The following is a 72,089-nucleotide window of genomic DNA, read 5'->3' on the forward strand; positions in this document are numbered from 1 at the left end:
CACAATCTACAGGGATTTCGCGTAAGCACTGGGATATCGGCGTATACACATACCTTAGTGTGGTAGAGGATCGTCCTTTAGAGGGATTCCGTCGACTCCTCCGGTCAACCAACCGTAACGGGAGACTGGGAGCTCACCTGTAGGGTGCTTGTTCTCATTTAAATAAGCAGTTCTCTGCGCCTCTGGGGAGAAGGATCAGCTGTGCTAGGGCAGTCGACATAAATGACAGACCTAATTCTTTCAGTAGGCGGGCGGCGGCCATCTTGAAAGAGTGAACTCTTGTTTTTTAAAGACCAAAATTGGGTTGTTTTGGTTCACTATCTATATAATTCAAGTTTTAAAAATGGTCTTGATATTTGCATGCCGTGTATTAGAAAAAATGTCATGCAACAATTGGCTCAACCTAATTCTTTCAGTTGCGAGCAGAGGCCCTCTTAAGAGAATATATATGACGTATATTAAATACGGCACCAAGATATGTCATAGTTTTTGTTTTCATTTGTGTGTTCCTTATTTAGACATCGAGGAGCCTATCCATTATGTTGGTCCACTTCATAATCACTCATATAATATTGGAAATGAATCCAATATAAGAATTCTGCCAGATTTTTACTCCATATTTGCTTAGGATTTCTCAACTCCTGTAGCCTGAGGCTGTTTTACAAGAATGCCTGGTGCCAAGGACATTCTTCATTCAGTCCCTTAGCTACCGCATTCAAGAAAAAAATCCAAAACACTTCTCGTTTTTTTCGAAGGCCCACAGGGTCAGATCCTGGGCAAGCCTTTAATTTTTCCAGGATAAACCAGCGAAGTTCCGATTCTTTGTGTCCATTTTCTAGCCAATGTGACACAATAGGGGCTGTGATTTTTTTGTTCCTGATGTTTGACTTATGTTCCCCTATTCGCACTCGACATTCCCTGCCTGTTTACCCGACATAGGGGAGATCGCATGGACATAATATCAAATATATGATATTGCTGGTACGGCATTTGGTCATAGTGGCATTACGTCGTACTGATACCGTACGAGTATTGGTACTTACAGTTTCTCCCACAATGGCCTGTGGGCAAATATGTCATGTCCCACATTTGTGGTTGCCATATATAGGATCTAATCCAGTTATGGTAGTTTGGATGTTTTCAGATATTTCCGGCATTTTCCCTTTTACCAAGTGATTTTTCAAGTTGGGATTTTTTTTTTAAGGCAAATATGGGTCTGTTCAGGTGTGTCCTGTCGTTCTCCAAGTTCAGAATGTGCCAACTCGAATTGATGGCTTGTCTAATTCTGTGATTCATTTCCGAGTGGCGGGTGATGCATACTAGCTGGTTTGTTTTTTCAGAGTTTTTTGATGTAAACATAGCCTCTCTGTTTGTGTATCTGGCCCGTTTAAAGGAGTCTTTGATCAATCTAGCTGGATAACCTCGAAAAATAAGTTTTTCCCGTAGGATATCAGCTTGGGTCAGGAAGTCATGCATATCAGAGCAGTTCCTTCTAATACGAAGGAACTGACTGAATGGGATACTATCCCTCTGACTCCGAGGGTGAAAGCTGGAGTACTGGAGCAGGGTGATCTGTGCTGTAGGCTTGGTGTATAGGGATACCTTAATGGTGTTTTCGTGATGTTCAATCCAGATATCCAAAAATTCAATTTTGGATGTACTTGTATGGCTGGTAAATTTCAAATTGGCATCCGCCGCATTGAGCCATTCGATGAATTCAGAAAGTTGTTCTTGTGCCCCCTTCCAGCTGAAAAAGATATTGTCAATGAACCGTTTCCAGTTCTTGACGTTCTCAAAAAAGGGGGCCATTTCATTAAAGATGTTAATTCTTTCAAATTCTCCCATATACAGACATGCTATACTGGGTGCACAGCTTGCTCCCATGCTAACTCCAGTGGCCTGCCGGTACATGGTATTGTCGAATTCAAAGTAGTTCTCAAAAAGCACTATCTTGAGACATTGCAAGATAAATTCATCATTGGTGATGTCATTGTTTCTTGAAAGTATGGTTTCAATGATTTCATACGCGCCTTTTTGGGGGATGTTGGAATATAATGATTCCACATCCAGGGTGACCATTATCTCCGAGCTCTCACAGAATGGAGTACCTTCCACTTGTTGGATGAAATGTCCCGTGTCTCGAACATATGATTCTAGTTCTGTGACCATCGGGTTTAAGAATCTGTCAATATATTTTGACAATGGCTCGATGGCAGAGCCAATTGTTGAGACAATAGGTTGCATGGGTGGATCAGTGCTGTTTTTATGAGTCTTGGGGACTCCATATATAATGGGCATTTTGGAGTTACTAGGGGTGAGAAATTCAGCTTCTGCCTCACAGATATGATTTTGGTTGACTGCTCTTTGAACCATAATCAGTATGCGTCTTTTTAGAGCATTTTAAGGGTTCCTGGTGATCCGTATATAGTGACCTGAGGAGGATAGTAATTCATTCATTCTCCTTTTGTAATCAGAGGTGTTAAATAGGGCGATACCACCCCCTTTATCACAAGGTTTAATTGTGATATTTTGGTTTTGTTGGAGTTCCTTAAGGGCCTTGTTCTCTAGTGTGGACAAGTTAGCTTTAGGTTTAGGTACATATTGTGTCATTTTGTTTATTTTGTTCATGCATATTGACCTACATTCATCAGGATTCTTCTATATGCCATCTATCTCCTGGAATAACATTCTGATTTATGCAACAAATTTACCATCTCTGTGTTGCAAACACCAGGACTATATGAATGAATGAAAGTTGAATGAAAGAACACTAGGTTGAGTGATAAGTAAGTTTGAGAGTATGAATGCAGTGTGATATGCTACTGGGTAGGTTATGCTATAGGATGAATTTTCCTCTTTTTTTATCTCCCCCCTTATCATGTGTGTCTTTAATGTTCTGAATATAATGTGGATTTAATAATGCTGTCAATGTTGTACCTTTTTGCTACACCAATTCAAAGAAGTTTGAAAAAAATAAAAAATATATATATATTCCAAAAAACCTTCTTTGAGTATATTTGGATTGATCTCTTTCTTGTTATGTGCAATGCTGGCTCATAGATAAATCACCCCGATTATATTGTTTGGATCCCATTTCTGGGACCACTATATCATAAGGCAGGGTTGCTCTCTTGTGTTCTATTCTCATGTACAGAATGAAGACACGTAAAAACTTCTGGAACACGACCCCACTAAAGAATTGCATGATGTATTGAAAGATTTACTACAAAATGGCTTTGAACGGGGTGTGATTGAAGAAAACACCAAGAAATTTCTACTCAATCTCACACCCAAGGTCCCTACCTTGTATATGTTACCAAAGGTGCATAAAGACAGAACCTCACCACCATTTCTTCCTATAGTCGCTGGGTGCGGATCAATCCACAAACCACTGGGTTACTACTTGGATTTCTACCTACAGCCCTTAGTACAAGCTTGGGTTACTCATGTCAAGGACACAACAGATTGTTTAAAAAAACTTGAAACCAAACGACATCTGTTTCAAGAGGAGATTTGCCTATGCACCATCGACGTGGTGGCGTTATACACGTCCATCGCACATGATGAAGGAATGGAGGCCACTGAATGCAGTTTACTGAAGTCAGATATAGATCAACAAAAGGGTACCTTTCTCCTTGAGTTACTGCACTTCACATTGTATCATAACTACTTTTCTTGGCAAGACAAGTTTTACCTTCAACGCACGGGAACCGCGATGGGATTTCCAGGAGCCCCTTCCTACGCTCACACCTTTATGTCCCACTTTGAGGAGAAATTCATATTAACAAACCCCCAATGGCAAACACACGCAGCGTTATTTGTACGCTATAACGATGACATCCTGGTCATCTGGACAGGGACCAGAGAGTTATTAGAAGAGAGTATCAACATATTGAACACCTGCAATCCCAGAATCCAGTTCACCCATGTGATTGACGAAGAAAAGATTCATTTCCTGGATATCGAGATACAGAAAACAATCAATGGACTTGAGACAACAGTGTACAAAAAACCTATGGATGTTAACAATGCTCTCCTGTTTTCGAATGCATACCCATATAGTCTAAAAAGACACTTGCCGATTTCTCAAATGATGCGCACCAAGAGAATTACATCAGTTATACAAAACTGTCAAGAATTAATTCTCCAGCAAACCCAAGAATACAAGGATCGAGGTTATCCTGACAACATACTACAGAAGGCAACTCTTATCACATCACAAAAAACACGTAAAGAACTCTTGACCCCCACCATAAAAATTCCTCTGAAACGTGAAGTATTTGTTTTGAAGAATTCGGTACAAGCGTCTAAAATTAAAACAATCATCAGAGACAGATGGGAAATAATAGAGAATGAACCAGATTTCAAACAAGTATATCAAGGAACCCCGCTGTTTGCACACACAAGAACCAAAAATCTAAGAGAATTCCTAAAACCCACTCAACCAGCTATCAAATTAAAAGAAAGGGGTGAGATGAAATGCTTTAACTGTGGCCAGTGTGGTAATGTCATCACTGGAAATCTGTTCACACATCCACACACAGGCAAAAACATAAAACTCAGACACAATGCGGACTGTACAACAGAAGGAGTAATATACGCCATTAAATGCCCATGTGGGCTCGTATACGTGGGGAGAACCAGTAGAAAAATAAAGACACGTATAGTAGAGCATAAAAGTCGCATCAGAAATCAGAACACAAACTCATCATTAGCCAGACACTGGGCAGAAGCCAAACGCAAAATTCCCCAAATCAGATACACTGTTTTAGAATGTATCAAACAAAGATCTGGAATAGACTTTAATACCCTCTTAGCTAGAAGGGAAACTTATTGGATAAAAACTCTAGGTACTGTAATTCCAGCAGGTCTCAATGATCATTATGAACTACTGTGTTTTCTAGATTAATGTAATTGTATTGCACAGATTGTACAGGAGTACGCTGGGATCCTATACCTTTGTTATACTAATCAGTAATTTTTCTTTAAGTTCAGCTTCCATTAACACACCTTTATTTTCCATTTTTATTTTCCCATTTTTTTAATTCACTTTTGCTTTTATCACTTCACACACACATCCTCGAATATTAATCCTGTTACTCTCACGCTTATTTTTGTTCCAGGGAGATAGGCTTCCCTTCTAATATTTCTCCATTAATTTGGAGATCTAGTCATATGTTTCTTCACCTTTCAGTATGTTATTTCCATATTGCGAAGTGGGCAACTCACATTCAGTTTATCGGTTCCTTGATTATGAATCGGAACCCCTTTCTTTTCAGACCGTGATGACCTGGTGAACGTTTTCTGCAATAGTCCGTTGTTTAGTTTCAGTAGTTTTGAAGCATAAGTATCCTCCTAGTTCCGCACCATGTGATCGGATGGGTGGACACGGAACCAGTTCACTTCTCGTTTAGGCGGCGTTCGTTTAACCAGGTACGCCTCAGGGATTATTTTCCACTAAAGTCGGAACAGAGGCATATTTGATTGCCCTTGTTTTCCACATTGATTCCATTCCTTCATTTATTTTTTGTTTCAGCTTTTCTGTTCGAGCAGCGAGGGCCGGACGACACTACTAGCACAAGATAGTGAGGGTAAGCTGCATGCTTGCTAGTCACCTACCCGAGATACATATGTTACACGGGATACTTATCCTTTATCCCCTATTTATTTTCAGACAACCAAACAGAGCTTTCATCTAGAAGATTTTCCTCACGCTCGAGGTAGAACACAGGGACGCATTGTACTGTAAACATTGCTTAGTAAGCATACAACCTTTTAGTAAGGTACTACACTCGTGCACAGGGGTTTAAGGTTGCAATGTCTCACGCTTCATTTGTTATTGATCCTCAGCTTTCTATCACGCCCCCTGGGTCTCATGCACTAACGCCACTTATATCACTAGTTTTCCTCTGTCCCTCTTGGTGGTTGGACTGAGCACATAAACCTACTTGATTTCTAGAGAGCTGCGTTTCTTTTCACGCCTATTCATTATTCAAACACAAGTTGTTTTTCTTTTTCTTTTTCTTTTCCTGGCGGCACTCCTTAGTTTCTTGAATATAAACATGTAATTTCTCGATAGACATGTAAAATAGACCTTTTGTTGCTGTTTTTGTAGGTCCTGAATATTCTACATCATTGAAAGTCAACACCTGCAATTTACTAACTTTTTCTTTCACCTATATACCCCTGACGAAGGGTTGAGTTTAAACCCGAAATGCATTGGGAGTTTTGATATCATGTTATGAACTTTAGTTGTTAGTTTCAATGAAGCAAGAAATGTCAAATTGATATTGTGATTTTTACAATTGCCTTTAGTCAAGTTGAGAATGTATGATTGATAAATACCATCATGTATATTGTTTGAATTACTCATTGTTTCTTTTGCCCTGAAGAATATTCTATGAAATACACAATAAATATAGAATACTAGTACAAACAATGACAAATACGTGTTTACATTTTTAAAAGGCTGTTTGCCTCACAGCAGTGCCACCAGTAGCTCAGGGTTTTCCTTGGGCTCATATTTACATTATTGTTGCGTTCTAGGGAGCAGGGCACGCACCCTTATAACTGGTGTGCACGCTAAATCGAATACTTTGAGATAACTTTGATTAACTGGAGAAATTAGCTGTGCAGGTCCACCTCCCATAAAAGATCTTAAAGCTGCCAGTTCTGCCAAAGACTCCAGATTATTCTGGAATATTGTTAAATGGGGGAAAGAGGGTATCCCAGAACCACCCTCCAACCATGTTTCCCAGAGTAGATTGTTGGATTACTTTGGGCCTCAATACAGGTACCGCCCGGAGGACATGAATAGGGAGTCGAAGGCCACTGCTGCATTTCAAGCTCCTCCTTTCAACAACGCAGATGTAGCAGCGGCCTTGGACTCAGTTAAACGGGGTAAGGCTCCGGGCCCAGAAGGGGTGCCTGCGGATGTCTTTCTCCATGAGAAATCATGCTGGGCAAATATATCTTGAATCTGGCTAATGCAGTAGCGCTAGGGGCACCGGTACCAAAGTCTTGGCTGGGGGCGGTAATAATCCCTGTATATAAAAAAGGGAACAAAACTTTACCAGGGAATTACAGGCCCATCAGCCTTATAGACACAGTTCAGAAAGTCGTAGGCAAAATGACCCTTGCTAAAATTATGACCTGGGTGGAAGAAAACAATGTTCTATCTTCTTATCAAGCAGGTTTTCGTAAACTAACCAGCACGACAGACCAGATTTTCCGGTTCACACTGATGCATTGGAAGACAGTGCAGTTGGGGAAGGGCAGTCTTTACGCTGCCTTTATAGATTTACGCACAGCTTTCGACCTAGTCCCTCGCTCCCTGCTATGGAAAGTCTTAGCTGAGATGGGTATGCCACTTGAAACCCTATCGCTAGTGATGAGACTGCATGAGTCAAACTCCACAAAGATCCAGTGGGGGAGACATGGGCAAGTAACTGATGAGTTCCCGGTAGAACGGGGGGTACACCAAGGCTGTGCCATTGTCCCGATGCTTTTCTCCCTTTATATTAATGGAGTAGTGGAGCGTATGTTGTCTGCTTCTGTGGATGCTCCAACTCTGGATGGTGTGAAAACGCCAATCCTATTATTTGCAGACAACACGCTCATACTATCTAAAACACCCAGCGGTCTGCAGCGCGCCTTGAATATTTTCGAGGGTTTCTGTACTGATCATGGGCTTGAAGTAAATCTAGCCAAAATGAAGCTCATGACATTTAATCCCCACTCCAGCTTTAGCAGGAATTTCTACATGGATGGCCAAAAGGTAGAAATGGTTTCGGACTTTGTTTATCTGGGAATCCACATAGATAAGGGCGCAAAGTGGGGGAAACACACAGAAATGGCAGCTCTTAAATTTCTAAAAAACACATGTGTCATAAGTGTTGAACACAAAAGGTCTTTGACCAAACCTATTGCACCAGCACTTCAAGTATATGAGGCCAAAGCCATTAGCTCGGCGCTTTACGGTGCAGAGCTCTGGGGCTTTGGCAATCTAGCACCACTAACGCTTGCCGAGAAGAAATTCCTTCGAAACCTCATTGGCCTCCCTAAAAGTACACCCATGAAGCCTCTGGGCTGTGAGTTAGGTAGGAAAGCCATTTCAGACATGGCTAGATTAAGACCCATTTTATATTGGCGGCGTACCTGGGTCACCCCCGAACTCGCTCACTACGCAAGGGGCTTCCTGGATGTAATTAACTGCGACAAGTTCCATAAAATAGGCTGGCTAGGGGACTTGTGCAGAATATTAGGGATTCTAGGCATGAATGAGTTATGGGTGAAACCAGAGGAGGCCCAGTTCCCGACAAAAGCAACCATAAAATTAAAGCATTGGGAAATGGTAGAACACCGGAACTGGAACGATGCAGATCCTTCTTCCTTGGAGGGACTATTTTTGTATGTAAAAGCTTCCCCTTCCCTTGAGCCCTATTGGGATATTATAACTAAACCCCAGGACAGGAAGTTATACTTCCAGCTCAGAGTGGGGTCTCTCCCAATTAGATCGCTAACCGGAAGATGGGTAGAGGGCAATTCTCATGTTTGCCCAGCCTGTAAAACCAGTACTGAGACCATTGCCCACTTACTCTTTGTGTGCGGGGCTTACTCAGTCCCTCGACGTGTCTGGCTGAGGGCTATGTGCAAACAGCTAGGCACGAGAGAGAGTGATGTGGCCCTAAGGATTATCTGCACCAGTTCTCTGCCAATTATTGCTGTGGCAGTTGCCAAATTCTTGGGTTGGGCATGGGCTATCAGAAGGAAATCTCTTGTACAATAGCAGGCTTGATGAGATGAACCTAGAACATCGTCTGTTCTCCCAACCAGCTAATGAGAACCCAGTCTTTTTTGTGCTCATACTGGTTAGATAATTGTATGAATTTTGAGGTTTTATTGATGAATTTTAACATTACTGATGTCAAGATGCTTTATCTTTTTAAAATCTTCTTGAGGTTGTAAATATGTTTTTAAAAATTTGCTATTGTGGATGTAATGGTTTTAAATGTTTCATGCTTTTATGAGTTTTTATCTCGAATAAAGCAAATTTGACTGACTGACTGACTGACGTGCAAGGACTCTCTGAAAAATATGAGCAAAGGCCCCCCACATCCCTCTGTCTCTCCTCGGACGCACTCCACCCAGGCTGCACCCGCAACGATCATGTACCTAACCCATATGATGTCTAGCCTCATCTGCTCCCTCTCAAAAGCTCACATGCCCCACTAAAGCCTAAACACATCTCCAAAGAGGTCATTATTTATACTCTAATTCTTGGCTGACTAAACTTATAATGTTGCATTTTTCAGTAAAGCTTGTACCTGTTTGGTTAGCATAGATGGCATGAGGGTCTAATCATCACGTTTTCATTGCAAATTCCATACCATACCAGTTTTAAAAAAAGAAGCTTTAATAATTAATACATTTATATGTTTTAGCAACATCTCTGAGGAAAAATGTTTCAGTCTATTTCCTCCTTCCTGTCACATCGCATGCAGGAAGGATACTGTTCTGACTGAGTTTTTGCCCCTTTTCTTGAGTGAAGGTGATTGAAGGTGACTTTAGCCTGCTATCATTCTAATAGGAGGACTAGAACCCTAGACCGGGCCTATTTACAAGGCGTTTGATGCAATCTCCTACCCTTTTCTTCATTCTAGGGCTTATAAACTTAAGTTAAGGGATAGATTCCTTAGTATTAATATGAATCCGTCCTTTGTAAGAGTGCTAGTATATTTCTAATGGAGTTATGCTTATTTCGGGCCTTGTAGGCCTCGAACCGGAGAGACTCCATCTTTCTTTCTGCCTCGGCAGCTTGAGATGCTTTTAGGTCAAATGTAATGTTTTAGTTATAAGGTGTTGTTCGCTTGGAGAGAACCGGCTTAGGCTGGCCCTTATCGAAAGACTGTATTTTTCTTCGTGTCGAAGACATAACATCAGGCAGGCCGGCTGAGAACGTGTCCATGGTATGGGAAGGTACAAAAATTTGGAGGGGGGCGGGTTACTGGCCGTAACTTTCCATGCATGAACAAGGTTCCATATTAGCGAAAGCATGAGGTAGTCAGAGAGTCAGTTTGTAGGCGGCAGCTAGCCGTTAGCATCATTGCGATTAATTACCTTAAGACAGACAGTCGCCATTTTGAAGTCCGAGAAAGACCGAGAAGCTGATACTCTCTTAGAAAGATTGAAGTTATTTCAGTTGGAGCAGCTGGCGAGCTTTGACATTAAGATCAGAGCATGCAGAGTGAAGCAGTTAGCAGAGAGAACGAATACCAGAGTGGTAGAAACTGATTTATAAGATCGAAGCTGGAAAGTGAAGACAGTCCGTGATTGAGAGGAGAGAGGAGTAGTGCAGAACAGCAAGAGAGCAGCTGATGAGACAGAGAATAAGAGGAAGGTTCCAGTGACTTGGAGGGAAACGGAGGAGACAGAGCATAGCGGTGCAGACGTATATCCGTGACTGCAGAGGTGATCCTAAGACGAGCCAAGGCACAGACGAGAAGGGAACCCAGATGACTACCGAGTCCAGACTTCATACCCATAAGGTGACGTCGACCCTTTCTTATTAGTGTGCACACACATTCTAACCTTTCCTTTTGCTTTTCAGGCTATGTGTAATATTGTAGTGTTATATTGTTGATGTCATTAATGAATAAAGATACCCCAGTTCTTAGTGAACTAGTGTGTGATCGTTGCTTCCTTATGATAAAGTTAACCTTTCTTCTAGTCAGATGCTGTTATGTGAACGGATGCGACTCCCGTCCAGGTAAATGGTAACTGAGCAAGGGAGTAGAGGAGCACTCGAAATAGGGAATAACCTTTACACAGTGTAATTTGCCCATTCTTGTGTGGGAGAGGATCGACCTGTCTATCTGTCCCATAATCTATAACATTGTATTATCCCAGTAGAGGAGAGAGAGAGTTCCCAATATGGAGAGGGTATTCATAGGAAAGTGATCGTTGTTGTGTAGCGGCGTTATACCCACCGGATTGTGGCTTGCGAGAGCACCAGGAGGACCTAGTGTGTAATGAAAGCACTGATTGTGGTCAGTGTGTATACCCACAGGATTGTGGCTTGTGTAAATAACAAGAGCACAGATTGTGGTCAGTGTGTATACCCACAGGATTGTGGCTTGTGTATATAGGAAATAACGAGAGCACTGATTGTGGTCAGTGTGTATACCCACCAGATTGTGGCTTGCGAGAGCACTGATTGTGGTCAGTGTGTATACCCACCAGATTGTGGCTTGCGTGAGCACTGATTCGTATCAGTGTGTAATGGTAGATAATCGGAACTGCCTCAGGGTAGTCTAGTCTGGGCCCCTGTTGCCGCGAGACTATAAGGTAAGAGTGTGGTGTTGTAGAAGATCTAAGCTTGTATATTGCTAATTCCCTATCCTTAGGTAGGTACACATGTGCCCTTTGTAAGTAGGTCCTGAGGAGGGAGATGGTTACGTTTCGGCTGGGTTAGTGGTGTTCTAGTCTGATTCTATCTGGTCCAAAAATCCGGTTGTTACATCTGGCGTCACGAACCGTTTATGAAAGCCTGTTTGCGCGGAGTTGTTTCTATCTTGTTGGTTTGCGCTCGGCACGTACGGATTTAATTTTGTATATTATTTCTTTAAAATTGTATATATCTTTTTCTTTTTGTCACAATGTTTTTGAGAAAGTCAAAATCTACTTTTAAATTGCCTATTGAAATTCCTGGCTGGGAATCAACGCCTTACGAGGCTTTGGCCCGTGAGTGGGCCGATTCTACTGGTTTAGGTGAAAATTGGAATTCTTGTTTGGAACTGGCGGAGCCGACTAATGTGATTGCTTGTTTGCAGAAAGCGCCAGTTGTGAAGGGTGAGGAGCTTCCTATCTTGGGACGCAGAGGTTGGATTGTTTTACTTGCGTACAGGATTGTACATGAGAAATTTTTGAAATTACAGAGACAATATGTGGATATGGAAGAAAAGTTTGTTGAAGTGCAAAATGCTCACACTCTTTTGCGATGTCAAAATAAATTGCTTGCCGACAACTTGAGACTTATCAGACGATAGACGAAAGGGCTGCTGTTCGTATTGCGAAATACAAATATAAGAATCGTCGCGGTCGTGTTTGTAAACGGAAAGTACGTCTGGTCGTGGCGAAAGCCGGACTGGATTGGAATCCAGATGAATGGGATGGTAATATCTGGGACTCGAATGATTCTGGCTCCTCGGCTGAGGAGACTGACAAGCACGAGTTTTCTTGCACCGGACGTGATTTTAAATCTAATTCTTGTGACAAATATGATGATTCCGGCGACCGTGGTTGCTGTTTTATTTCTGATGACATTTCTCGATCTGACTGTCCCTCTAAATATGTTGATCGGGTTTCTTCTGATGCTCGGCCTGAGGTTTCTGCGCATCCGGTTTTTTGACGAAAATTACAGCAAGCTCCTGGTAATCCAAATGGTATTCCTTTGGATAGTTTAGAAGATTTTACGCAACAGGAAGTTAGTGACATTTTGCAACGATTTCAGCAACGGCCCGGTGAGGCCTTGCTTACTTGGATGGTACGCCTTTATGAGTTAGGTGCTGCGGGCATCATGTTAGATGCAGGAGATGCCTTAAAATTTTGTTCTTTGAGTTCTGATTCTACTGTACAAGATCATCTCCGAAATTATAATGGTGCTGGTCAGATTAGTCTGCTTCAATTAGCGACTGATGGTTGTAATCACAAATACCCTACTGAATCTGATTGCCTCTGAATGACAAGCCATGGCATACGTTGGGCGATGCAGCACAAAGGCTGAAAGAGGAGGTGATGAAAACTGCGATTTTTCTGAGTACATCTGACAGATTATTGGATGGTTTATTAACCTCTTCTGTGCGGAATCGCATTATCCGTTCTTCCCCTGTTGCTTATAAACAGGTTATGATGACTTTGTTGATTAATCAAACTGGCAATGCATTGTCTATGGTGCTTGAATCTGTACGTCAGCTTGGTGAGCTGGGCGAGTGGCTTAAACCTGAAAGACAGTCCAGACCTGAGGGTCGTACTGCTGGGAATCACAGATTTACTAGACGTGATATGTTTCTTGCTTTGTTGGATGATGGTGTGAAAAGGGAAGACATTAATGGTGAACCTAATCGCTTGTGGGATATGTTTCGCAAACGTGGTTTGGATCGGAAGGAGGGTGCACCGATGTGTGCGAAAGAATGAATGTGATCGTGATTATTCTGATGACAGTGGGGATGATAGACATCGTGATGATTCAGATCGGCATGATAGTTGACGGTATGAGCGTGATGTGTCCCCTCGGCGTGAAAGAGAGAGAGGGCGAGAGAGTAAAAAAGAAAGGGGGAGAGATGACCGTGTTAACAGCAGATATAGAGATGAAAGGGATCAGCCCCCCGAGATGAGGAGAAGGGAGGATCGACACAGATTTTCCGAACGAAACTCACAATACCATGCAGATGACAAGAATCCGTTTCGTAATGGGGATGGATATGAACATGACAATATATCGTCCAAAAAATTTGAGAGCATTTATCCTGATTTGTCTTAGTTATCAGAACGCAATAAAAATGACTAGGAAATAGGTCAAGCTCCAGTACGCAGGTGGGCTCACAAAGACAATAAACCCTATGTAGATATTGAAATTGTTTGGAAACATCGTAATATCCAAAGGGCCCGAGCATTGGTAGATACAGGAGCGGAGGCCACTCTAATTCATGGAAAATCAAAGAAATTTAAAGGTCAGTTTTTCACAATTACTGGTGTAGGTGGAAAGGAAACCCCTGCAGTGCAGACAAAAATTGAAATGAAAATAGGTAGGATTCCCCGAAAAGAATACTCTGTTTTGGTTGAGCCACTTTTGGAATACATAATTGGAATTGATATTTTGAAAGGTATGACACTGCATTTAGATGATGGCTGTTATCAATTTGGGAGTACAAGTTATATATCATCCATACCTGCACGAGTTGGTCATTTGAGTCAGTTTGTAGGCGGCAGCTAGCCGTTAACATCATTGCGATTAATTACCTTAAGGCAGACAGTCGCCATTTTGAAGTCCGAGAAAGACCGAGAAGCTAATACTCTCTTAGAAAGATTGAAGTTATTTCAGTTGGACAGCTGGCGAGCTTTGACATTAAGATCAGAGCATGCAGAGTGAAGCAGTTAGCAGAGAGAACGAATACCAGAGTGGTAGAAACTGATTTATAAGATCGAAGCTGGTAAGTGAAGACAGTCCGTGATTGAGAGGAGAGAGGAGTAGTGCAGAACAGCAAGGGAGCAGCTGATGAGACAGAGAATAAGAGGAAGGTTCCAGTGACTTGGAGGGAAACGGAGGAGACAGAGCATAGCAGTGCAGACGTGTATCCGTGACTGCAGAGGTGATCCTAAGACGAGCCAAGGCACAGACGAGAAGGGAACCCAGATGATTTCTGAGTCCAGACTTCATACCCATAAGGTGACTTCGATCCTTTCTTATTAGTGTGCACACACATTCTAACCTTTCCTTTTGCTTTTCAGGCTATGTGTAATATTGTAGTGTTATATTGTTGATGTCATTAATGAATAAAGATACCCCAGTTCTTAGTGAACTAGTGTCTGATCGTTGCTTCCTTATGATAAAGTTAAGCTTTCTTCTAGTCAGATGCTGTTATGTGAACGGATGCGACTCCCGTCCAGGTAAATGGTAACTGAGCAAGGGAGTAGAGGAGCACTCGAAATAGGGAATAACCTTTACACAGTGTAATTTGGCCATTCTTGTGTGGGAGAGGATTGACCTATCTATCTGTCCCATAATCTATAACATTGTATTATCCCAGTAGAGGAGAGAGAGAGTTCCCAATATGGAGAGGGTATGCATAGGAAAGTGATCGTCGTTGTGTAGCGGCGTTATACTCACCGGATTGTGGCTTGCGAGAGCACCAGGAGGACCTAGTGTGTAACGAAAGCACTGATTGTGGTCAGTGTGTATACCCGCAGGATTGTGGCTTGTGTAAATACAAGAGCACAGATTGTGGTCAGTGTGTATACCCACAGGATTGTGGCTTGTGTATATAGGAAATAACGAGAGCACTGATTGTGGTCAGCGTGTATACCCACCAGATTGTGGCTTGCGAGAGCACTGATTGTGGTCAGTGTGTATACCCACCAGATTGTGGCTTGCGTGAGCACTGATTGGTATCAGTGTGTAATGGTAGATAATCGGAACTGCCTCAGGGTAGTCTAGTCTGGGCCCCTGTTGCCGCGAGACTATAAGGTAAGAGTGTGGTGTTGTAGAAGATCTAAGCTTGTATATTGCTAATTCCCTATCCTTAGGTAGGTACACAGGTGCCCTTTGTAAGTAGATCCTGAGGAGGGAGATGGTTACGTTTCGGCTGGGTTAGTGGTGTTCTAGTCTGATTCTATCTGGTCCAAAACTCCGGTTGTTACATCTGGCGTCACGAACCGTTTACGAAAGCCTGTTTGCGCGGAGTTGTTTCTATCTTGTTGGTTTGCGCTCGGCACGTACGGATTTAATTTTGTATATTATTTCTTTAAAATTGTATATATCTTTTTCTTTTTGTCACAATGTTTTTGAGAAAGTCAAAATCTACTTTTAAATTGCCTATTCAAATTCCCGGCTGGGAATCAACGCCTTACGAGGCTTTGGCCCGTGAGTGGGCCGATTCTACTGGTTTGAGTGAAAATTGGAATTCTTGTTTGGAACTGGCGGAGCCGACTAATGTGATTGCTTGTTTGCAGAAAGCACCACTTGTGAAGGGTGAGGAGCTTCCTATCTTGGGACGCAGAGGTTGGATTGTTTTACCTGCGTACAGGATTGTACATGAGAAATTTTTGAAATTACAGAGACAATATGTGGATATGGAAGAAAAGTTTGTTGAAGTGCAAAATGCTCACACTCTTTTGCGATGTCAAAATAAATTGCTTGCCGACAACTTGAGACTTATCAGACGATAGCCGAAAGGGCTGCTGTTCGTATTGCGAAATACAAATATAAGAATCGTCGCGGTCGTGTTTGTAAACGGAAAGTACGTCTGGTCGTGGCGAAAGCCGGACTGGATTGGAATCCTGATGAATGGGATGGTAATATCTGGGACTCGAATGATTCTGGCTCCTCGGCTGAGGAGACTGACAAGCGCTAGTTTTCTTGCACCGGACGTGATTTTAAATCTAATTCTTGTGACAAATATGATGATTCCGGCGACCGTGGTTGCTATTTTAATTCTGATGACATTTCTCGATCTGACTGTCCCTCTAAATCTGTTGATCGGGCTTCTTCTGATGCTCATCCTGAGGTTTCTGCGCATCCGTTTTTTCGATGAAAATTACAGCAAGCTCCTGGTAATCCAAATGGTATTCCTTTGGATAGTTTAGAAGATTTTACGCAACAGGAAGTTAGTGACATTTTGCAACGATTTCGGCAACGGCCCGGTGAGGCCTTGCTTACTTGGATGGTACGCCTTTATGAGTTAGGTGCTGCGGGCATCATGTTAGATGCAGGAGATGCCTTGAAATTTTGTTCTTTGAGTTCTGATTCTACTGTACAAGATCATCTCCGAAATTATAATGGTGCTGGTCAGATTAGTCTGCTTCAATTAGCGACTGATGGTTGTAATCACAAATACCCTACTGAATCTGATTGGCCTCTGAATGACAAGCCATGGCATACGTTGTGCAATGCAGCACAAAGGCTGAAAGAGGAGGTGATGAAAACTGCGATTTTTCTGAGTACATCTGACAGATTATTGGATGGTTTATTAACCTCTTCTGTGCGGAATCGCATTATCCGTTCTTCCCCTGTTGCTTATAAACAGGTTATGATGACTTTGTTGATTAATCAAACTGGCAATGCATTGTCTATGGTGCTTGAATCTGTACGTCAGCTTGGTGAGCTGGGCGAGTGGCTTAAACCTGAAAGACAGTCCAGACCTGAGGGTCGTACTGCTGGGAATCACAGATTAACTAGATGTGATATGTTTCTTGCTTTGTTGGATGATGGTGTGAAAAGGGAAGACATTAATGGTGAACCTAATCGCTTGTGGGATATGTTTCGCAAACGTGGTTTGGATCGGAAGGAGGGTGCCCGACATGTGCAAAAGAATGATTGTGATCGTGATTATTCTGATGACAGTGGGGATGATAGACGTCGTGATGATTCAGATCGGCATGATAGTTGACGGTATGAGCGTGATGTGTCCCCTCGGCGTGAAAGAGAGAGCGGGCGAGAGGGTGAAAAAGAAAGGGTGAGAGATGACCGTGTTAACAGCAGATATAGAGATGAAAGGGATCAGTCCCCCGAGATGAGGAGAAGGGAGGATCGACACAGATTTTCCGAATGAAACTCACAATACCATGCAGATGACAAGAATCCGTTTCGTAATGGGGATGGATATGAACATGACATTATATCGTCCAAAAAATTTGAGAGCATTTATCCTGATTTGTCTTAGTTATCAGAACACAATAAAAATGACTAGGAAATAGGTCAAGCTCCAGTACGCAGGTGGGCTCACAAAGACAATAGACCCTATGTAGATATTGAAATTGTTTGGAAACATCGTAATATCCAAAGGGCCCGAGCATTGGTAGATACAGGAGCGGAGGCCACTCTAATTCATGGAAAATCAAAGAAATTTAAAGGTCAGTTTTTCACAATTACTGGTGTAGGTGGAAAGGAAACCCCCGCAGTGCAGACAAAAATTGAAATTAAAATAGGTAGGATTCCCCGAAAAGAATACTCTGTTTTGGTTGAGCCACTTTTGGAATACATAATTGGAATTGATATTTTGAAAGGTATGACACTGCATTTAGATGATGGCTGTTATTAATTTGGGAGTAAAAGTTATACATCATCCATACCTGTACGAGTTGGTCATTTGAGAATGCCCCCTATAAAAATTCCTCAGGCTACAAAAGTTGTTTCCCAAAAGCAGTATCGTATCCCAGGTGGTCACAAAGAGATTAGCTCTACAATTCAGGATTTAGTGGATGCAGGAGTTATAACTCCGGTTACTTCTGCTTGGAATAACCCCGTTTGGCCTGTATGTAAAAGTGATAATTCTTGGCGCATGACTGTTGATTACCGTGAATTGAATAAACATACACCCCCTTTGACTGTTGCAGTACCAGACATGATTACTTTAATTGAGAGAATTCAGAAGCATCCAGGAATATGGTATGCGTCTATTGATATTGCTAATGCTTTCTTTTCAATCTCAATTGCCCCTGAGTGTCAGGAACAGTTCAGTTTTACATGGAATGGACGTCAAATGACGTTTAGAAGTCTTCCCCAAGGCTATGTACACAGTCCTACGGTCTGTCACCGGCTGGTGGCGGAACATTTATCTGAAATACCCATAAACCCACAAATTCAGATGTGTCATTATATTGATGACATTTTGATTCAAGGTGAGACACAAGATCAAGTTCAAACTCAGTTGGATCAGGTCATTGCTCATTTACGTGAAAAAGGTTCGGAAATCAATCCCGACAAGTTGCAAGGTCCATCACAAAGTGTGAAATTTTTAGGCATCAATTGGCATAAAGGTAACAGAGAAGTGATTCCACAAGTAAAACCGAAAATTCTTGATTTTGCGGTTCCGAGGAACCGAAAAGAAGCCCAAAGCTTTATTGGTTTATTTGGTTTTTGGCGTCAACACATCCCACATTTGAGTCAGATATTGGCCCCTTTATACAAAGTTACTCGTAAAAAGAATGTGTTTGAATGGAGTAAACCGCAGCAGGATGCGTTTGATTTGGCGAAAGAAGCAATTCAGTATGCTTTGGATTTGTGGCCCGTGCGTGACGGTGATGTGGATCTGAATGTGTCTGTGCAAGGTCTTAATGCAAATTGGAGTTTGTGGCAAAAACAAGGCAGAAATAAAGTACCATTAGGTTTTTGGACTAAAAAGTTACCTGATGCTGGTGAGCGTTATACACCTTTAGAGAAACAATTACTTGCATGTTATTGGGCTCTGGTGGATACAGAGCAATTGACTTTGGGGCATGATGTGGTTTTGAGACCTGAAATTCCTATTATGCAATGGGTTTTGAGTTCGCCGAAAACTCATCGAATCGGACATGCCCAAAAGGCGAGTGTGATTAAGTGGAAATGGTACATACAAGACAGGGCACGCTTGGGACCGAAAGGTGTAGCATCATTACATGAGCAAGTGGCGCAGGCGCCGTCGAATGAGACTGGGAGTGATTGCTCCTTACCTATAGTGCAGGAATCCCCTGTTAAGTGGGGTAAGCCATTTGATGATCTGTCCGCGGAGGACAGAAACCATGTGTGGTTTACGGATGGTTCAGCGAGGTACATAGGAGAGAAGAGGCATTGGAAGGCAGTGTCCTATAATCCCATCACACAATTGCTGAGTACAACTGGTGAAGGAAAGAGTAGTCAATTTGCTGAATTATATGCTGTTTACCAAGTTTTAAAACAGGAGTTACCCGGTACATGTCATCTTTTTACTGATTCCTGGTCCACTGCTAATGGACTGGTGGTTTGGTTACCAACCTGGCATTCTCATAATTGGGAATTGCATTCTAAAGAACTTTGGGGTAAAGAATTATGGCAAGAAATTTGGGAGCTACTCCCACAAAGTACTGTTACAATCTTTCATGTGGATGCTCATACATCAATAGACTCCCTTGACAACATTTTTCACAACATTGCAGATGAGAAATCTAAAATTGCTGAGGCAGTGGTGGACATGCAGGATTCTGATTTGGCGGGATTGGCGAAATAGGCCCAACAGAAAGCAGGACATTTTGGAGAGAGAGCCACTAGCAGGTCGGCTGCTGACCGAGGAATTTATATTCCTCTAAATTTGATCAAAGATACTATAATGCATTGTCCTATCTGTCAACATTCTAGACAACGAAAAGTACCCCAAATTGTTAGAGGACAGTTACCCCGAGGTAAATTACCTGCTCAGATTTGGCAAATTGATTATATTGGTCCACTCCCTATGAGTAAAAATTGGCAATATATTTGTACCATCATTGATACATACAGTGGACTTTTAGTGGCCTTTCCTTGTAAACAAGCTACCCAAGTGAACACCATTAAAACCTTGGAATTCATGATGCTGTATTATGGTGTTCCATTTCAAATTCAATCTGATAATGCATCCCATTTTAAGGGAAGATTGGTGCAGGAATTTTGTGTGGAGAACAACATTGAATGGGTGTTTCATATACCGTACTACCCACAGGCAGCAGGCCTTATTGAAAGAATGAAAGGTTTGCTAAAAGATCAATTGCGTAAATTAACTGACAATAAATATAAAAATTGGAGAGAATATTTGTTCCAGGCACTGTTGATTTTGAATAATCGTCCCTTTTTAAATGCTGAATCTCCATTAATGCGTTTATTTCCTCCAGCTGTTGAACCCAAACCAAATACAGTTAAAAATACTGTAATGTATTGGGAGATTTCCCCTGGAGCCCTAGCTCCATGCAGAGCAACCCCAGGTTCTGCAGGCTTGGACCTGCATGCTATGAATGACATTATTGTAAAAAGCAGAGATCGAGTTATCATTGGTGTCTGTATACCAACTGGAAATTTTGGATTAATTGCCCCTAGATCGGGCCTGGCCTTAAAAGGCATTCAAGTACTTGGAGGCGTCATTGACAGTGATTATCAGGGAGAGATTAAGGTACTCCTGCTGAATAGCAGTGAAGTTGACGTACCGATTCATAAGACTGACCGGGTTGCACAGTCGTTAATCATGCCTGTTTTCAGTGGTGAGATTCAGAAAGGCACTGCCCCAACTTTGTTAACTGTTTGAGGACAAAAAGGTTTTGGCTCCACGGATAATCCAGGAGCAAGAGTGTGGGTGCAATCACCTAAAAATTCCCCTGAACAAGCTGAAGTTATTGCAACCGGTCATGATAACACAGTACTCGTCATGAGACCAGGGAAAGATAGCTGGGAAGCTGTCCCGGCTGACAAATGTTACTTACGAGAATGAATAATGCCTGTATTTGATTTTCTTACAGATCACTCTCTGGACTGTTGTTGCAGGATGTGCCGGCGTTCGACTCCTTTTGGCCTGCTTCGTCGGGAAAGGAGGGAATCCACAGACTTTGGTTGATTCGATAACCTGAGTACCGCGTTCCTTTGCTGCGTGGGATTCATCATCTAACTTTTGGACTACCCTGGCACGAAGGGTGACAAATTCCCCACATTTCTGTTTAACACCGATGCGTTCGGTGACTGACATATTAGCGACCTGTTTGGTTGCCTTCCCCGCTTCGTTGGAGACTCTGGCTCATATTTTCAATATATCAAATGCTCGTCCTAATATTATTCTTGGTGATTTTGCTACGCAGGAGTATTGTCCTCTATGTACTGTACTTTCAGATCCAGTACCACCAATTAATTCCCAAATAATTACATATAATATCACGCAGGGTGATTTATGTTTTTTCCTTAACTGTGACCCAAATGCTATAACGGAATGTGTGCGTTTAAAATTGAAAGGTGCTACTTCATTTACAGCTCATGAACAGACTTTATGTTCCCGAAGATCACCGAAGTCATGTACTTCAGTTAAGAACAATATGACCTGTAAAAGTCTTGTAGTTACCCCTAGCCACTATCGTACAATGCTATTTCCTCCTGAGGCGAAAAGCCGGGAGTAGGCGCAACTTGCTTTTTTAAAATACAAAGCCGCATTTTAGCCTCACCTGCTGCACCTTTGCTCCCCTTGGGGCCACACTCTCCTGCCCTCAGTGGTCTCAGCGCTGCCCGCGGGACCCTGGGAAAAGGCACACACCACGCCGCCATCACCGCCGAGATCACGCCCCCTTTTAGGCCACGCCCCCCGCAATCTTCATAAAAGACCTCGCTGAGTACGAGCGCGGTCTGACATTTCCTCCTGAGGCGAAAAGCCGGGAGTAGGCGCAACTTGCTTTTTTAAAATACAAAGCCCCATTTTAGCCTCACCTGCTGCACCTTTGCTCCCCTTGGGGCCACACTCTCCTGCCCTCAGTGGTCTCAGCGCTGCCCGCGGGACCCTGGGAAAAAGCACACACCACGCCGCCATCACCGCCGAGATCACGGGCCACGCCCCCTTTTAGGCCACGCCCCCCGCAATCTTCATAAAAGACCTCGCTGAGTACGAGCGCGGTCTGACATTTCCTCCTGAGGCGAAAAGCCGGGAGTAGGCGCAACTTGCTTTTTTAAAATACAAAGCCCCATTTTAGCCTCACCTGCTGCACCTTTGCTCCCCTTGGGGCCACACTCTCCTGCCCTCAGTGGTCTCAGCGCTGCCCGCGGGACCCTGGGAAAAGGCACACACCACACCGCCGAGATCACGGGCCACGCCCCCTTTTAGGCCACGCCCCCCGCAATCTTCATAAAAGACCTCGCTGAGTACGAGCGCGGTCTGACATTTCCTCCTGAGGCGAAAAGCCGGGAGTAGGCGCAACTTGCTTTTTTAAAATACAAAGCCCCATTTTAGCCTCACCTGCTGCACCTTTGCTCCCCTTGGGGCCACACTCTCCTGCCCTCAGTGGTCTCAGCGCTGCCCGCGGGACCCTGGGAAAAGGCACACACCACGCCGCCATCACTGCCGAGATCACGGGCCACGCCCCCTTTTAGGCCACGCCCCCCCTACCGCCTTCCTGACAAACATAAAAATGTGCCATTTTCAGAAGCGCAGCGGACGAGCGCAGCGGGCGCGCCGTTTGCGCGCCGAAGGCGCGCCTAATGCAAGCCCGTCTGCGCCCGTCCGCGCCAGACCGGGCCCAGGGGCCGGTCATGCTGGCCATACCATTACATACTCGGCCACCGCTTTAAGGGACTGGCAGTCGCCCAGCCTCTCACCCTCCCCCTCTACCATCAGACGCATCACCATGGCCGGCATCGGTCAACCAGATCGGCACTTCACCAACCTGCCCGTATCGTCCAACTTGCCCATTCAGAGCAACTCCACTATCAGAGTTCTTTACCTAAACACTCGATCTTTGGTAAAACACCATGCTGATATCTTCATTCTTCTCTCGAACGAAAAACCTGATGTCCTCCTGCTCACTGAAATGTAGCTAACCGCAGACTCACTCCCTGACATACTGGCAGCCCTCCCTCCAGATTATTACATCCTCCGCGCCGACCGGCCAGGAAACCGTCCTGGGGGTGGGGTAGCCGCCATAATTTCCAAACACCTGTACTCCACCCCGACTCTATCCATCCCCCTCCCGGGAGTTGACAATTTCATCTTCAGCCTGAACACAGATAGCGGGGCCCTAACCTTTCTCCTTCTCTACCGCCCCCCTCACCCGATGCCTAATTTCGCAGCCACTTTGTCTGATCAGTTGATCAACCTTCTCACCTCCCACCCCAGATTCGCCCTTGTCGGCGACCTCAATTACTGGTTCAATGACCCCGATGCTGGACCCCACGCCTTGGAGACCTTTGAGGTCCTCTCCAGCCTGAACCTGTCGCAACAAATCTCTTCGCCCACACATATCAAGGGCCGTATCTTAGACCAAATATGGACCCAAAACCTCACTCTTTCCTCCCCTTCCGTCTCACCCTGTATTTGGTCCGACCACCATCTAATTGATACTACCTTCTCGATTAGCGGCCACTCCCCCACCCCCAGGATGGCTGGTGGTCTATCCCGCAAATGGAATGCCTATGACGCTGAAGGATTCATCATGAACCTGTCAGACACTCGCCCTGTCTTTGTCCCATGCATCAATGTGGACAATCTAGAAAACATTACTTCCCTCTGGCTGCAGTCAGCAAGTGACAAATTTGCCCCTCTCACCAAATTTCCCCCGACCAGACATCAAAACTCCCACGGATGGTTTTCGGATGATTTAAAAAAACTTAAATTGATGGTACGTCAATCGGAAAGGGCCTGGAGACGTAACTATTCCGAACCAGCTAGACTACAATATACTTCAGCTCGCAGAGACTATAAAATAGCCATAGTCTCTGCCAAATCGACCCATTTCTCGGATAGAATCTCCTCCTCAGATAACAAATCAAAAGAAATCTTTAAAATCATGAACGAACTAACATCTGACGACAGAACACTCCCAGGCCAGACTCCCACCCAAGAATCCTGTGACGCCATCAACCTTTTTCTCACCGAAAAAATCAATAAAATCAAGGCATCCATTCCCACGGTCCCTCAATTCATCACTCTGGAAACCCCATCTAACAACACTTCTACGCTCACTGAACTTCCCCCCATCAATGTTACCTCCCTAGTACAGCTTGCCTCCCGGATAAAATCTGGATCCCCGCTTGACGGCTGTCCTCCATCAGTCTTGCGAAGAGTCTGTCATTCTTTACCGAAATGCATTCTACCCCTCCTGAACTGCTCACTCAGCACAGGCACTGTCCCGAGCTCCTTCAAAAAAGCAGTCCTCGTCCCGCTACTGAAGAAACCTGGCGCAGACCCAGCGGAATTGTCCAATTACCGCCCTATCTCGCTCCTGCCTTACTTCTCTAAACTCCTTAAAGCACATGTCACCAGGTGCCTCTCCAACTTCATTGAGTCTTCATGCTATCTGGAGCCTAATCAGGCCGGGTTCAGACCTTCTTTTTCTACCGAAACTGTAATTCTGGCTGTACTCGACACGCTGAGAAGAAATGCCGACTCAGGAACCCCCCAGGCGCTCGTCCTCCTAGACCTCTCGGCCGCATTCGACACAGTTGACCACAACATCCTGCTTAACCGTGTCGAACAGGCTGGCATCCACGACTCTGCTCTCAGCTGGATCCGTTCCTTCTTGACTGACAGATCCCAAGCTGTCCGCCTGGGCCCCTATTCTGCACCTATGACTGAGTCCCTCAGTGCTCCTCTCTATCACCCCTGCTGTTCAACTTATACCTCTGTCCCCTACTCCACTCACTTCGCAAGTGGGACATTACAGTTTTTAACTATGCAGATGATCTGCAGATCATCTTTCCACTCAACTCCCCCAATGCAATAGACAATTTCCACTCTGCTATGCGCCACATACTAGAGTGGATGAATTCCAACCAACTGAAGCTGAACCCCGGGAAAACTGAGCTCCTCCTCCCAGGCGCCAGTCTCTCTGCCTGGGGCACTCACTTCTGGCCGTCCGAATTGGGTCCCCCGCCGTCCCTTTCCACCTCTGTCAAAAGCCTCGGCGTTATAATTGACGCCGAGCTCTCCCTCCGACCCCACATTAGCTCCGTGATCTCATCCTGTTCCTTCCAGCTTAGGAAGATCCGGAAGGTCTGCCATCTCCTTCCCACGCCGGCCCTGACACAGGTCATCATTTCTCTTGTGCTCTCCCGTTTGGACTTCTCTAATAGCATCTACCATGGACTCCCCAAAACTCTCCTCCACCGTCTCCAGGTGGTTCAAAATCAGGCAGCCCGGATCATCTTCAAACTTCCCAAATGGCAATCTGCCAGACCCATGATACACAAACTGCACTGGCTACCCATCGAACAAAGGGTGGCCTTTAAGCTGGGCTGTCTCACGTACAAAGCCCTCAATTGCCCCAGTCCTGCCTTCCTGGTTTCTCTGATCACCCCCTACTGTCCAAATCGCAACCTCCGCTCTACCCATCTCAAATCACTCAGCATACCTAAAACCAGAACCAATAAATTCGGCGGACGAAGGTTCGCATTCTTGGCCCCAAAATTCTGGAACTCCCTTCCCCTGTGCATCAAATCTAGCAGCTCCCTCCTCCATTTTAGGAAGCTGCTAAAAACTTTTCTCTTCCCCCCACCCTGCTAACCCTGCACTAACCCTCAGTTCTGGAATTTGATGTCTCACAGCGCCAGGAAACCCACGGTGTCAGTGCGCTCTATAAATCCCATTTAATAATAATTTAATAATATTACCTTCTGGATGGCTTTTCTCTTGTGGCAATACATCTTGGCCTTACATTCCTGCAAATATCTCCGGAGGGCCTTGTGCCATTACCATACTGAGTTTACTAATGTTTTCTTCACATCCTAATATGCATTCCCGTGTTGTTCGTGATGCAGTAATGTTACATGACAATTGTGACTCTACACTACATTTATTTTCTGAATCTGAATATCTTAGTCTAGCTTTTTCGATTCTAGGTGTCCCTGCCTTAGCGGTCTATAATGCTAAATCCATCGGGAAAATGGCCTGTTGGATGGTTAAATCTATCAATCATACTTCTACCATTCTTTCTGACATGCTACTGGACGCCCAGGCTGAACGCAGAGCTATTTTGCAAAACCGGGCTGCCATCGACTATCTTTTGCTTAAACATGGACATGACTGTTCTGACTTTGAGGGCCTTTGTTGTTTCAATTTATAAGATCATACTAGATCCATTCAGGCTCATATCGACAAACTTCATGACTTGACCAAAGAAGTTAGGGCTGGTTTGACTGGCTCTTTAACTGGTTACCTGATTTACATTCTTTACGTCAGATATTAGGGGGTATCCTGATTACTATCTGCATTTTAGTAGCTATTTGCTGTTTTATTCAGTGCATTCTTTCTTTACTCCAGACCTGTAGATGTGGTACTAGAAATAGATCAGTTAGTTTTGTTTCATATTATTCCTCTACGGATGTTAGTTCCATTTAGCGAATGATTAGTAGCCTAAAGTCAAGGGTGAAGTGTTCTGACCGAGTTTTTGCCCCTTTTCTTGAGTGAAGGTGATTGAAGGTGACTTTAGCCTGCTATCATTATAATAGGAGGACTAGAACCCTAGACAGGGCCTATTTACAAGGCGTTTGATGCAATCTACCCTTTTCTTCATTCTAGGGCTTCTAAACCTATGTTAACGGATAGATTCCTTAGTATTAATATTAATCCGTCCTTTTGTAAGAGTGCTAGTATATTTCTAATAGAGTTATGCTTATTTCGGGCCTTGTAGGCCTCAAACGGGAGAGACTCCATCTTTCTTTCTGCCTCAGCAGCTTGAGATGCTTTTAGGTCAAATGTAATGGTTTAGTTATAAGGTGTTGTTCGCTTGAAGAGAACCGGCTCAGGCTGGCCCTTATCGAAAGACTGTATTTTTCTTCGTGTCGAAGACATAACATCAGGTGGGCCGGCTGAGAACGTGTCCTTGGTATGGGGAGGTACAAGAATTTTGGTGGGCGGCAGGTTACTGGCTTTAACTTTCCGTGCATGAACAAGGTTCCATATTAGCGAAAGCATGAGGTAGTCAGAGAGTCAGTTCGTAGGCGGCAGATAGCCGTTAGCATCATTGCATTTAATTATCTTAAGGCAGACAGTCGCCATTTTGTAGTCCGAGAAAGACAGAGAAGCTAATACTCTCTTAGAAAGATTGAAGTTATTTCAGTTGGAGCAGCTGGCGAGCTTTGACATTAAGATCAGAGCATGCAGAGTGAAGCAGTTAGCAGAGAGAACGAATACCAGACTGGTAGAAACGGATTTATAAGATCGAAGCTGGAAAGTGAAGACAGTCCGTGATTGAGAGGAGAGAGGAGTAGTGCAGAACAGCAAGAGAGCAGCTGATGAGACAGAGAATAAGAGGAAGGTTCCAGTGACTTGGAGGGAAACGGAGGAGACAGAGCATAGCTGTGCAGACGTGTATCCGTGACTGCAGAGGTGATCCTAAAACGAGCCAAGGCACAGACGAGAAGGGAACCCAGATGACTACCGAGTCCAGACTTCATACCCATAAGGTGACGTCGACCCTTTCTTATTAGTGTGCACACACATTCTAACCTTTCCTTTTGCTTTTCAGGCTATGTGTAATATTGTAGTGTTATATTGTTGATGTCATTAATGAATAAAGATACCCCAGTTCTTAGTGAACTCGTGTGTGATCGTTGCTTCCTTATGATAAAGTTAACCTTTCTTCTTGTCAGATGCTGTTATGTGAACGGATGCGACTCCCGTCCAGGTAAATGGTAACTGAGCAAGGGAGTAGAGGAGCACTCGAAATAGGGAATAAACTTTACACAGTGTAATTTGGCTAATCTTGTGTGGGAGAGGATCGACCTGTCTATCTGTCCCATAATCTCTAACATTGTATTATCCCAGTAGAGGAGAGAGAGAGTTCCCAATATGGAGAAGGTATTCATAGGAAAGTGATCGTCGTTGTGTAGCGGCGTTATACCCAGCGGATTGTGGCTTGCGAGAGCACCAGGAGGACCTGGTGTGTAACCAGAGCACTGATTGTGGTCAGTGTGTATACCCACAGGATTGTGGCTTGTGTAAATAACGATAGCACTGATTGTGGTCAGTGTGTATACCCACAGGATTGTGGCTTGTGTATATAGGAAATAACGAGAGCACTGATTGTGGTCAGTGTATATACCCACCAGATTGTCGCATGCTCTCTTCTTTCAATACAATTAACAGCCTTGCTGGATTCACAGGCAGCCATTTTATCTTCAGCCTAAAAAACAAAACAAACACAAAAATAGTATTAATTTACAAAATAAATCCCATTATGTTTTTTCACCCCATACTAGTACCCTGTATAAATGATTACCTAGCAAAAGCTATTCGTTTAAAGCAGCTTTTCTTATTATTTGTGTACAACATGCAAAAATGTGCAATGTGCAACATAGCATAACACATGCACTAGTGTAAATTTTCAAAGCGCACACAGTTAATACATACTCATAGCAACATGCTTGATGTTTTAAATAGCTTTTCATGCAAAATGCATTTTCCCCGCATGAAGTGTTTGGTGCATGGTTAATTAACACACATTATAAGATGTGTTATGAACGAAATATATTTTTTTAAATATGCAACAAAGCCAAAGTCTCTTAAGACAGGAACAGGGGGTGTAGATTACAAGGAAAAGGGCTGGGATGAGAGAACACATTACATTATTATCTTCAAAGCTAAAAAGGCCACTTAAATCACAAGTTTAATCTACACTGCAAAAACACATGTTAATTCAGCAAAAGCATTTCATGTCTTTCATGTGCCATGTTTTTTCACTTGCACCAAAATGTGCGTGTCTATTTAAATGCAGTCTGTCTGAAGCACAAAAATAAAGCAATGCCTGACTCCAGATGAAATCTGAGCTCCTTCACTGGTTAAGAAGAGAAGTACTAAGGCTGAGAATAGGCCTTAACCCTTGCTATGCTATCAACAGGGTAAAAAGGGCAATGAAAGCAAGGAGTAAATATGTCTGTACAATGGGAAAAACGTGTGATATTTTATATATTTTATTAGATTGTCAGAAGCTTTTAGAAATTCGGAAAGCGATCTTATGACCTTATTTTAAAGATTATGGTATTAACAATAGGATACAAGCTGTAGATCTTTTAACTGAAATGAGGAATTTAGACATAGCATATGCAATGGGGAAGTTCATACAAGAAGTTAAAGAAAAACGTATATGTGAATAGAACTGAAATACCGGTTTTACCATAGGATACTGTGCACGTCATGGATTGAGGGAAAGATTAATGATTTTATTTATATGAATTTTTGTGATGATGCTTGTTTTTTTTTAAGAATTGTGATTTTAGGAGCTGCATTTTTGAAGATTTTAAATGTTTAAGGACCACTTAGTCCAAATAAACTTTACTTTGAATTGAACTGAACTGACTCTCTACCAATAATAATGTTTCTTATACGTGAAATGTTTCCACTACACAGCAGGCCTACAAAAGCTTTAGGCTTTAGCCTTACCACTTGGCTATAAAGATTCCACTTCAGTTTGAGGTGTCTTGTCTAGTGTTATGGAATGATTATTTTTCCTCTAGGGCATGCACTCAGGACACTCATTTCATAACAGTTATTTTTTATTACAGGCTGTTGTCATTGCCGAGCCTGGTAGTAGGCAATACTTGTGTCATAAATACAGTGCAAAATGGCATGATTTGACTTTTGTGTTACATTTATTTTTCCACTTGGTTTATCAAGGCTATTAATCATTCTTGTACGTACTAACTTCATGTTACAAGAAACCCTGGGCGTAGTTCGTGTATTAGCGCTACGCATAGCTATGCGAAGTGCCCTTCGCACTACACGAGCTATGCATAGCTACGCGAACTGCGTAGGGAACTGTGCAAAATGCTGTTCGCACTGATTGCACAGTGCCCCATGTTGGTCCGCACTGTGCAAACCGCATCTTGCACAGTGCAAGCAGTAGTTTTCTGCCGCTCGAGTAGATTTATACTTGAGCTGCAGCTTTTGCACAATGAGAAACCTGACCTCCCCACGTTGAGAATCCGCTTGCGATCGGCAACTTGATGTTGCTGATCGCGAACGAGGAAAAAGTCTTGATGGGATGTCATTTTGCTTGCTCACGGTCCTCAACTTGACGTTGAGGACCGCGAGCAAGCAAAAACTGACCATTACGCGTGTGTACACTGTGCTACGTGCAATTCGCATAGTGCGAAGTAGCGCAAACTTCACAAACTATGTGAGCGTAGCGTAGTACTTTGCCCAGGGTTAGTTACAAGATGTACAGAACATCACAGCTGAAGATTAATCTGCCCATGTCCAAGCATAAATATTCAACCTCACAGGAAGGAGACAGCATGTATCATTGCTGTGAGTCATCAAGGTGTATTACATTTATTTCATAAGAGCACTGTGCAGCCATTTCCACCTGGACCCAAAATTGGGGGTGAATCTCCCGATATGCACCAGATAAGTTGATTATCCCAAAGCTAGCTTCAAAATTACAAATGTTAGTGCAGCACAAGAAATAAGTCAAGACTCCTGATAAACACCACCCAAGAGTCAGACTGATGGCACTTAAATGTTATTGTTGAAACTCTGCTAGCTACACATGTCCATGCATTTGAACAGATGAGCAAGGGCTCTCCTGTAATTGGTTTGGTGCCTTTTAGGGCTTAAGCAAGAGATTGACTTATTCATATAATGGTGCACATTGCCAAAAATATAAGTCCAAAGAGATGCTCTGGCCTTCTCCTAATGTTTAAACACACAAATGCTCCCTGGGATGATTTGGGGAACGACGGAGCCACTATAAGTGCTCAACGCTATTAATGTGAGTAGTTTTTTAAGGATATGAGGCCCATCCTTTCCTTTACTGCAAAAGGCCATATTGATGGGATTTTGCCAGAATTTTTAGGGGTTTGAAAACTAATTTATAATTCTAGTCTGTACGTTTTTACGAAGTTGTGTGGTCTAGAAAAAGATGTGGCAAGACACTAAATGAAAAAATGTGTTGAAAAGGGTACTGATAGGAGCGTTTTGCATGATGTGCATATATACTATATGCTGTAAGGAGTCAAAAGTTTTGTTGGTGCCCCTAGTATAATGGAAATAATCTGTTGAAACATTTGAAAACTGATTCGAGGGTTGATTCATTAAGTTGTACTTTTAAGAACTGTAGGTTATGCCAAAAATGTTCTTAGTTACTACTTTTTAGGGATTCATAAAAAAAGCTATTGATCTATATAACATAAATCTGTTAATACAACGGATGAGATTGTTTGCCTAACCTATCGAATTTTACATTTGTGGAAAATATATCATTTTACAATTCAAGTTAAGATGCACTGTACATTTAAGTCTAGCAGTTTGCATGCGCTGCAAGACATTCTGTATTCACTTCTACAGTTTTTGCCATGTGTTTGCTGCTGATTGGTTAAAATGTGTGCCGTTATGAAATGCTTTCTGGTAGTTATATGTCCCACCATCTTGTGTATTACTCCTCCCCTGGAATATTGGCCAATTACGGTATCCTTTCTCTAAATGTTTGTTCCTTTGTGTTTGCATAGTCTGTACATCTGGTACATATGCTTTATCTTTACACATGGTGGGCGACTGCCTTTCTTTTCTTTTTATATACTTTTGTAGGATTCATGGCACGCCGTTATTTAGCTTTAAACATAGGAAGCTAAAGCACGGCATGTCGCAAATGCTACATATGTTAATACATAGACAAGAAAGGGGGCGGCCACCTTTACAGTTTGTGTGTCAGAAAGTTTAGTCACTTTAAAATGAGTACTTCTGCTTCTAGCGCACTCTCCTCACTGTTCCTCGGGCTGCGGCTGCCTCCTCCTCCCAACAACTTGCCAGGCTCTTCCATCCCCTGCGGCGCTGCAATCGCCAGTAGCAGCATTAGCCACCAAAAACTGTGTTTTCTTGCTGGGCAACACACCACAGACAGTAATTTGTTCTTTTTTTCTATGCATCCGGATAGATTATATAGTAGGCTGGATAAAGGGAAAAGTACATTATGTAGCTAATAGAGTTCCCTTTAGAAATCCAGAGGGACACCGAGAAGCAGCCTGCGGTACTGCACCCTTTCCCTGCTTCGTGAATTTTCTTTTTTTGCTCATGCAACTGCTGGGATATTTTTTGCAAATATTTTTAAAGGTTTACATCATCAGGTTTTTGTGGTCTTTCAAAATCAGCCACCACTAGAACCAGTCGTACAAAAAATACACTTTGAATAAGTACTTCACAAGAAAGTACTGTAATGTGCCCTCTTAATGTCAAAGCTTCCATGTTAAAAAACAGTAGATGTTGTAGCACCCAGAAAAATATGGTGCATGGCTAAATACTTATACGGTCCTAAAGGAGAGTCATGTACGCCAACAACTCCAACTTTCACAAATGCTAGACCAATTGCATTGCAAATTCTTGTTATAAATTGGTCTGGATCTCCTTGTTGAGTCGTGTGTATCATGTATTAGCTGTGTATGTGCAACAGATGTCTACCACTCCTCTCTAATAGGCCTATGGCTGCTTGACCACACTACTCCCTAAAAGAGCACCTTGGGATTGCTAGAACAAGCACCTGTCCACTAGTAATGGAATGCCTGGACTCCTGCACAGTTCGCTTCTATTTGGTATACAATATAAAAAGCTGGCTCCCTACATTAGTGGTGCAGCAGTTGGATACAAGTCTAAAGATTCATAACTGTCTTTAGCAGTAAGTTTTTTTTCTGATTTAAACTTTTTATAAATTGTTTAAAACCTAATCTTGCGTTAAATCCCATAGTAGAACTGAATAGAAGATGAGAAGTATTTAAGTAAAGTTAGGACTGTAGAAAGTACTTAGAATTTTTTGTAGTTTTCTAAAAGGGTCCAGACTACTTTAATACTATATCTGAGGCAGGTCCATCCCAGCCGCTCAATCTGGGGCCCTGGAGGAACCTTAAGTTGTCCCAACCTAAGTCCCTCTGCCAAGCATGAAACCTCACCCTGGGTCCTAGACCCACAAAGGTATACCTGCAAAAACTGCTTGCAGAAAATGCTAGATCCTTGGCTGAGAAAACCCCTCTTAGAGAAGGGGTAGAGGATGCTGAGGTGGATAATGTTGATGATGATTCCAACAGCAATCCTACCGAAAGCGACACTGTACGTTAGGTGAAATAGACAGTTGGTTGAAATGGGGGTCTCTAGTTGGCAGAGGTAGGTACCTTTGTCCAAATAGGGATCCTTCCGTCTTGTCAAAGTAAAATGGGATACACTTTTAAAATAACCCCTGCTCACCCCCTTGGTAGCTTGGCACGAGCAGACAGGCTTATCTCAGAGGCAGTGTGTAAAACCTTTGTGAACGTATACTGTAATACAGTGAAAAAACTACAAATGTTTACCACACCAGGTTAGAAAAATAAGTAATCTTTATCTAAACCAAAGAAGACCAAAATGATAAAAATACACAATACAGTAATACAAATATGACTTTCAAATTGTAGAAATAGTTCAGTTCAAAGCAAATTGCAGATGCAACACTTTTCAAACAAAGTACATTGGATACGTCGCATGCACAAACAAAAAGGGTCGCAGGAAGGATGTAATGCATCGGTTCCTTACTGCTGGGCAGGGGAGGTGATGCGTTGGTTCCCTACCGGAGAGGAGGTGATGCGTGGATTTCTTACTGCGTGGGAGGAGGTGATGCTTTGGTTTCCCCCAAAGATGCAACAGGCTTGGCGCCTCGATGCAATGATCCTTGACGATGCATGATTTCTTAAAGCCGCACATCAGGCCTTGCGTCAAAATCGGTGCAGTGATCTCAGACTTTGGAGATCGGTGCACTCGATGCGGTGTGCAGCAATTTCTCGATCTGCGGGCAGGAGCTTCGATGATTTCATCGGTGATGCATCAGAAACAGGTGCGAATGCATTGCGCTTCTCAAAGTTGCGTTACTTTTCCCAGCTCCCGGCGGCAAACAGCCTCCAGAGGTCCAAAATACCAGCGGAGTAAACACCTCTAAGCAGGTCAGAACTCCCAGCAAGGAAGTTATGGGGAGCTGGTGGTGAAGTCTTTGTGTCCCTGAGTCTTCAGAACAGGAGGTAAGTTCAGTTTCATGCCCTTGTAGATCTCCCTCAAGCAGGGGACAGTAAACAGCAAAGTCCTTTCACCTTTCCTTATCAGCAAGTAGCTATTGCAGGCCAACCCCAAACAGCAAACAGCACAGGGTCAGTATTCCTTCTCAGCTTCTCCGTCTCTTTTCCTTGGAAAGGTTCCTCTTGATTCTCAGAAGTGTTCTAAAAGTCTCGGGTCTAGGCCCCTCTTTTTATACAGCAAATCTCTTTGTTCTCCCCTGGTCCAGGGCTCTGAGCCTAGTCCAAACGAGTTCTGGGAGGCAATTTGAAAGTGCACAACAACCTCCTTAGTCAGTGTGAGCCCTGACTCTTGACACACCACAGGGGGCGGAGCCATCATTGTGAAAGGCAGGCCCAGCCTATTCAGGTGCAGGTCCTACTCCTCCCACCACTCCAAATGCAGACCAGGCCTATTCAGCCTAGCGCTGACTCATCCAGACTCTCTGGAGCCACAGCACATCCCTAGCCCCTGTCACTCCAACGCCAGACAGTCAATACACACCCTAGCAGAGGCACACTGGATGGCTAAGCAAGGAAATACCTTCTTTCTAAAAGTGGTATTTTCAAACACACAATATAAAGTTCAGGGATACTAAACTCCATCTTTCTATCTCGTCCCAATGAAGTTATATTTATAAGAAGTTATAAATAAACTCCCATTCTATCCTATGGGGCAGATAGCCTTTCAATAGTGAACATCGAAATTGGCGGAATTTCACTATTAGGACATGTCAAACACTTTAGGGCATGTCCTACCTTTCACGTACACTGCACCCTGCCCACAGGGGTACCTCGGGCCTACCTTAGGGGTGTCTCACATGTATGAAAAGGGAGGTTTAGGGCCTGGCAAGTGGGTGCATTTGCCATGTCGACATGACAGTGCCAAACAGTGCACAGACACTGCAGTGGCAGGTTTGAGATACATTTACAGGCTTCTCATGTGGGTGGCACAATCAGTGCTGCCAGCCCTATAGCAGTATTTGATTTACAGGCCCAGGGCACACACAGTGTACTGTACTAGGGACTTACCAGTAAATCAAATATGCCAATCATGGAATCACCAATCTATAAACACAATTTACAGGGAGAGCATATGCAGTTTAGCACTAATCAGCAGTGGTAGATTGCCCAGAGCCATAAAACCAAAACAATCACGGTCAAAAACTGGAGGCCAAAAAGAACAAAGTCTTGGGATACACCTGCTGCACAAGCCATATCTAACAACAATGAAGATGCAGATCTTCAAAAACAAGCCAAGAGGATATCCCTAAAGGCTAAACTCCTACCTATAGAGAAATAAAGTGATGAGGTAGACCTAGGACCCATCTCTGGTAACAACAAATGATTAAATAGGGATAACAATAAAATCCCTGAAAAGATTGTCCCTAAATACAGAGATGGTGATGAAATTGCCAAATGGTTTACAGCCTTTTAGAGGTCTTATAAAGTGAGCCTACTCAACTGAAACAATTGGGTCACTCTTCTCTGGGAGCTGCTCGCAGAAAAGTGTAGGATAGGCTCCTGACAATAAATGATGCTAATGCTGAGTCCTATGACCTCACGAAGGATACCCTGATTGAGGGCTTTGGACTCACCACTGAAGAGTACAGGATCAGGTTCAGGGAGACTCAAAAAACCCAGAGTCACACCTGGGAGAATTTTGTAGACTTTTCAGTGAAAACACTTGGTGGCTTGTAAAAGGCAAACATGTGCAATACTATGAAGGGTTTTATAATCCTATTATGAAAGAGCATCTGTTGAGTAATTGTGTACCTGAGAAATTTTTATTTTTTATTTTTTTTTATTTTTATAAAGCGCATAGTCACCCGGAAGTATCCCAGCGCTGAGGAACCTAAGAGACATGACTGAGGACTGAGTTAACGGGAGGAGCATAAGGGCTAGGGGAAAAGATGTGTTTTTAATCGTTTCCTGAAACGGAGGTAGTGGGGTTCCAGACGAAGATCTCGTGGGAGGGAGTTCCAAAGACGGGCCGCATGAACCGCGAACCGTCTTCCTCCTGATCGTGCTTTCCTAAACCTTGGGGCATTGATAAGGTTTTCTGCATTAGAGCGAAGGGTTCTTGTGGCTATGTAAGGGGTAATGAAGTTTCGGAGAATTGGAGGGCCTTGGTTATTCAGGGTTTTGTGCACCAAACACAGGGCTTTAAATTTAATTCTCTCCCTTATGGGGAGCCAATGCAGGAGTTTGAGGGCAGGCTTGGCCGAAGATCTGGCCGGGGTGTTGGTAATGATCCGAGCAGCGGTGTTCTGGATCCTCTGCAATTTAGTCAATGTTGCTTCCGGTGCACCCAAATAGATCGCATTACTATAGTCCAGTCTAGATATAATAAGACCCTGGACTAAAAGTTTTTGCGATTTCGGAGGAAGAAGGGGCAGGACTTTCCTCAAGGATTTAAGCAGACCGAAACAGGTCCCTACGACCTTTTTTGCTTGTGGGGCGAAGGAGAGCTCCGAGTCGATCCAGACACCCAAGCTTTTTACCTCTGTCTTTGGGTCTGGGGGGGGACCTAGACATGTTGGCCACATGTCCAACGGAAATGAGGTTCCTTTTGGGCCGAGTACAAGGACCTCGGTTTTTGCCCCGTTTAATTTTAGCGCTGATGTATTCATCCAGTGATGGACCTGCGTGAGGCAGTTAAGGAGATCGGCTTTCTGTTGTTGAGGGTGGGACAACGACACCACTAATTGGGTGTCATCAGCGTAGTTGATGACACTCACTCCGAAAGGGGTAATGACTTCCTCCAATGTGGACATATATATGTTAAATAATGTAGGGCTCAGGGAGGAGCCCTGAGGCACACCACATTGGAGGGGCATTTCGGAGGAGCGGGCGTCTTTCTCCCAGATCTGATAGGATCGTTGTGTCAAGAAGGATGAGAGCCAGGATATGGCTGTGCCTTCTAGACCAACTTTTGCCAGCCTTTCGATGAGGAGCTGGTGGTCCACGGTGTCGAACGCTGCACTAAGGTCGAGGAGGATCACTGCCACTGATCCTCCACCATCTAGCAGCGTTCTGGCTTCCTCTACCGCCGCCAGGAGGGCGATGTCCGTGCCCTGTCCTGGTCGAAAGCCCGTCTGGGAGTTTTTTAGCTTGTTGTTGGCTTCTAAATACTCTGAGAGTTTCTTATTGATGAGTTTTTCCGCAATTTTGCTTACTCCTGGGAGTAAGGAAATGGGCCGATAATTTGCCAGGTTATCAGGGTCCAGAGTGGGTTTCTTTAATAAGGCCTTTACCACTGCCTTCTTCCAACTCTGGGGCACAACTCCCTGTTGAAGTGACGTATTAATCAACTGGGTGAGGGCGGGGATGATGGAAGGGGCTACCTCTTTAAGCATCCGAAGAGGAGCAGGGTCTCTAGGGGAGCCACTTTTCATAGAGTTAAGCGTTGTTTGCACTTCATCTGAGGTGACCTGGCCCCATGTGGATAGGCCGGTGAGAGAAGTCGAATGAGGAGAAACGGTTTCTTCCCTCGGGTGCAAGGGGGGAATTGAATCCAGGATTAATTGTATTTTGTCCTGAAAAAAGTTAGCCAGTTGTTGGCATCTCTCTTGATCGGCTATAGGGTCAGAGGGGGGTCCATGATCTTACATCATGAAATTACATCAGTACCTGGTAAACCCAGGCCCACTTTCTCCTAAGGAGCTGGGGAAGAAGGTAGAGCAGAGGATCAAGACATGGGTAATGAAAACAAATCATGATGAGGATGAAAAAAAAGGGGGCGCTAAGCCACCCCAAGGAAAAACATGGTGATCAGTCCAAAGGCAAAAACAAAGAGTCTTCTAAAGGCCCTGAAAAAATCTGTTTAGGAGGATGGGCCCTGAATCAATACACAGTCTAGGGGTGGGTACCTGGGTAAGAACTGGGATAAATGCTTGGTGATTTAATCGCAAGGCCAATGGGCACCACACTAAAGACCAAAACTGTCCCAATACAAAGAGTCTCCTTAGTACATCAGCGATAAATGCAGTGGTAAGTCTCCAGATGGGAGGCCAAGTGAGCCCGGTCCATGTCAGAGAGCTCACTGAAGCAACTTTAGTCTTTGAGGGTTGGGTGGATGTAGATGCCCTGACTGTCTGGTTCATTAACATGGAACAGTACAGAAAACAGCCTTATATAAATGGGATCAGAGTTAAAGCACTGAGGGATACAGGTAAAAGTGTCACTGTGGTCACCGAAAGACTGATATTCCCAGAACAATACTTGACGGGCGAGACATTCACAGTCATGAATGCTGATAATCAGGGTAAGGTCCACTCCATGGTGATGGAGTCCTATGACCTCATGAAGGATACCCTGATTGAGGGCTTTGGACTCACCACTGAAGAGTACAGGATCTGGTTCAGGGAAACTCAAAAAACCCAGAGTCACACATGGGTGAATTTTGTAGACTTTTCAGTGAAAACACTTGGTGGCTTGTAAAAGGCAAACATGTGCAATACTATGAAGGGCTTTATATTCTTATTATGAAAGAGCATCTGTTGAGTAAATGTGTACCTGAGAAATTACATCAGTACCTGGTAAACCTATGTCCACTTTCTCCTGAGGAGCTGGGGAAGAAGGTAGATCAGTGGATCAAGACATGGGTAATGACAACAAATCATGGTGAGGATGAAGAAAAAAAAGGGGGCGCTAAGCCACCCCAAGGAAAAAGATGGTGACCAGTCCAAAGGCAAAAACAAAGAGTCTTCTAAAGGCCCCTAAAAAATCTGTTCAGGAGGGTGGGCCCTGAATCAATACACAGTCTAGGGGTGGGTACCTGGGTAAGAACTGGGATAAATGCTTGGTGCTTTAATTGCAAGGCCAATGGGCACCACACTAAAGACCAAAACTGTCCCAATGCAAAGAGTCTCCTTAGTACATCAGCAGTAAATGCAGTGGTAAGTCTCCAGATGGGAGGCCAAGTGAGCTCTGACCATGTCAGAGAGCTCGCTGAAGCAACTTTAGTCTCTAAGGGTTGGGTGGATGTAGCTGCCCTGACTGTCTGGTTCATTAACATGGAACAGTACAGAATACAGCCTTATATAAATGGGATCAGAGTTAAAGCACTGAGGGATACAGGTACAAATGTCACTGTGGTCACCGAAAGACTGATATTCCCAGGGCAATTCTTGATGGGTGAGACATCAATGCTGATAATCAGGGTAAGGTCCACTCCATGGCGATGGTGTCCTTAGAATGGGGAGGGGTTACTGGCCAAAAGAAAGTGTTGATATCCACTGAAATTCCTGAAAAATGTCTGCTAGGCAATGATCTGAAGTCCTCAGCATAGGCTGAGGTCAAATGATAAACCCACACAGCTATGCTGGGTATACCTGAATGCGTGTGTGTGAAAACTTGAGCACAGTGCAACGCCCAGGATAAAAAAGAGGGGCTAGAGCCTAGACTAATGGGCCAACCAGCCAAGAGAAAAGACAAGTATTCTGGGAAACTAGCTTCTGATTAGACACTCCAGGAGAAGACCTGTCAGCCCCAGAAGGAACTGAGCCCCAGGAACGTGGGCCTTATATGACAGATCAAAAAGGCCCAGGGGGACCCTCTAGGGAAGATCTGTGCCAGGGACAGAGGATCTGTCCCACTCATGAAAGCCTGAGACAGCAAGCTGCTGACCAGGAAACAGACAATCTCAGTGGCTCCCACTATACCTATTGGGAAAAGGGACTCCTTTGCAATGAGGAGAGAGACACAAAACCTGGTGCCACTAGGAGAGTGTGGTGCCTCAGATGTATAGAGAGTTCTTACTTGCTTTGGCTCATCACATCCCCTTAGCTAAGCATCTTAGCCGGCCAAAACTTGGAGTTGGTTATTCATCCACTTCTACTGGCCAGAAATGTCCCAAAAGGTGAATCAGTTTTGAATCTCCTGTGCTACCTGACAAACCAGCCAAGCCAGCTGCAAAGCAGGTAGTCACACAAAGCCCCCCTTAATTACATTTCCAGTGTTTGTGGTTCCCTTTGAGAGGGTGGGGGGTTGGTGTTGTTTGTACCTGGACCCTCCAAGAGCATCAGGGAACAGATTTATACTGGTAATAGTGGATCATGCTGATAGGAATCCTGCAACAATACCCCTTAGGAGTACTTCTGCTCCTGCAGTGGCTATGGCCCTCACTGGTATCCCTTAATAGGTTGATTCTGACAGAGGTACAAACCTCATGTCTGACTACCTAAAACACACTTGGGCTTAATGTGGAGTGACTTATAAGTTCACCACTCATATCACCCACATATCACCCACAAACAAATAGCTTAGTCGAGAGATTCGACAAACCCATGAAAGGCATGATCATAGGACTTCCCGAAAACTCAGACGGAGATGGGATGTGTTACTGCCATGCCTGTCTTTTTTTTTTTAAACAAATTTTTATTGACAGATTGCACACATAGCGCAGCACCCCGCAATCCGAAGTTAACTGCCAATCAAATATATAGCATCAACGAATTAGCAAACTATGCATCATTTTTAGTCCAAAAAGAATATCAAACTTAACAATTCTGCACCCCCCTCCCTTCCCAACCCCCCCATTCCCCAACTTCCCCTACCCGGATCCCACCCATCCCGGTCGCACGACATTGTCTCACATTTCCTACAAACCAATCTTCGTTTTGATAATGTACACACACCTTCCAGTTTGGCCCGTTTATACTACCTCCAGAGCAACCTCCCGTTCCACCGGAGGCTCCAGCCACAGGCCCCGATAGTCCGCCCATCACTTCCATATCCTGTAATGCTTCGGGCCACATACAAAAGTTAAGCCCCTTCTTCCACACCTGAACTGAGGGAGCTCAGGGATCTTACCATGCTTTGGCTACGTCTCAGTTGGCCAAGGTCAGGCCCAGCAACAATAAATGCCTCTTATACATGTTACCCCCACCCCTTCCAACACATGCAGCAGACCTAATTTTGATGTGCGAGGGAGTTCCCACCCTAAGACCGCGGACAAACAATCCCACACCTTATTCCAGAATCTAGCCAGTGAGCTACAACTCCACACCGTGTGAATTAGCATCCCCACCTCCCTGCCGCACCGGAGACAAACTGGGGATGCAATGAGGCCTGCCCGCCACAATCTCTCTCTGGTAAAGTAGACTCTATGCAGGTATTTGAATTGGATGAGCCGCAAGCGTATCGCTATGACGCGCCTATATGGGCCGCTAATGCCTCTCGCCAGTCCTCCTTCTCCAGTGCCCCCACATCCCTCTCCCAGGACTCCCGGAGCTTCAGCAGTGTTGTGGAGCAGTGCGTAACTAATGTCTGATATATGCAAGATATCTTTTTATCCCCTAGGTCCCCAATAAAGACCTTAGCCTCTAAGGGACTAAATTCTGGGAGGGAATCAAGACCTTCCAAGCTTGGTGTAATGGCATGGCGAAATTGCAGATATTTGAAGAATTGGGACCGAGGAATATCATACTCTTCGCGCAGATCCTGGAAGGATTTAAGTGTCGTTCCCGACAGTATATTTCCTAGTGTTGAAATTCCGATACCATCCCAGCCCCTGAAACCCTGGAGGGATGCCGGAGCAGGCAGGCGTCCATTATGCCACAATGAGGTCTCCGCAGTCAACGTGCCCCACCATCCCATACGACATAACGCCTGCCTCCAGATCTGAAACACTACCTCGGTGTCCGGCGGCAACCTCTTTCGCAATCGCGCCGCGTACAAAACCGCATGTAGGGAGTTAGAGCCCATAAGATGTCGTTCTAGGGCAAATGCTGGGTCCCCCCTATCCCCATACCACCACTCATTCAGGACCAGGAGATGGGAGGCTTGGTAGTAGGAAAGGATATCCGAGGTCACCAAACCACCGCAGTATGTTGACAAAAAACATGTGAGCAACGCCACCCGCACCATTCCTCCCGCCCAAAGAAACTGCCCCAACGCCGAATCAACTTGCCGGAACCAATGGAGTGAGATCGTGTAGGGGTGGTTCTGTAGTTGATAGAGCAATCGGGAAAGGGCCACCATTTTAAAGATGGCCAACCTGCCATAGATAGTAAGGGGCATTCAAGACCACGTCTTCATCTCAGTCCGGACCCGATCCCAAACTGGCACCAGGTTGCGCTCCCAGGAGATCGTAGGAACTTCAGAGATAAACATTCCCAGGTATTTAATACCCCCAACCGCTACCTGTAGCGTAGATGCCCAGTCCCCCACCCCGGAATGCTCCCCCAACACCCACACAGTCGATTTACGAGGATTCAGGTATAGCCCAGCGGTTTCCCCAAATATCTGCATTATTTCAAGTAGACGTGGCCCCGACCTGCTAAGATTTGTAAGAAAGAACAGAACATCATAAGCGTAGAGTGCAATTCTATCTGATGGGCCCCTCTCCCATTCGAAACCACGAAGCTGCGCATCCATGCGCACCCAAGCTGCCAACCGCTCCATGGCCAGGGTGAACAGGTACGGCGAGAGGGGGCAGCCCTGCCTAGTGCCACGCCCAATGGAAAATTTAGGGGAAATGGCCCCTACCACCCTGACTGAGGCCGTCAGGTCCGTGTACAAGAGTTGCAAATATGACAGGAAACGAGGCCCCAAATTAAGCCGACTTTCACAAAAGACAAGGGAGACCCTACTCGCAAAGAACCAGGGCAGACAGTTATATCAAGAACAATGGTTCCAGTGGTGTAATCAAAAATAATAACATTTAATTATATTGCTCAATGGCGATAAATATTACTACTGAGGATTGAGATTGAAGTATTTCGGGGTTCCCAAGGCCTACACGCTCCAGAGATTACCCACTTACACAAGAACTGTTGGCACGGAAACTGTAAAATGCAAAGAACAAGTTTATTAAGACCCCATGGGGTGGTGGTACACTCAAACAGCACCCTTCGGTAATGCAAGAGGTATCACACCGAACACCGGTGTGACCCCGTTTATATACAGTTTTGGGGCAATAAAAGATAGGCGGCACAAGTTAAGACACAGTTTTAGAGACATATATGGTCATGTTTTGGAATACTGCCAGCTCATTGGAGAGTTTCAAACCCACTGGTCAGTTAGCGGCACATTCCAGAAGGTTTACGGGTCAGTGAGAACTGCGCATGTGTGGCTTGACCAGTACTAAAAATAGCCTGTTGCTGGGCAGATGAGAGTGGTCAGTGGAACGGACCAAGGACTAAAGGGCACGTCGGCCACGAGGCCGCTCATGGTCTAAGATGGCCGCTGCAACATTCAAAATGGCGTTTATCGTATATAGCCAAGTTAAGGAGGACAACGTGTAGGTTCAGCTAATCGCTAATCCGAACGGGCCAATTACGACAGACGACCCTTTTAGCGTTTAGCTGAATCTACCTCATAATGAACATAGTCTGAATGTTCGTCCTCGATGTCTATTAACATAATTTGTGTCACCTCTTTGTGTAGCATCATTTTGTCATGGGCAAGAGCTCGCCTCGATGGTAAGCAAGCTGATAGACACATTGAACATAAGGCAGGGCCACATTGGATACACAAGCATATAAAGAACATTGCTCCCACAAGTATGCAGAGAATTGTCAACAGTTTCCAGCCCCAAGTTGCAATCATGGACCAGAACCATCCAGAAAGTGTCCAAGTTCCATTGTCAGGGTGTATCTCGGCAGCTATTTAATGCAGCTTGGAAATCGCATCATACACAGATGGAGAATTATCAGGGACGTAAACACAACAGCTGCTTCCGATGATTCTACATGCCCCCCCACGATCAGCCAAGACAACGTCCAGCACCATCCTGTTTTGGAGGGTGACAATTCTGGAAATCTGCAGTTCTTCGGTAATATTCCCCAGGGCAATAGCAGTGTCATTCGCAACAGCCTCGACAACGCGAGTCAGCCGTCTGATTTTCCGGCTGTTCAATGCAGCCCCCACAAAGGAGAATAGTCCCAGATTGAAATCCACATACTGTTGTAATGCAGTGTCCGTTTGATCAATGTCCTCTAGAGCAACAGTTCGCTTAACTCTGTTCAAAACAAAATCGTGGTACAGAGTATAGTCGTTGTGGTACATCGGAGGGGCAATGAATACAGGAGGTAGCACAAACGATACATAACATGTGCCCAACCACCCCACTGGAAGCTGATGGTACCCCTTCGTTCCACAGATGAAGTAGGTGTTTCGAGATGCAACAAATGAAATGCCATTCGGGCTATCAAACGTGAGAGTAATATTACATTCGCTTTTCCCCACTGCAATCGTGCCCTTGTTTCGGATACATAAATCGGCTTTTGTGGCAATAACATTTATGACATGAGCACTGGATACATTCACATTTCGCTGATTGCTATATATTCGTGGAGCAGATACATTATCAGGCCTGTATTCTTCCCACTCGAAACGTGTACCCTCAGCCCGGGGAAACCCATCCTTGTCATGGGAACATACTTTATTCAAACGGAAAAGCACCCCCCCTTTGGTTGGCCATCTCAAAGTAAAGAGGAGGGTGTACCAGGCATTGCATGACCCATTGTGCGAAAACGGGAGTGGAATAAGTGGGGTGCCCCCTCTCTTCTGGTGCCCAGGCAACATTCCACACACCCAGCAGTTAGAGGTATTGGTCATATTATGCGTGTGGTGAAGAATCTGAATGAAGCTGTTATTTAAGTACGTTTGGCGATGGCGTTCTTCATGGAATGGCAATGTAAAATGGAAATGTTCAGACGGTGCCGGGGTAGTCGGCAGCAAATGTTCTCGTACAGGCACCACAAGTTCGACTACCCAGGCTATAACAGCTATCACCACAATGGTTAGAACAAAGAGAAAGGCACCCAATATTTTCTTGTCACGAGATGCCGTTGATGCCATAGTTCAAGAAAGTTTGTACAGAGTCTCAAGTAGCACGAATTGTTCACAAATTGTTCACAAATTGTCCCAGATACACGTGCGTGTATACCTAAAAAAAAGAAAAATGCGGTGCTGAACTCCGAGGTAGCCGTTGTTTTTTTCTCCGGGCCAAGACGGGTGTCGCTACTCTGGCAGAACTGATCCCCCCCCCTTGGAATTCCCGGTTTCTGTTTCACAAACCTGGAGCGGTAACCAACCAGTCATAAAAAAAAAGGAACAAAAATCTTCTTATCGCGGGCGTAGATTGTAGCGCTCTCTTCCGGTAGCAGATTGGTCCGGGAAGGCTCCCTCCACTTCGGCCGACGTCACAGCTGGACTCTTTTCTTTCTCCAAGATCTCCTTATAGTCAGTCAGCACAGCAGGAGTCACCAGGTCCGGAGAGACACGGCGACAATGAGTCGAATGCACCCACCGCTTCCTGTTCGTCACTCGTACTGCGGTGCGGGTTGCCAAGAGGACCTGCTCGGGGCCTTTACACCTGGGCTCCAAACTGCTTGCTCTCTCAAACGAGCGAATCATCACGTGGTCCCCAGGACGAAGATCGTGGCCTTCTCCAGTGGAGTTATCAGGGAGCGCTTCTCGAACCTGTTGATGAATAGAGAGCAAATCATTTGTTAATCGTGCCAAATAATCATTCATCATAACACAAGGCACATCATGTATTAATCGCGGCTTGGGCACCCCCCAGATATTCATGGGGCGGCCAAACACCACCTCATAGGGCGTAAGGCCAGTTCGTGAGTGGGGTACTGATCTAAGAGAGAGCAGTGCTAGCGGCAATGCATCTGGCCACTTCAACGATGTAGACGCCACGATTTTGGCCAGCTTAAGCTTCAAAGTGGCATTGTACCGCTCGACCAAACCTGCTGACTGAGGGTGGAATACAGCGTGGAACTTTTGCTGAATCCCTAACCCCTTCAGTACATATTCCACAATCTTTCCAACAAAATGAGGCCCATTATCGCTCCACAGAAATTTACAGACTCCAAAGCGAGGAAAGAATTCCTTAAGCAACACCTTAGCTGTAGTCAAAGCCGTATTGTCTTTCGTGGGGTAGGCCTCAACCCATTTGCTAAAAGCACACACCACCACTAGGACGTACTTCAGGTTATTGCAGCGCTCGAGTTGGATGTAATCCATTTGAAGCACTTCAAACGGTGCAGAAGGTGGAACGAACCCTCCTTTCGGAGTATGGGCCCCCTTCCCAGGATTGTGTTGCAAACACACCAGGCAGGTCTGCACTACTCTCTTTGCAGTATTTGCAATCTCAGGATGTTCCCAAACTCGTGTTAAAAGCCGAGTTATTGCAAGAGCCCCGACATGGGCCAGTCCATGAGTCATCTGGACCATCGCCTGTAAGTAAGCCGCAGGCAATTTCCACTTCTCCATGTCTTTGCTTCTCCAACAACCTTCGTCATCTAGCACCCCATCTGCTGCCCAAGCCGCAAGCTCAGATTCTGTAGCTGATTTTTGAATATCCCGTATCTCTGCTTTAGCATCACTCCATCTCTCGGCCTGTGATTGTACCACGTACATAGGGGAGCTAGTTCGGGACATAGCCGTCTGCCTTGCTATGCTGTCTGCAAAGGCATTTCCTTGACCCACTTTATCCGTGATCTTTTTATGGGCACTGCACTTCACTATCGCTACTTTCTTGGGGCAAAGCAACGCGTTTAGGAGATCACGCACTAACTCTCCGTGCATAATGTGCTCTCCGTGTGATGTCAGAAACCCACGTTCCCTCCAGAGAAGTCCGAAGTCATGGGCCACTCCAAAGGCATACCGGCTGTCTGTGTATATGTTCACACATAGGCCAGCACTCAATTCGCAGGCTCTTGTTAAAGCTATCAGCTCTGCTGCCTGAGCCGATTTTTGTGGTATTCTAGCTGTTTCAACCACCGTCTTAAGAGTCGTGATCGCATATGCTGCGGAAGTCGTACCATCTGGTAGCCTCAAACACGATCCATCAACCCACAGTTCCCCATCCACATCAGGAAGTGGCACATCCTGTAAGTCAACACGACCCTTTGTCTGTTCCTCAGTCAGGAAAACACAGTCATGATGTTTTTCTTCCTGACCCTCCTCGGCCGGATAGGGCAATAAAGTCGCGGGGTTCAAAGTAGCGCATCTTTTCAATGTTATGTGTGGCGCTAAAAGTGTCAGCTCATATCCTGTAAGTCGTGCACTCGTGAGGTATTGGGTCTTTGTTTGGTTTAACAGGGCATCTACTGCGTGAGGAACTAACACCAACAGTTTGTGTGATAACACTATGCCCTCACTCTGTCGTATGGCTACTGCTGTTGCCGCTACCGCTCGAAAACACCCAGGCAACCCTCGTGCTACAGGATCCAAAATGGCAGAGAAGTATGCACATGGTCTCTGCTTATCCCCGTGTAACTGCACTAACACTGACAACGCGCACCCATCATTCTCGTGCACGTACAATGTGAAAAGTTTCGTGTAATCTGGTGTTCCTAGCACGGGTGCAGAACAAAGGGCCTGTCTCAACTGCTCAAAGGCTTTCTGACATTCGTCTGTCCACTCAAGAGGCATCGGTGTAGTTTTGGACAATAATGCTAGCAAAGGTTTTATGATATGTGAAAAACCCATGATCCATTGTCTACAAAAAGATGTCAACCCTATAAAGGCACGCACATCTCTCTGCGTGCGGGGGACTGGTGTGTCTAAAATTGCCTGAATTCGATCAGATGTTAATGCCCGCCCCTCCTTAGACAACAGATGACCGAGGTAGGTCACCTGGGGTCTACAGTATTGAAGCTTTTTCTTGGAAACCTTGTGATTGTTTTGTGCCAAAAAGGAAAGCAACGCAAGCGTACTCTGTTCACATTGTGCATAGGAGTCGGCGGCGAGCAGAAGGTCATCCACGTACTGGATGAGCCCCACACCAGACTGCAATTTAAAGGAATCTAGTTGACGTTTCAAAGCCTGGCTGTAGATGCTAGGGCTCTCAGTATATCCTTGGGGAACACGACAAAATCTATACGATTTATTATTGAGCGTAAAACCAAACAGATATCTGCTATCTGGGTGAACAGGGATAGAAAAGAACGCATTCTTTAGGTCAATAACACTAAACGTGGTGGCTGTCGGTGGAACCAAAGTAAGCAAAGTCGTGATATCAGACACCACTGGGTATTGGGGAATGACAATTTTATTTATTTCACGCAAATCAATAATAAATCGATAGATCTTGCCATCTGAGTCTCTCTTAAGAATCGGTAGAATAGGGCTGTTACAAACATTATAAGGGACCTCCTCCACCACCCCTGCAGAAATCAAATCCTGAACAATATGCGTCAGTGCAATTTCACCTTCCTTCGAGATCTTATACTGTGGCACTCGTGGTAGAGGGGCCCCCTCCTTAACAGTAATGTGTATTGGTGGAATGCGCATCTCTCCCACATCCGTATCTGATGTCGCCCACAACGTGTGCGGCAGAGAGGCCAAAGCGGGAATATCTAAAATGACACAAAATCTGTCGGGGTCAGGGCAATCATCAGGGTCAGGGTAGTTGTCATTCAGAATAACCCGCACTCCCTCTGGAGCGCAGCGTATTGTTGCTCGGAAATATTTAAGCAAGTCAATGCCCAAGATATTATCTGGGGTATGGGGCGATAACAAAAATTGGCCAAAACTAAAGTATTTGTCAATGCATAGAGCAAGGGGCTTGGACAATGGGCTGGGGGAGGGTGTGCCATCAAACCCTACACACGTAATCATTTCGCCAGACAGGGGAGCCCTCGGAACCAAGTTTTTCGACAGAGCGCTACGAGTAGCTCCTGTGTCGACTAGAAACTGATCAGTAGAACCCAAAATACCCGCTGTTACATATGGACCTTGCTGATCTACTGGCACTTCAACTGATTCCTTACCCCATCCTACGCAATCCTATGCATGCACATAATCCTGATGTTCCACATTCTCTCCTTCCAAAATCTGATATTGATTCCGTCTATCAAACGTATTTCGTTCGTCCTGGCCACGGCCCCTCTCCTCAACCTGTCTACGATCACCTCCGCCACCTCTCATTCCAGTATAACCTCCTCTTGACCTTCCACTGCCTCGACCACGCTGACTACGCTGCTCACGAAGTACCGGACAATCGTCGGCCCAATGCCCAAACTCCTTACAATAAGCACACTGATCCTCCGCAATGTCCGTACGACCATACGATGCGTTACCTCCACCTCGTCTACCTCTCTCATTCCCTCTACCCTGTGTTCCCCGAACCTGCGCCAACATCACCTTCGTTTTCAATTCCTTCGTCTTTTTCTCTACACTTTCTTTAGCCTCCACTTCCTGCCGCTCATAATACTGAGCCATAGTTAACAAGGACGCAGGGGTCGCCGTGGCCCAGGAACTCTCACTCGACTTCAATCGCTTTGCAATCTCTGGTAGGAGATTAGCCACATACTTGTCTACAAACAAATGCCGACCCGTATCGTCAGTTAAAGATTGACCACTGTAATCATGAAATGCCTCCTCGAAGCGTGTAAAGAAATCTGAGACCGTTTCATCGGGTTTCTGCTTGCACGACGTTAACATGGTCCAATCTATCTTTTTAGCAGGAACAAGCGTTTTCAATTTATGCAAAATAGCTGCCGGAAGATCTAGAATTAGCTGACAAGGCTTACATGCTGGTTCTCTATCTAAATCTGCAGCATTTATCTCTTTCCATGTCCCCCCCAAAATCGTTTCGTCATTAGTTTTACGAATTTGCCTCCACATATCAGGTGGTAAAATTAGCCCAAAAAACAAATCTATATCTACAAGAGTCATCACACAAGACGATATAGCCCCCTCCACACCTTCATAAAATGCCGCCGGATTCTTCCGAAGGTCAGGTAAAGAATTTTTCAAGGCCATCACATCTGCTCTATTCCATGGCGTATATACCCAATTATACACAAAATACCCTTTCGCATCCTTTGACAACTTATCATCATCCGTACCTTCCCCTTTTGGTGGAACATACAAAGGCGCAGCTTAACGCATAGGCATAACATGCAACGCAGAATTCTTATCTGAACCACGAAGAGAACACTCCTTAGCCTCCCCGCTATTTCCCGGCTCGGACTCCTTTTGCCTCCGTTTTCGTTCCTGTCGCAACTGGGTTGTCTCATCCCGCAGCTTGATCAATTGCTTGAACAGGTCGTCAACATCTGTAAGATCAAAATCACCTTTAGCTAAATTCTCACGATACACCGACAATACTTTAGGCTCAAGCGTATCAGAAAGTTCACGATATGCGTTTACAACTTCATCCGCCAAACTGGACAGAAAATACATTAATTCAAGATCCGACCACCCTTTCTTCTCTGTTAACAACTGCTCCTGAGTAACACAATGCTTATTCACTTTACGAGCCCAACTACGTAAATGAGCGGACCTATCCGCAGTAAACCTGAGAGCAGATACACCCTTTTGGTTCGACTTATCCTGTCCATCATCCTCGGAATCCGCAGCCGGAGCCGTCGGCAGAACGTACGGAGGCGGTGACCGATCTAACAAAGAAAAATCATCAATTTCATTATTAAGGACAGGATAGAGTGGTCGGCGAATAGGAAACTGACCAGTCGTTTGCAAATTACGCTCCCGTTCCTCCCTTTCTTTCTTCTCCTGAGCCTCCTTTTCCTCAAGCTGTAAAGCCTTATCCCGAGCAGCCTTGCGCTGCTCTTTGTCCGCCAAGGCAACCTCACGCTTCATTCGTTCACGCGCCGCTTTCTCCCACATTCGCACACAATCAAACATGTTTTGTCTAGACCTGCGCTGAAACATACATTGCTCCACAAATTGGATTTTACTCAAATCGTATGACCCGTGTAGGGGCCATTGCAATTCGGGATCGGCCTTAGTGTACTTATGCCACAATTTACTGTACATAATAGGGGGGAGGCCAAACTTGATATACATTTCCCTATTTGGAGTCCCCTCTGGGGGAGCCGGCTGTGATTCCGCTAACCTAATTGAGGTACCTTCTCCAAAACAACACATTCCTCGAAGTGTGCTAAAAACAGGCATGTTCGAAAAGTATCACGAAAGCGTGACACCAGACAAAATGGCACTTACAGTTCTCCACACGATTGTGCCGCTCAAGGGAAAAAAACAAAGTTAGAGAAACATCTCTACTGCCTGCCTATGTGAAGTGCACCACACATATAAGTTCAAAGATCACAAATTCACAATGTTAGCTAACTCAAATCAAAGTTCATAGAATTCGGCAAGCGTCCTCACCGATCACAAAGCACAGATTTTCAGTAAGCGTCCGAAGACTACCTTACCGAACACAATTCGTAGGACTTCAGTAAGCGTCCAAAGACTACCTTACCGAACACAAAGCTTACCAAATACTCAACTGTCCAGGTTCCAACTGCCAAGGTCTTGTAAGCCAAATCAGCCAAACGGCACTCTCTCAGTGATGCGGACACTTCGAAAACTCAGTCGGAGACCGGCGCCACCTGGAAGGTCAGATCGGAAGGAAAGGAAAAAACACCGTGGCAGCCAAGACTCGGGTCACTCGTGGCAGCGCGCGCCCATGGCGGATTTCCAAGCCTTCGTCACGACCTCTCCTTCGGGCATCCGAGTCGCCGATGAGTCCCTTCGTGGTCGCCAATTGAAGTATTTCGGGGTTCCCAAGGCCTACACGCTCCAGAGATTACCCACTTACACAAGAACTGTTGGCACGGAAACTGTAAAATGCAAAGAACAAGTTTATTAAGACCCCATGGGGTGGTGGTACACTCAAACAGCACCCTTCGGTAATGCAAGAGGTATCACACCGAACACCGGTGTGACCCCGTTTATATACAGTTTTGGGGCAATAAAAGATAGGCGGCACAAGTTAAGACACAGTTTTAGAGACATATATGGTCATGTTTTGGAATACTGCCAGCTCATTGGAGAGTTTCAAACCCACTGGTCAGTTAGCGGCACATTCCAGAAGGTTTACGGGTCAGTGAGAACTGCGCATGTGTGGCTTGACCAGTACTAAAAATAGCCTGTTGCTGGGCAGATGAGAGTGGTCAGTGGAACGGACAAAGGACTAAAGGGCACGTCGGCCACGAGGCTGCTCATGGTCTAAGATGGCCGCTGCAACATTCAAAATGGCGTTTATCGTATATAGCCAAGTTAAGGAGGACAACGTGTAGGTTCAGCTAATCGCTAATCCAAACGGGCCAATTACGACAAGGTGGCAAAAAGAAGTACACTCACAATTATATATATTCTTCTCTCGTTTTTACTTTATAGTATAAATATCATATTGAAATATGTCATACAGAATAGTTCATACAAAAAACATAAACAATACATAAAAGTGCGGTGTGTCCCAAGTGTATCAAAACAACCAAACTAACAATACACAAAACATAAATACTCTAAAGGCACAGTGGTTTCTAGATGAATACATATACCGGAAAAAGACCCAGAAAAGATATTGTAATTATTATGAGTGAATCTACACAATCGTAGGCACTCTGTTTGGGGGTTCTATTCCACGTAGCGTCGACGGCGTTTCGACCCTTTGGGGTGGGGGTCTCGTCAGGACAGGAAAATGAAGGACATCTGGTTTCTATTCCTATTGTGGTAAATTTTAATTACCTATACGGAATTTATGCGGTAAAGTTCAATAAGAATAACTCAGTCAAAATGAAAAGGCAGAATCCGTGGTATCTGAGGTTTAAAAGGGGTTTTATTCCTTAAAAAGGAATTGGTTCGAACCAGGTAGCATGACCCATCGCCACGAGGGTTCAGGGTGAGAATTGCAATGGACATGTACAATGATTTATTAACAGGAAATCATATATATAGTCATTTCATACAGTAATATTGAATGCAGAAGGCGTAACAGCTGAGAGAAACGAGATAAGAACAGAAATACGTAACAGAAGGCGTGCACTAGGGCGTACACGGAGGTGTGTGCTAGAAACGTCACATAAAGGTGTCATAAGTGGGTGGATCCCTAGAAGGATCCTGCAGAGTCAGCAAGAACATGTGGCAGAGATGCGCGTGCGCAGCAGCATGACGTATGATTGACGTGTAACTAGAGGGTGAAGGGGACTTGACATTTAGCCCTACATGTGGAGACAGAAGTCTGGAGTGTCAGAACAACCTAATCCCAAATCATATCTAATATCTTGTGTTTGAGGAACTGTATTATCTAGAAGGAAAGGTCTCTTGGGCAGAGGCTATTCTATACTGACTGCTAATGCGTGCATATGCGACTGCGTGTCTACGTGTAAAGCAAGGGGGCCATGGGCCTACCATGGTAACGGAGGCTATGAATTACTTGCATGGAGACAGAAAGGCCGGGCCCTTTGCTCTGCAGCTGGGAAGGATGTTTACCTAAACTACTAGACAGGAATGTATTTTTCGAGGAGCGGAGCAGATAACTTGAAGGCTGAATACAGTCTTGGCAGGCCGTCAGGCTGAGCCAGGCACCGCTAGCCGCGCAGGGAGTGAGTGAAAGGTCACGGATACAGATGCAGGTCCAGGCTGCAGCTTCCAGAGGCAGAAGGCAGGAGAAAGCTTGAATGGCAGAAAACAAGGCCCAACTCGCCAGGGCCAGAAAAACGTGAAAGTGCACCATGTAAAGACGTTGGCAAGGCACACTTAGGAACTGAATATCGGACCCATTCATGGTGGATCTGAAAGAGGACATGTTAACGTTGGACGCAAATGTATTTGCGTCTTCATAGCTGGTTGTGGAGGGAACTTACATGTACTAGAAGCACGTACATGGAGCCGTTGCGGTCTACGATAGGGGACACAATTGACCATAAAAAATCATATTACCTCATTCCCTCCTTGTCCCCTACGGACCCTTCATGATATATCAATCCTCATTAATCTATCAATCTGTTCATGTAACATCATTTGCTCTTCTTTCTTCTTACGGCGTTTTGAATGAGGACTTGAATGAGGAATACATGATGTGGCGCACAAGCCGCAAATCGCTGGCCCACATTGCAGACATAGGCAACAACTGAATACTATGAGTAGGGCTATACCTAGGAAGGATAGGACTTTCCATCCCCAGGCTGACAACGTGGTCCAGAACCAACCAGACCAAGTCCAGGTGCCTGGATTCTGGTGTATCAGACTTGCAATCTTATGAAGACGGGTAATGGCTTTATATACTGATGGCGCGTTTTCTGGAATGAAAATACAGCAGCTCGATCCGATGACTCTACAGGCTCCGCCCCTATCGGCCAGGATGACGTCAAGGACGAGACGATTTTGAAGAACAACAATCCGCATCGCGGACTGCTCCTCTGTTAAGTTGCCCAGGGCGGAAGTAGTTTCATTCACTACAGCTTCAAGGGTTCTAGTTAATTTTCGTATCAGTTTACTATTAAAGACAGCACCTAAGTAGGGAAAGAAACCTTTATTGAAATCTGTGTATTGCTCCCATGCCGTTTCAGTATAGTCGACAATCGGGAGATCTCCCTGCGGTCTATTGTGTACTAGATGAGTGTCTCTATGATAGTCAGGAGGGGCTAGAAAAACAGGTGGCAGAAGGAATGCAATGTAACAGGTGCCATCCCAGTCTAGAGGTAAGCGTATATATGCGGTATGACCACAAATGAAGTAGGAATGACGTGAAGCTTTGAAAGTAGACTTGCCCTTATCACTGAATTCGATCACAGTAGTACATCTACTATGACCCAGGTGTACTGAACCATTCTTTCTGACACATAATTCACCTTTGACTGGAAGTACGGACATGGCGGGCAAGACTGGTTCTGTTTCAGATTCAACACTGAGAATCATGAGGTTAAGTGTAAAGTTACCTAATCCATATACTTCATTTTCTAGATCAGTTCCTGTCCTTTTGGGGAGACCCTCCTTGTCAGGGAAACATACTTTATGCAAAACAGTGTTCAGGTTTCCCCATACCCAGTTACCCTGGTAGACTACGGAGTCTGAATTCAAGGAATTAATCAAACTAAACCATGCACCACAGAATCCATTGTGTGTGAACGGGTACGGAAAAAGAGGCAGAACTCCCTTGTATTTCTGATAGGGAGGGAGTCGGCCACATATCCAACAATTAGTAGCATTGCTGGTCTGATGGGAATGATGAAACATACTAATGAATGTATTGTTGCGCAGCGCAAGTCTGTAAGATAGTTCATGCGGGGGCAGTTCACTAAAAGAATGCTCGGCAGTGACGTTGAAGGGAGAATTTGCACGCTTGAATATAGGATAGTATATGTGTAGAAGCACACTTACAGCAATAATCATAAGGCTCAGAAAAAACATAATCAATAAAGTCACAATGCAGTGGCTGCGAAGAGATTTGCAATATTCACGTTTCTTGAGCTGTTTCTGTCTATCTCTCTCTCTGTTGGGGTCTAGGGGATACATGTCAGAAAACACGTCTAACCGATTCACCTAGGGGAGGACTTAAACAATTAAACTGTCTGACTTGCTAGACCTCAATTTTTCTTTATACTCCTGCTGTGGAGTTTTCTCTATCAGGGGAAGTTTAGAGTCACTAGAATCTGGACAGTCCTTAGAGGGGGAGGGTGAGTCAGTCTCTGGCAATGCATGAAATTTCTTCACATGACTCGAGTGGAGCCATCCTTTGCGGCCCTCGACCTTGATTGCAGTCCTCGTGGTGAGAAGTACCAACTTCGGCGCCTGCCAACGGGGCTCCAGCGGACTTTTCCTGTCGAAATTTCTCACAAGTACGATATCTCCTGGAACAACGTCATGCGGTTTCACCTCGGTGTTGTCGGGAAAGGCTGCAGCTACCTGTGAACGTCATGATTGTAGTGCAGACATCAAGGAAGCAAGGTAATCTGTCAACATATTACAATCAACATCAGTAATTTTTCTAGGCAAAGGCGTCCCCCACATATTCGGTGGCCTACCAAAGACCACCTCATACGGGGATAGCCCTGTTCTGGAGTGGGCAACCATTCTCATGTAAAAAAGGGCGACCGGCAAAGCTACGATCCAGTCGACACCCTTCTCCCTACAGATTTTAGCAAGACGAATTTTCAGGGTCTGATTGTGTCTCTCTACGAGACCTGCTGCTTCAGGATGTCGGACACAATGGAACTTCCATTGGTAGCCTAGCAGGCGTGATACCTGCTTCATAAGCTCGGACGAGAATGGCTGACCGTTGTCTGAGTATATGATACGGGGCAAACCATATCGAGGGAAGAATTCACGAACCAGCTGCTTGGCAGTGGTCGGAGCAGTGTAATCTGGGACTGGATATGCTTCTGTCCAATGGGATAGTGCACATACAACTACGAGGACATATTTGAAACCTCGACAACGTTCCATCTGGATATAATCCATCTGGAGGACTTCAAAAGGGTGATCGGGAGGATGAAAACCACCTTGCTCTACGGGAACGCCTTTACCTGGGTTGAACTGACAACAAATCATGCAAGTACGCACTTTCTGTTTGGCTGCTGCTCGTAAGTGTTTATTGAACCAGAGATGTTGAATACTGTCTAACATGGCTTTTTCTCCTAAATGTGCTGGACTGTGTACGGTATTAATGATAACTTGAACCATAGAGTCGGGGAGAAACCATGTGGATTGTCCCTTCGTCATCCATCCCTGTTCTGTCTGGATCCCTCCTAGTTCAGTCCATTTCTTGATTTCGTCTGGGGTAGCATGTGTCTGTATGTCAATTACATCTAGGGCGGGATCCTTAACTGTCATGCAATGTGTCGGTGTTGCGACTATTGTCTTTGTCAGGTCAGTGGTGTGAATCTGATTCTGAGCTGTATGTTTTGCGGTTCGGTCTGCCAGGTCATTACCCTGGGAAATAGTATCTGTAACTTTTGTATGTGCTTTACACTTCATGATGGATATTGCTGTAGGCAGATGTATTGCGTCTAACAGAGTTTGAATGAGGGGACCGTGTTGAATTTTGGCACCTTGAGAAGTCAAAAAACCTCTCTCTCGCCAGAGGACACCGAAGTCGTGGACAACTCCGAATGCATAACGGGAATCTGTGTATATGTTAACTCTCTTGTTCTTGGCTTGAATACAGGCTTGTGTCAGAGCGATGAGCTCTGCTGCTTGTGCTGACAGGATGTCAATACAATTTGTTTCTATGACTTCAGTTTCTGTTGTGACTGCGTAGGCGGCCACTAATTCTCCTGTACTTGTTCTCATGCATGAACCATCCACATAAAGTGTCAGGTCTGGATCTGGTAATGCGGTGTCTGTCAAGTCTTGTCTGGGTTTCGTCGTGATAGTAATGACTTCAATGCAATCATGTGCCAATGGGTCTGTTTCAGTTAATGGCAAAAGTGTAGCAGGATTCAATGTATTACAACGTCTAATTTCTATGTGTGGCTGAAATAATGTCAATTCATAACCTGTCAATCTTGCTATAGTCAAGTGTTGAGTCTGTGTTCGATTTAAAAGAACTTCCACGGAGTGTGGAACTTGTACTGTCAATGGATGTCCTAACACTATTGAATCACTTTGTTTGATTGCTAGAGCTGTTGCTGCAACTGATTTCAAGCACGCAGGCAGAGCCTGGGCTACTGGATCCAATGTACTAGAAAAGTAAGCACACGGTTTGTGTGAACCTGCTTGATCCTGCGTGAGTACCGACAATGCAGTACCTTCACGTTCTGTGACAAAAAGTGTAAAAGGCTTACTGTAGCATGGTGTCGCTAAAACTGGTGCTTGACATAAGGCTTTCTTTAAGTCGTCAAAAGCTTGTGTATGTTCCTGAGTCCAAGGGAGGACAGTCGAAGACGCTGCCTCCTGAGTTGTTAGCTGAATGAGTGGCTTTGCTAGAAATGCATACTCAGGGATCCATTGTCTGCAGTAAGAAGTGAGGCCTATAAAAGCCCGCACCTCTTGCGTGGTAAAAGGAAGAAAAGGATTCACACACTTACAAGTGACCCAGCCGGGCACACTGTGTAGTGGTCGGGGAATGCGCAATATGTAGCGCAAGGCAATTGTATTAAAATCTTGTGGTAATGTCGGTTACACCTGTAATGGGTGTGTCATAGATAGGATATCTCAATGGTATCCGATTCTTTGTACCAATGTTTACATCAGACGAGGGTAATGTCTGTATCAATGTTTATATCGAATGAGGATAGTACCTCACTGCTATAGAGCCCGGTCGCTTCTTACAGCTTCCCTCTTCCGTGTCTCAGACATCGATATAAACATTGATAGGTAGGAGACAGTTAGCCAGCGCCTTAGCTAGAATCTTAGCCTCTACGTTTAGGAGAGATATGGGCCTGTATGACGCATGTTGCTCCGGGGGCCTGCCCGGCATGTGGAACACCACCACCTCAGCATGTCTCCAATCTGCGGGGAGGCGGCCTCGTTCCCTGGCTTCTTCCAGTGCCGCTCTATAATGCGTATCTAGCTGTAGGTGGTATTTCTTATAGAACTCGCTTGGGAACTCATTGGGTCCTGTAGCCTTTCTGGGCCCCTCCCAGCTCTTCCGCCATCAATGGGAGCTCGAGGTGCTCACGCACCTCATCTGACACCGCTCGTGGTGGCAAATCTGCTATAAATTTTTCTACCATGTCTGCTGGGAGGTACTCACTCGGGGCATACTGATCCGCGTAGTATGTCGCAAAGCTTTCAGCCAGCTCCCTCGGGTCTGTGATCGGGTCCCCAGCATCATCCAGTATCCCCTTTAGGGTCTGCACCTGGAACGTGTTTTGGCAGAGCCGATGTAGCATTGTTCCTTGACTTATCCCCCCACTGATAAAACCTGCTGCGCGTTGCCAACCTAACCAGACGTGCCTCATCCAGTAGCAGGGACGCATAGGATTGCTGTGTGAAGAGAAGTTGCCCCACCGCCTGGCCTTCTCCATCAATCAATCAATCAATCAATCAAAGCATTTGTATAGCGCGCTACTCACCCGGAGGGTCTCAAGGCGCTTGGGGAGGGGGGGTCCGCTACAGCTCGAACTGCCAGGTCTTGAGCTGTTTCCTGAAGGCGAGGTGGTCCTGGGTCAGGCGGAGGTGGGTCAGGAGGGAGTTCCAGGTCTTGGCGGCGAGGTAGGAGAAGGACCTTCCACCTGTGGTGGCTCTTCGGATGCGGGGGACGGCGGCGAGGGCGAGGCCGGTCGATCGAAGCTGGCGTTTGGGAGCGTAGAAGTTGAGGCGGCTGTTGAGGTATCCTGGGCCTTGGTTGTGCAGGGCTTTGTGTGCGTGGGTGAGGAGACGGAAGGTGATTCTCTTGTTGACTGGGAGCCAGTGCAGGTCTCTCAGGTGTCCGGAGATGTGGTTGCGACGGGGGATGTCCAGGATGAGTCGTGCTGAGGCGTTCTGGATCCGCTGGAGTCTCTTCTGGAGTTTGGCGGTGGTTCCGGCGTAGAGGGAGTTGCCGTAGTCCAGTCAGCTGGTGACGAGGGCCTGGGTGACCATCTTCCTGGTCTCGGTGGGGATCCACCGGAAGATCTTGCGTAGCATGCGTAGGATGTTGAAGCACGACGAGGAGACGGCGTTGACTTGTCTGGTCCTGGAGAGGGAGGAGTCCAGGGTGAAGCCCAGGTTGCGTGCGTGGTCTGTTGGTTTGGGTGCGCTGCCTAGTGCGGGGGGCCACCAGGAGTCGTCCCAGGCGGAGGGGGAGGGTCCCAGGATGAGGACTTCCGTCTTGTCCGAGCTCAGTTTCAGGCGGCTGTTCTTCATCCATTCGGCTACCTTTTTCATCCCTTCGTGTAGGTTGGCTCTGGCGGTGGCGGGGTCGTTGGTGAGGGTGAGGATCAGCTGGGTGTCGTCAGCGTAGGAGATGATGCTGAGGTTGTGCTGGCGTGCGATGGCTGCGAGGGGACTCATGTAGACGTTGAAGAGGGTCGGGCTGAGTGAGGAGCCTTGACAATCGCCGCAGATGACTTCGGTGGCTTCTGATCTGAACGGGGGGAGGCGGACTCTCTGTGTCCTTCCGGAGAGGAAGGAGGTGGTCCACTCTAGTGCCTTCTCTTGGATTCCGACGTTGCTGTACTAGGGTACGATGGCAGACAGTGTCGAAGGCCGCGGAGAGGTCTAGGAGGATGAGGGCCGCTGTTTCTCCGTTGTCGAGCAGAGCTCGGATGTCATCGGTGGCTGCGATCAGGGCGGTCTCGGTGCTGTGGTCGGCCCGGAAGCGAGAGGTTGAGGGATCCGTTCGTCTCGAGGAAGGCGGCCAGCTGCTTGTTGACGGTCTTCTCGATGACTTTAGCGGGGAACGGGAGCAGAGAGATGGGTCGGTAGTTCTTGAGGTCGGTGGGGTCGGCTAATGGCTTCTTAAGTAGAGCGCTGAGTTCGGCGTGCTTCCAGCTCTCCGGAAAGGTAGCGGTGTTGAAGGAGGTGTTGATGATGTCCCGCAGGTGGGGTGCGATGACAGCGTCGGCCTTGTTGAAGACGCGGTGAGGGCAAGGGTCGGTCGGAGATCCGGAGTGGATGGAGTTCATCGTGCGGACGGTGTCTTCGGTGCTGATCGGGGTCCAGGCGCGGAGGGTGTTGGTGGGGGGCAGTGGTTCGGTCGTGGCGTGCGTCGGTTGAGTGCTGAAGCTGTTGTGTATGTCCGCAATCTTGTTGTGGAAGTAGGAGGCGAGGGAGTTGCAGAGGTCTTGCGAAGGGATGATGTCGTTGTTTCCGGCATTGGGGTTGGAGAGCTCTTTAACGATGTTGAAGAGTTCCTTGCTGTTGTGTGCGCTGTTGTCCAGTCGTTCCTTGAATGCAGTTTTCTTGGTGGTGTGGATCAGTTGTTGGTGTTTTCGGGTGGCGAGAACTATACTACAGTGGCGCTCCAGGGACTCAATGTCTGTTGCAGCGCGGATTAATTCTGCTTAACGCTGCCGAGGCGCAGCCGCGCACCACGCAATGTCCACTCCCCGCAGCGTGGGCTTCAGGGCCTCCCACACCGTCCCCGCATCTGTGACAGATCCAACATTATCCACCAAGTAATGTGCAATGTCCTCCCCCATGTGTTTCTGATAGTCCTTGTTTTGAAGGTGCCATGAAGAGAGGCACCATCGAAATGGCTGCCACCCTCTATCTAAAGTAAATTCTGTAGTGACGGGGGAATGGTCCGAGAGCCCCCGCAACAGTACAGCCGCCGACTCCACCCTGCCAAGAACTGCTTGAGGGACAAATATCTAATCTATTCTGGAAAAGGATTTGTGGACTGCAGACAGGTATGTGTATCCCTGCTCATGTTCATGTAAATATCGACACGTGTCCACCCAGTCTAAACTTCGAACCATGTCCCCTAGTTTAGTGGATGTTCCAGCTGCCCGCCCACCCCCAGGCCTATATCGATCTACCAGTCCATCCATCATTCCAGTCCCCCCCACCGCCGCTGGGGTCTCAGGAATGTCAGCCCAAACTGCAAATAGCTTCTCCACCAACGACCACTGCAGAGGAGGTGGAGCATATACACTACCCAGCACCAGGGTCTCCTCTCCTACCATACCTCTGATAAATATGTACCTGCCCTGTGGATCAACCCAGTGAGTGGAGTGGACATAGGAGAGTCTGCCGTGCACCAATATGGCAACCCCCTGGGAACCTCTGACAAAGCCCGCATGGTAAACCTGCTGGTAGCCAAAACGCTGTAAGCAAAGTGTTTTGTTGCCTAATAAATGAGTTTCCTGCAGTAACAGGATATCTGTGCGCTCCCTTTTCGCCTGCCGCAAAACAGCCTCCCTCTTCACCTTGTCCAATACTCCCTGCACATTCCAGCTAAGGACACGAAGGGATGCTTTGGGACCTAATGTCCTAGTCTCTGTACTTGCCATCCGGAAACAAGAAGAGGACATGCCCAGATAATGGGCCACTGAGGTGTATACCAACGAACCATGGAGACGCCCCATCTATCGTGCGACCCAACCCAAACAAACCCCCCCGTACAACAAAGAACTGCCCCCCGCTCCCATCTCCCAGCCCATACCTCAAAAAACGCTGAAGTACCAATCGTGGTACAGTTAACTACGGGCCCCAAACGTCCACACCAATGGATCCCTCTCAAACTGCCCATACACCCAACTCCCCCCACAAGCTTAAGCAAAGGGAAAAAATCCGCCCCTCATACATCTTCCCCTCCCCGCTGCTCCACAAGCATTACATTCATCGTGTACCAAGAGTCTCTCCCAGAGCCTCTCTACAAGGGCGCCCCAGGCTTACCGGTCACTGTATCGTCACATTAATGTCAAAGTCCCCCTTGCCTGTGTGCAGGATGTTCAGGGATCCACTATCGGAGGGCCAGGGGCACCCTTTGTTCCTCCTGCAACCCCTCCCAAGGTGGAGCACCTCCTGGATCTGGAACGTAAATTTCCTCTGCTCCACGGCCCCCGGGGCAGTTTGCGGCCGTGCCCCACTCTGCGAAGAATCTGAGTCCATGCCCGGTGGGGTATGCACCCTCACTTTCACTGTCTCGTCAGTCCATTGAAATACCTACTCCGGAGTATCGAAAAAATGAGTGCGAGACTGGAACACCACCCTCAGGCGGGCCGGATAAAGCAAAGCATATGGAAGCTTGAGGTCCCGAAGGTGCGCCTTTACCGCCATAAACAATTGCCGCTGTTGTTGCACTAGTCTTGTGATTTGATTTGATTTGATTTGATTTTTGGATTTGTAAAGCGCGTAGCTACCCAAGGGCGTCCCAGCGCTGTTGTGTCAGTTTGAAATGCTCCTGAGGGGGAAGAGCCAGGTCTTTAGTAGCCTGCGGAATGGCAGCAGGTTAGTTTCTTAACGGATGCTGAGGGGGAGGCTATTCCAGACCTTTGGGGCGTTGTATGCGAAGCGGCGCCCACCCGTACGCGCTCTTTTTATTCTGGGGATGCTGGCAAGGAAGAGGGAGTCTGACCCAAGCTGTCTGGTGGATTTGTGGGGTTTGATAAGTGGTTTTAGTATGGCGGGGCCTTTGCCCTGGAGGATTTTGTGAGAGATGCACAGGGTTTTAGAGGAGATGCGCTCCTGAATGGGGAGCCAGTGGAGAACTTTGAGGGAGGGTTTAGCAGAGCATCTGGATTTCGTCCCCCTGAGGAGTCTTGCTGCGGCATTCTGAACGTGCTGGAGTTTTTTGATGACAGCTACTGGGGCGCCCAGGTACAGGGCGTTCCCGTAATCCAATCTAGAGATGATGAGGCCCTGGATAAGAATTTTTCTAGACTGGGGGGGGATAAGAGGGAGGATCTTCCGGGCAGTTCGCATGAGACCAAAGCATGTGCCGACTGTCTTTCTCGCTTGGGCTCTGAAGCTAAGGTCCTGGTCAAGCCAGATGCCTAGGCTCTTTATTTCATTTTTTGATAGAGGGGGGGGCGCCCATGCTGGGTGGCCAGGCGAGAGACTTGGGGAGTTTGTACGGGTCACCTAGGAGCATAATCTCCGACTTCTCGCCCTTGAGATTTAGGCGGGAGTCGCCCATCCATTTAGATATGCTCTACAGGCAGGAGATCAGATTCTCCATGGACTGGTCGGACTGATTGATGGAGACGACTAGTTGGGTGTCGTCGGCGTACATGATCACCTTTATGCTGAATGGTGAGACTATGTCATCTAAAGGGGCCATGTAAACGTTAAAGAGCGTGGGGCTCAGGGACGATCCCTGGGGAACCCCACACTGAAGGGAAAGGGCTTTGGAATAACCGTGACTATCGGCCACTTTGAAGGTCCTATGCTCTAAGAATGATTTTAACCAGGCCAGGGCGGTCCCAGTGATTCCAGTTTTGTGAAGACGGTGGAGGAGGATGGTCTGGCCCACCGTGTCAAAGGCGGCGCTCAGGTCCAGGAGGATCACTGCCACTGATACCCCTGCGTCCAATATGGATCTAGTCTCCTCTGTCATGGCCAGGAGGGCGGTGTCGGTCCCCTGTCCTGGTCTGAACCCTGTCTGGGAGTGATGAAGGAGGTTGTGGGTCTCTAAAAAGGTGGATAGCTGTTCATTCATGATTTTTTCCGCCGCTTTGCTGATGCCTGGGAGGAGGGAAATAGGTCTAAAATTGGAGGGGTCTATGGGGTCGAGGTAGGGTTTCTTGAGGAGGGCGCGTACTATCACACTTTTCCAGTTGGTGTGAACTATCCCTTGGGAGAAGGAGGCGTTAATCAGCCTGGTTAGGAGGGGGGATATTGTAGGGGCGACTAATTTCAATTTGCTCATGGGCGCTGGATCGGCCGGGGACCCGCTCTTCACTTGGTTGAGGGTGGCCACCATCGTCTCAATGGATATGGGGGAAAAGGAGTCCAGGAAGGGGGCGTCTTGGTCGATGGGCCGAGCTGGTGGGTCTGGTGGGGGGTGGAGATGGGGGAAGGTCTTTAGAATTTTGAGGATTTTAGAAGAGAAAAACTTGGCAAGTTGGGTGCATCTAGCGCCGGTAGGGTCAGCGAAGAGCTGAGGTTCGGGGGCTTTCCTAAGTGACCGTACGATGTGGTAGGTCTCCTTGGAAGAGTTAGCTGCAGCTAGAATTTTTCCTTCAAAATAGGCAGCTTGCGTATCTTTTATACAGGTTTTATACTGTTTCATGGATGATTTATATTTTTCTCTGCTATTTGAAGCACAGTCTTTGCTCCAGAGACGTTTTCGTTTTTTGCATTTTTTCCGCAATTCGCGCAATTCTGGGGTGAACAAAGGTGATTTGAATGATCCCCTCTTACTGGGTAGGTGTTTATAGGGGAGGACCGAGTCTAGGGATGTTTCTATTCAAGTTCGAATTTGGATGTCCGCTAGCGAGGGCTCCGGATCCATAGTGGGACTGGAGGCTGTCAGCTGGCTGGTCCATGCACCCGTGTCTAGTTTGTGCCACGGACGGGAAGGTGCCTGGGGTGGAGGGCTGTGAGTGGCTTCGGTGGTGATCGAGTGATTTAGAATGATCAGGTGGTGATCTGACCAGGGGATGGGGAGGGGTGTTGATGTGGTGAGTTCCGGGATATTTGAGAAGATTGGGTCCAAGAGATGGCCCTTGATGTGGGTGAGGTGGAGATTTTTCAAGGAGAGGCTGAGTGCGGCTAGATCTTCTTTGAGGTCTACAGCTATTTTGTTCCCTGAGTCGTTGAAAGGAATATTGAGATCTCCTAATACTGTGAAGTTGGAGGAGAGACAGGCTAGTGTGGTAGCTGTATTCACTAGTGAGTTGGGGAACTGTCCAAGTGGGCCCGGGGGTCGATAGACCAACAGTCCCGACAGAGTTTTCTCCGGGGAGAGGTGTATGGAGAAGTGGATGTTTTCACAGTCAGGGATAGGGCTGGCAGGAGAGGTGGGCTTTGGTGATAATAGCTATGCCACCTCCTGGCCCTAATGGTCTGTCAAGGTGTTTAATTAGGTAACCCGGGGGTAAAGCTTGGACTATGTCTGGGTCTGAGTTGAGCCAGGTTTCCATAAGGAACAGCACCTCAATATCGTTGTCCAGTATGAGAAGGTTGATCTCGGTACTGTGTTTGGGGAGAGATCTGCAGTTAAGTGGGCCATTTTGAGTGTGCTGGATTTGGGGCAGGAGTGAGGAGTAAGTCTGTATGAGCAATGGGTGCATTTATTTTTACGCTCCTCGGGTGAGATTGTATGGAGACAGCGGTCGGGTGTACTATTCCTGAGTTGCCGAAGAGTGCCTGCAGAGTAACTGATAGGTGTTGAGCTGGGGGGTGCTGGGGGACTGGGCCCATGGCCCGTCCTGGAGCGGACGGGCGCAGATGGGCTTACCTTAGGCGCGCCATCGGTGCGCTGGCGGCACGCCCGTAGCGCACGTCCGCTGCACGTCCGGGAGAGGCACATTGTTTTAAAGGGAGAGGGAGGGGCGTGGCCTCAGGGCAGTGGGCGTGGCCTGGCTTCCCGTGTAATGGCGGCAAATTTGTTCTCCGACCCGCAGCAGCGCTTATATCGGCTGCGCGGGGAGAACTGAGCAAGTTGAGGAGGGGCAGTGCCCAGGGGAAGGTTATTAAGCATGGGCGAATTTTTCGAATCTTGCGTTTGCGAATTCGCGTATTTGCGAACTCGCAATCCGCAAAATCCACAAACTCTCGCGAGTTTGCGGATTTTTTTTTGTGTTCGCAAGGGTTACTGCCAGTTCGCGAGGGTTTTGTACCAGTTCGCAATTGCGAACTTACTTGTCAGCTCGCAACGGTCGCGACTTTGTTGTTTCTACGTCTGGTTCATCATCACAGGTTCACAGCACCCTCTGTTTCACCACTGCCACCCTCTGATTCACCCATGCCACACTGGGGGGTGCTGGGGGACTGGGCCCATGGCCCGTCCTGGAGCGGACGGGCACAGATGGGCTTACCTTAGGCGCGCCATCGGTGCGCTGGCGGCACGCCCGTAGCGCACGTCCGCTGCACGTCCGGGAGAGGCACATTGTTTTAAAGGGAGAGGGAGGGGCGTGGCCTCAGGGCAGTGGGCGTGGCCTGGCTTCCCGTGTAATGGCGGCAAATTTGTTCTCCGACCCGCAGCAGCGCTTATATCGGCTGCGCGGGGAGAACTGAGCAAGTTGAGGAGGGGCAGTGCCCAGGGGAAGGTTATTAAGCATGGGCGAATTTTTCGAATCTTGCGTTTGCGAATTCGCGTATTTGCGAACTCGCAATCCGCAAAATCCACAAACTCTCGCGAGTTTGCGGATTTTTTTTTGTGTTCGCAAGGGTTTCTGCCAGTTCGCGAGGGTTTTGTACCAGTTCGCAATTGCGAACTTACTTGTCGGCTCGCAACGGTCGCGACTTTGTTGTTTCTACGTCTGGTTCATCATCACAGGTTCACAGCACCCTCTGTTTCACCACTGCCACCCTCTGATTCACCCATGCCACACTCTGGTACATCATTGCCACCCTCTGATTCATCACTGTAGATTATGGGGGGAAAAACAAGCACAACTGCCCTGCTTCAACTGACATTAATTAATTTCTGGTTCATCACTATAGATTATGGGGGGGGGAAGCAAGCACACCTGCCCTGCTTCAACTGAGATGAATTAATTTGGGGTTGATTAATGTGTCACTGAATTTAAACTTCCTGTCTGGCACCTGCTTCCTTATCTGTAATTTGCTTTCTGTTGCAGTGCAGTTTTTTTCCCAGGACCTTTGTGGCCTACTTGTAGCTATTCTATGAGCCTGCTGTGAGGGTCATAGAATAGTTGCAATTAGGCAACTGAACTCTGGAGGGGCCCCTCAGGAAGCACTACAGGGAATGGTTACTAATGATGAGTTTGAACTTTTGCACCTGCTGAGTGCTTTCAGTTTTGCAAAACTCGTTTTTCTCCAGAACAGCAACTGTAATGCCCCAAACAAACGTAGGCAACTGAACTCTGGAGGGGCCCCTCAGGAAGCACTACAGGGAATGGTTACTAATGATGCGTTTAAACTTTTGCACCTGCTGAGTGCTTTCAGTTTTGCAAACTCGTTTTTCTGTAGAACAGCAATTGTAATGCCCCAAACAAACTTACTTGTGAAAGTTGATTTCTAATCCAAAAGTGATCCAAAAAAAGTCAAAAAGGCCTCAAATCCAAAAAAGTGCAGGCAAATGTCAACCTGAGGAGTTATTCTGATAAAAATCATCATTTTCAGAAGGTTTATGCTGCTTGCTGGTGGATTTCTTGTGCAGAATTGCAAATTTTGTAATTTCGCGAGTGCGAGATTGTTGCTGCCCGCCGCATCTACATGTTCGCAATTGCGAACTCTCGCGATGCGTCGCCAAACTCCCGCGGGATCCCGCAGCAAGATCCAAAATGGTGCAGCACTCGTAAAATATCGAGAAAAACAACTCGGCAAATGCTGAATAACGGTAAGTGAACGCCGCACACCGCAATATTGTATCACCAAGCAAAAAGATCCGCTGCGTGCGAATTTGCGGATTTTCGGTAAATTCGCGAGAGTTTGCGGATTGCGAATTTACAGAAAATCCGCAAAATCCGCGAGCGGAACGGATTTTCTGCCCATGCTTAAAGGTGATACACACAGGTAAAAACAATTCAATCAGATTTCAATTAAAAAAAAAAACGAGCGTTCCTCCCGGCTTCCGCCTCAGGAGATAGTTTCAGGCTAATGCGGGCTTTTGCTTCAGTGCGACTTAAGTAGCGAGACAAACAGGGCTTGGCCTCAGGGCAGTGGGCGTGGCCTGGCTTCCTGTGTAATGGCAGCAAATTTGTTCTCTGACCCGCAGCAGCGCTTATATAGGCTGTGCGGGGAGAACTGAGCAAGTTGAGGAGGGGGAGGGCCCAGGGGAAGGTGATACACACAGGTAAAAACAATTCAATCAGTTTTCAATTTTTAAAAAAAACGAGCGTTCCTCCCGGCTTCCTCCTCAGGAGATTGTTTCAGGCTAATGCGGGCTTTTGCTTCAGCGTGACTTAAGTAGCGAGACAAACGGGGCGTGGCCTCAGGGCAGTGGGCGTGGCCTGGCTTCCCGTGTAATGGCGGCAAATTTGTTCTCTGACCCGCAGCAGCGCTTATATCGGCTGCGCGGGCAGAACTGAGCAAGTTGAGGAGGCGGAGTGCCCAGGGGAAGGTGATACACACAGGTAAAAATAATTCAATCAGTTTTCAATTTTTTTAAAAAACGGGCGTTCCTCCCGGCTTCCGCCTCAGGAGATAGTTTCAGGCTAATCCGGAAAGATGAGGATCCGCTGGTTTTCATATAGGAGGGGTTCCTTCGCCCTTGCCTGCTGTAGGATGGCATCGCAATCATGATAGTTCAATAGTTTGGCATGACAGGCCAGGGAAGGGCCCCCACGGGTGGCTTCTGAACGAGAGCCCTGTGCCCCCATTCTATTATGAAGCATATGGATAGGGAGTCAGGGGTGAGCCAGCTCTCCAGCCACTGGGTCAAGAATCTGTCCATGTTGCCCTTCTCACAGCCCTCCGGGAGCCCAACAAAGCGTAGGTTATTCTGCCGGGCCCGCCCTTCCGCATCCTCTGCTTGGAGTGCTAGGTTCTTCTGGATACTCTCCATGCTGGTGACCTTGCGCTTCAGGGCCGCCACATCATCTTCCACTCCCGAGATTCTGGTTTCCGCCTCTGTGATGCGGGCCACAGCATTGCGCAAGTCCTGGCGCAATAGGGTAACGTCTGCTCCCAAAGCATCTATTTTCGCATCCAACATGTCCCTGGATTGGGTTATGGCTGCCATCAGTGCTGCATTATCCGGCCCCAGGTTTTGATGACCCCCGGCAGCCCCGGCTCCTCCACCTGGCTCCGTATATTTATCAATAGGCTCATGTCTCGTAGCTCCACCATCGCTCCCCATCTCGTCATCGTGGGTGGCGGTTAGGGACACTCACCAGGAGTCCAGCCATCTCGTCCACCAACACCTTTCCCTTCGTCACTCCAGGATCGCTGAGATGTGTTCAGACCCCCCTCCTGCCGCAGGTCGGGGTACCGCAATGTAGGTCAGCCGTCCGACTCCAAGGCTCACCACCCCTCCCCAAGATGGTCTGTAGAAGGAGCGACCGCCACTCCCTCAGGCCACCAGCAGGATCCAAATGCCACCAGCCAAGTTGCACCAATCCATCCGCCATGCCCCGAACCCATGCATGCAGGTCGGACGTCGGTCAGTTAGGCTAGTCGTCAGGATCTGTGCCTCGCTTTCACCCAAGCAGGTGGGCCACCTTTGCCCTTACATGCCACCTACCGTGTGCACTAGCCAAATATCTCCTGGCCACGGCCACGTCTCATAGCCCCTCACACCTCTGCCGGTGTCACCATCAATTTCCTGGCCTCAGGGCCCCCATATGAGGATATACTGCCCACCAGTCCGGGTGCCCCACAAGGCCACAGTCCACTAGCACGTTGCGCCTGTTGGCGCTGGTCCCACTTCTGGCTGTGCACACCCCTTGACCACACTGGCTGCCCCCTCCGAGGGCCGACCTGCCCCCCATCACCTGCCGGCCTACTCTGCTTCAAGGGCTGCCTCTCCGGGGGGCACCAAACTCCAGCCCCCGGCTCCACCGCGCACCTCTGGGCTTCAAATTGCAGAAGCTCCAGCGCCGCTACATAGGAAGGGTTGGGCCCTCACTGCGACATCCCTCTACCAATCGGAGCCTCCCTGGGGCCTAAGACATCTGCCTAAGTTGTTTGGGGAGCGTCCGTTCCAAAGGGCCTCACACCGTTCCCCGCACACCCCCCAAAAGTGCGCCGAGCCCGGAGGATGCGAAACTCGGGGTCCAGGCTCCACCGCCCTGGACTAGGCTACAGACCGCCGCGCCTCTCCCCACAGTCTCCGGGCACCTCAGCGCTCTGCAAAAACCCTCAGAGCTTTGCCAGTCAGTCTGGTGCCCAAATCTTCCCCTTTGGACAGCGGGGCAGTACGGGGAGACAGGATAAGTAGTCGGATAAGTTACGGGCGGGACAGAGCGCCACTAGTCTACGTCCGCCATGATGGCCCGCTTAGCCCCGCCCCGCCATGCCTATCTTTTGACTGAAGTGCCATAGAAGGAAGTAGAATTTCCCCTTTGAACTTTTGTTTGGTAATCCTGTGAGGGAACCAATATGTCTAGTAAAGGAAGGCTGGGAGAGACCTCTCATAAAAAGATATGCTGGACTATGTGCTCGGCCTACGTTCAAAGACGGCTAAGTACATGGAACAAGCATCTATAGACCTCAAGACCAGCAAGCACTCCAGAAGCTCTGGAATGACCAAAAAGCTTCACTGCTGGAGTTCCAACCAGGGCAGAAGGTGTGGGTTTTGAGGCCTGATGCTCCTAGGGCCCTCCAGGACAAACCCTCTCCTAGAAAGAAAATCTGGGGAACCGTGGAACTTGCAGAAACCCCAAAAAGGGTCATCAATGTGAACTGCCTTGACCATTATCATGACAAAGCTGATTTGACATGCTGATTGTCACTGATGATGATCAGGAAAAAGAGAGTGAACCTCTCTCAGACCTCCTCTCTCACAACCCTAACGATGGGTCAGTGGAAGGAGTTGTTTTTTCATGCACCATCTCTGCCCAACAACAGGCTGACTGCAGGCAAGTCCTGCATCAGTATGCTGAGCGCTTCTCTTTGACCCCTGGTCTCGACCAACTGGTATACATATGATGTGGACACTGGATCCTACCTGTCAAAAATAAGGCAGTATGATCATTTCAAAGAGAACATCAAAGCTGAAGTAGCCAAGATGCTGGAATTTGGAGTCATTGGCCCCTGTGCCACCCCAGTTGTCTCAGTCCCCAAACCTCATACCCAGGATGGTAAAATAGATCTGAGGTTTATCAGACTATAGTAACCAAGACAGATACACCTCCAATTTGTAGGGCTGACAAATTGGTTGACAGGTTAGGGGAAGCCAAATTTCTCGGTAATTTTTATTTGACATTAGGACAATGACAGATTGGTCTGACCCCAGGAGCAAAAGAGAAATCTGCATTCTCAACCCCAGATGGGCATTTTCGGTTCATATTGTTATGCCCCTTGGACTAAAGAATGCTCCTGCCACCTTCCAAAGGTTCGGGAAAGACCTTGCCTGGTTCGAGGCTGTTAGTGCTGCATATCTGGATGATATTGCTGTCTATAGCTCCACTTGGCAGGATCACCTGATCCAGCTTGGTAAGGTCTTTGAGGCTCTGTGAAATGCAGGCCTCACTATCAAGGCAAGCAAGTATCAGATAGGGCAGGGCTTGCTTGTATACTTGGCCATCTTGCAGGTGGAGGCCAAGTTCAACCCTTACAAGTCAAGATCCAGAAAAATTTTGGACTGGGTATCTCCAACCACCCAGACTCAAGTCAAGATGTTCGTTGGTTTGACTGGGTACTACCAGAGGTTTGTGAAGGGAAATGGTTCTATTGTAGCCCACCTCATGGAATAGACCTTTAATAAAATGTCAAAGTAAGTGAACTGGACAGAGAGCTGTCAAAAGGCTTTTGCCACTCTGAAGGAAGCAATGTACTCAGCAGCCATTCTAAAAACTTCAGATTAATTAAAGCACTGTATTGTGCAGACAGATGCCTCTGAACATGGGATAGGAGCAGTCCTGTTGAAAACCAATGATGATGGCCATGATCAACCATTTTCAATTAATTAGCAGAAGATTACTCCCCAGAGAGCAGAGTTGGGGCACCATTGATTGGGAAGTTCTTGCTGTGGTTTAGT

The sequence above is a fragment of the Lissotriton vulgaris genome, chromosome 2_1, assembly GCF_964263255.1.
Source record: "Lissotriton vulgaris chromosome 2_1, aLisVul1.2, whole genome shotgun sequence".
Classification (NCBI taxonomy): Eukaryota; Metazoa; Chordata; class Amphibia; order Caudata; family Salamandridae; genus Lissotriton; species Lissotriton vulgaris.